Source organism: Neltuma alba, unplaced genomic scaffold, assembly GCF_004799145.2.
Source record: "Neltuma alba isolate B1F8T4 unplaced genomic scaffold, ASM479914v2 tig00011644_pilon, whole genome shotgun sequence".
Taxonomy (NCBI): Eukaryota; Viridiplantae; Streptophyta; class Magnoliopsida; order Fabales; family Fabaceae; genus Neltuma; species Neltuma alba.
The window spans coordinates 1-62059 of record NW_021636292.1 but is presented as its reverse complement, the minus strand read 5'-3'; the positions used below and the strand labels follow the sequence as shown (position 1 = coordinate 62059).

Genomic DNA, 62059 nt, shown 5'->3' with positions numbered 1-62059 from the left:
AAAACCCGCCACTTTAGGCCTTGATATGAAACCATCACATCCTCATTTTGAATATTCTATCCGGAGTCAGCCACTCTTATAATTGCATGTCCAACTTCACATCATCTTAAACAGCCGAGCAGCTTCAATGAAGCTTAAGCACCTCAGACAATTGCAACAAGGACTCCATGATTCAAGAATCTAAATAAAATCAATGGCAAAACAAAGACAGTGCTATACCTCTCTCGGGTTTTTAGGGTTTCTTGAAGTAGTGGCTTGCCATTGAGATACAAGATATCAAAGGCAAATACGCATACATCAACTTTTATATCACTCATAGAACATTTTTCCGGGCTCGAGTACTGAGAACCTGTCACAAAACTTGGCATTCAATAAATATCCAAGAACTACTTTTTTGTAAAACATCAATAACTGATCAGCTACACAGTCACAACATAGATAAAATGATAGGGTGAAAAAAAAGCATAATCAATTTCTTAAAACATGACTGATTTGTTATTCGTAACCAACTATCATAATCACAAGAACTATTTCCTTCGCATCTTACCTGGAAAGGAAGGATTTTCTTTTTTTTTTCGTTCATATGCAACAAGTTCACAATCAAGAACAAATGATGACAAGATGATTTCTTTAGCCTGTTGAGTAGCAGCAAATATTAGCAACCAGGTTGACACAAGTATTGGGTGCAATTGGAGTGCATGTCTCAAAATAAAAAAAATATCTTGAGACAGTGAATGTCCCTGTAGATGACAATGACAAAAAGATGCTATTCCTCAAATGTATAATGATTCAAATTTACCTTGAAATAGCAGCAACAACATCAGGGAAACTTTCCAGTGTTCCGTTCAGCATTTCTACTGTAAATCTCAACGGATCCATTATCCATGTAATGTACCTGTTTTCAATAAAGCTATCATTACTATGATAATATCATGAGCAGTATATTTCTGGTGGCGGGTTAGACCAGAACATATCACCTGGGCACGTTCTCCATCATATTTGTACTCACACGTAAACTCTACATCCTGGAATTTGTTTAAGATTTCAGATACACCCTTAGTGCTTTAGACAACATAGGTCCAACTGGAACACCAAGAGTAAGTTACACGTCTCTGGAAGTTTCCATACACCACCACTAAGCAATGCAGGAATTATTTTGTCATACACAGGAAGAAACAGAATACACCTGTTTAACAATCTTTGCAGCCTGATGCAAAAACAAACAACAATATCAATCGTTTTTTTCACAGAATACAAAAGAAATTGATTAAAATGCAGAATAACTAAGGAAAAAGTGGCTGATATCTTCAACAGGAAGCACCAGCATTTGCACTGAAGACCTATTTCAGTTGAACTCACAAATCATCCTTCCAACTTTCACACAAAAAGCCTATCACTTAAAATGCTAGCATGTGCTCCAAATGTCTTAAACCAAATCATCGCATTGCTTCACCACAGACTCAAAAGGGAGAAAGATTACACTATAATCTTTCACTTCACATATCAATTCTGCAAACTCAAGGACATTAAGTTACCTCTTCTAAAGGAGATTGAATTTCAGGAGGGGTACAGAATGTCCTTCCGTGTATACTGAGCAGGGCCCAATGCAGCTAAGAGAGAGAGTTTGTTTGCTCATACCCAATCCGCAACTTTGACTGCAAATAATAATGACCATAATTATAATACTAATAACATTTGAGAAGAAAGCCCACCATAATATTTCAGTAATACACCATGATTGCAACCTGAAGCAGACGAATTAGATATTGAGGTTCACAATCAGGCAACAACAAGAAGTCCTTGATGTGATGTTTTTTTCTTCTCTTGGCTGTCTTTACCAGATTCCTGTACATATTTAAAGATATGGGGCAAATCAGTAGCAGACACTAGAAGACAGCCAGATTAAGGAATTAATAAATTGAAACGTTCTGGGTGCCCAATAAATCCTCTTTTCTTCTCTCATATCCTAATAGTATTCAACAAACTAAAATAATTTTAAAGGTCAAATAAAAACACACACAAAGTCACCTACTCTTTTTCAGAGAACAAAAATGCCTGTGAGATAGAAAACAATAAAAATCCCACAAATACATTATAAAAAATTGGTTCTCCATATTCAAGGTTTAATAAATAATAACAAAATTCCAACCAACAAGTCAACAACAGATGATAAAGTTAAAATGGACAAGCACGAATCATCTGCATACATTACTAAATTCCAGTCCTTTCCTAAAATTATAACAGCACTCATGCTGCCTAACCCCTCAGAGGAAATGGTTTTAACATAAAAAGTACAAATGTGATGCATTGTACCTTGGCAATGAGACGAAAGGTGTTAAAAACCTTCCTAATAGTTAATGGATCAGGCTTCCACATCATTGATTGAGATGAGCGGCTTGCTTTGGCAACAAGGCCCAAATCACCTTTTTCCTATCAATAACAAACAACAAATAAGTGCTACCAACCAGAAACAAAGTTCTTGAGGATATATGAACTTCTTTGATCAAATTTCATTTCAAAAGGAATTATTATAGACTACACAAGAGGCTTTACATTTCATAAATTAGGAAAAGCGAAATTTTAATGTCTGTCATGTGGTGCCCCCATGATACCAAATCTAACCGTATGCATTTGCATGGGTACGCATACTAGAGGATAAGCCATCATAATTATATTCCCATCTCTTTCTCCATAATAACGCTAGCATCCAACGTAAGGAAAGTCCTTGTATTTATCATACGGGGATTAAAAATCGACCAACAATTTGGCTGTTCAGTCTCTGGCGAAGAACACAAAACAAGATGCGGGCAGACTTATTCTTTTTGTTAAAGAAGACAATAACAATGCAGAACTCATGCAGGGTAAGCTATCAAATGTTTGGGCAAAAGCTAAAACCCCACAAGCATCACCTTATACTGATTTTTTATCTGCGCCTCAGTTCTTCCGCATGCCTCTGCAAGCGCCTTAATAATTGAAGCATCCCCTATTCCCAATTCCAGCCCTTCATGTGCCGGAGCAAACTTATTTGCGGAAAGATAAACAACAGCACCAGATCCTCGGGTGTAGTGTTCATGACAGTCCTCAGCATATTGCATACTATATCTGTCATCACAATCCGTCCTGTTTCTTCCGAAATCATATCAAATGCCAAACTGAGAAACAGAAAAGGCACAGGTTCACCCTTGTCCCAACAAGATATCGAACTGGGGTCAAAATCTGCAGGCTTCTTCTTCAAAAGAGAAACTTTTTTCTTCAGTTCTGTAATCTTCTCCTGGGAACCTACAACGCGCATTCTCTTCGCCGCAAGTGCATCCTCTGGCCCCGTCAGCCCACCATTGCTTAAGTCTTCTTTCGTCGGCTCTTGTGCCTTCTCGGAAGCTTTAATTTCAGCGCATTTAGTATCATTACTGGGTTCCAAAGACTGACCTGTACTTTCCGTGTTCTTGAGGAGTTTAGGGTTTTGACTTGAATTAGAATCCGGTGTTTTCCGTTTCTGGGGAGACGATGATTGGGGCTTCTTCTTGGCGGCGGCACGAGCCCCTGACATGAGAGCATCGAAGGCAGAAGGTCGTGACGACATGCTGCGACAGCGATTATGTGTAGGCAAGAGGATGGGCTTGAACGCGAAAGTTTTAGGGGTTGTGAGAGAAAATTCAAGACGAAAGAGAGACCTGACGGGGTAAAGAATGGGGGAGAGAAGAAGGAACGTAATGAAGGCATGAACAGAGGGGAAGAGAAGTGAGCTGGTTCCCGGGTTTGCCAGAAAACAACACTGGAAGAGAAGACACACAATACAAATGGCGGGAAGGGAAGAAAAAAAAAGGGTCAGACAAGGAAAAAAAGTTAATATAATTTTTGTCATTACTCTGATTTTAATTTTGATCATTTAAAAAATATTTGGATGGGAAAAAACACTTTTTCTTAAATTGAGACAAATTCTTCTATATATTTACTTCATATTCTATAAAATCACTTCTAAAACGATAAGTTTGGTTTTGATCTAAACACTTCCTAACTTCAAATCATAGGTGTTGGTCTTTGAGGGAAAAAAATAATCCAAGTACTTATTAGATTATAAGAATAAATGTTTTATATGAGATGAAATTTAAAGGATTACAACCTATGTTTTGAAAGTTGAGGAATAAAAAGCGAGAAAATTTGATGGACCAAAAAATATATTAAACCGAAAAAAAGAAAAAAAGAGAGGAGGAAATAGAAATAAAAGGCTCTGAAAAATTACATTTATTATAAAGACATAAAATTGTGATTATTTAGAAAGATTAAAAGTTAGTATTTTTAAATTTACATGTTGATGTTTAATTCTTCTGAAAAATTAATTAATTACAGATTTTTGTAATATTCTTTGTTCAGTGGTCAGAGCCACCAGCCATGTGTGAAGAAAAATATTGTTGGGTGACCCGCACCCTGCTTGTCTTGTCCAGCACCAAATATGGGCCGAGGGCCGTTTCCTGAGAGCAGAAGTTCAACCCAAAAAGAATTGTCAAGGCCCAAATCTGAGGAGAAAGTGGGCTTTCAGTATTTGTTATGGAGACCAGAAGAGCCGATGTTCCCATCCCCGGAGAAGAACAAGACATGGTGAGGAACTGCAAGATAAACTCTGGAGGGCGAGATTGGAAGAATGCGAAGTTAGAGGGGCGCAAGTGGAGTGAGAAATTGAGGTTTTTGTCGTTAGCTTGTCCCTGCATCGCACCAGATTCCTTCCGCTTTGTGGGACAGTTTCCCCATTCCCAGACCGCCGCTTGTACTACTTTCATTGGGTTTTGGCCTTCCCTTCCCTTTCTCACAGACATAAAGATATATACGAGGAGAACGACAAAACTAATCACAATTTAATTTCAAATTCAGTACTCATTTTTTTATATATGAGAGTTAGCCTTTTTAGGAGGTCCTTAGTTTGTGATTCTTAATGATATAAGGCTACGTTTGATTCTTATTATATTCTTCTGAGTAATATTATTTTTTAATTATCTTTTTTAATAGAAATGAATATATTATTGTCTTATAAAGTCGTAATTGATAGGTTGTCATGTAAGGAGTAAAGTTGAGCTCAATGGTAAGGGACAAGATAATAACTTATTAGTTTATTGAACGCTAATCTCAAACGTCTAATATTTAAAAAGAATTTGGTAAAAAAAAAAAACTTAAAAAGAATAAAAGTAGTGTTTGGAATATTCTTTATTTTCGACAGGTGTTGGGTAACGTAATACTTATTAAATCTCAACCATTTAAATTTAACATGAACAGCAGGTATTTAATATTTAATATTTTTATTTTTAAAAAATATTTTTTTAATAAATACATAAATCAAAATAAATATAATCTGTTAACCATATTTTTTTTTGAAAAAAATAATTTTTATTTAAAAATTACTAGTTGAAAATTTTAAATCTAAACCATTAAAATTATATAATAGTTTAGATTTTTCCGTAACAATAAGTTTTATAGCATTCATACAACTTTTTTTTTTTTTTTGACCAAGAGCATTCATACAACTTTGGTTGTTCTAATTTGAGGTGAATATATGGCTGATGTCCACCCAATATCCGTGACCAGCACTGGGCTAACATATTTACCGAGTTCGTTCTGAAATTAATCGACACAAAACAAGAGAACTTACAGAGCCTGTCTCCTATTACACACGAGCAAAAATGTTGATACATACAATCAGCATATAAATACAGTAGGCTTCCTGAGCCATCCCATGGGCGCACCTCCTTGCTTGTTGAGGCACACATGATCGAAAGTAATAGCAAACCATTGTCGCATGTGAGCTCTGATATCTCATTTACTGTTAGTCGATTCAAAGAAAAATGGTTCCGAATGACCTTCAAAACTCGGACGAGTTAAGTACTGTAGCAAAACGTGTTGGAAGGAGATCGAAGATCATTAAATATGGCGGACTGGTTTATTATCTTTGTTGATGCCCACCCAAATATGGCGGGGAATTGTTTAGGGAAAACAAAACTGACACTCTCTTTCTGCAGAATAAATAAAAGGAAGAAGGCAGAGAGATGAGACAGATGTGAAGCAGAGGCGTGAGGAGAGACGATATGTGGGAACCGGAAGCTGGCACGTGGAAGCATATGCCCTGAGAAACGTCTTACACGCCCCACAGCGTGTCTTCCACATTCATCTTTAGCATATTTAACTCCACTTCTCATCTGCGCTGACCCCCACCTCCTTCCTCTCATCTCCTTCTTCATTCTCTCTTCATGCAGCACAAAAACATATAAACGAAACCAAGTCAATGAATCCCAAAACAGGGTTCCTGCATGCATCATTGCACTATTGCAGTACGCTGCTCAAGCTTATTACTCCAATAACTTATTTGCACATCTTCTCAGGAAGCTCCTGGCAGATTGATGCCTATATTCCCTCCATTATTTTATGTTGGTGATTCACCCTCTAATTTTTATATTCCGAGTTCCAGCCCCTTCAGTTTGTAATTTATCCTCACCACCAGCGTCATCATGTTCCCCCTTTGATTCCATTCACACCATAATATTACTATATTAGCATTTATACACACCAATCTATGGGCACAGTGCTCATTATTTTATCCCCAGGTCCTGTTCATCAGAAAAAGACCACCGTATCTCCCACGTACTGGGCAATGACGCCTCCCTTTACTTATTGCTGCAGCTCAACTACTTATTGTTGTTCATCGCTTTGCTTCTTTATTATTATGTATATTTGATGATTTGACACTTCACTAACTAATACGTAAAAACTTCTACTAATTTCTACTCCCCGCCGCGCACACTATGCAAAGTAAATAACTGTGTCCATGACTAAATGTACAACACGCACCTCTAGGTACTCTCAAATTTCTAGGTTTAAATTCGACTGCGGCGACAGAGATGCTGGATTCCTAATTAGAATATTGTTATTACTACTCCAGTAACGCGCTTACTTTTATAAAACATCAGATGTCAACATCGTTTGATGTGTCCGCGAATCTTTAAGTTGTTCACATCGAGTTTAACTGATTAAATAAATGCCAAATACGGCAATGATCTGTGAAAACCCTGGTTCTCAACTATATTTTTAAGCAATACATGAGATTCATGACTGAATGAGACATGAAGAATCTTCTATCGTATTCTCCAATAGAAGAACTATATATACAATTAGATTAGATGTGTCTGTGTGTGCGTTGATAGATTTGAAAGGGAACATACTTTCATCATTTAGTTAACCAGAAGAAATAAAATAATCTATGTTTAGCTAGTTAACAACTCGGGCATGAAGGAACCTGGGGGGGGGGGGGAAGATATTCCATTCACACCAAAATTATATTAATGATTTGTATCTCGTATATAATTGAACTAGACCTCTCATGATCCCACCGTGCTCAAAATGGATGCTCACCAAGATCCTCTGATGCACATTAACGACTTCCAGCTTCATGACTTCATCGACGACACCAATGTCGATCAGTTTATCAATTTGCTCCGCGGGGAGAATGAACACTCGTTCTGTAACTTTGATTCTGACCATATCAATGGCTACTTGGCTGATAACCAGTTTCCTCCATTCCCTGCAAACCTGTTTGAGTCTAATGCTGCTTTAAATGCTTATGATCCAAGCTCTACGCTTAGTTCCTTCTCATGTTTTGATGGAGAAGTGAAGGGAGGAAGAGGAGAAGAGGAGAATGATTCTTCTGCAACAACAACCACCACCACTGAAACTACCACGTCTGCTAATGCCAAACAGAAGTCCAAAACTGATCGATCCAAGACACTGATCTCTGAAAGGAGGAGGAGAGGCCGAATGAAGGAGAAGCTTTACGCATTGCGTTCTTTGGTTCCCAACATAAGTAAGGTATGTTTCGCCGTCACAAACTAGATCTAGAGCAAATATACTCTTTTGTGGTTAAAGGTCTAAGCTTTGGCTATGTGGTCCTAGTCTTATTCTTCTACGACGATGGACGATTCGATTCTTGAGATTTAACAAATAGCAAGTTGAAAATTCTCCCGGATGGAAGGAAGGTAGGATTATGGAATATCTTACATGCATCTTTCGCGAACCAGAAATTATAATATTCTAAAAACTACAAAAAAGAGTAACAGCAATAAGATTAAACAAATCAAATGAAGTCATAAAATAGTTCCTTAATTAAAACAAGGGCCTGATGATGGGCTGTGAGTCATCTAGGGTAATGTAAAAATATTGTAACAGCTAAATATTCGAGGCCATCAACTTCTGTTCTATGGCTGTGTGACGTTTCTTCTATTGTTTCTAACAACATTATCTACATTTTAGAATTTACATGAATCTGTGTAGTCTAAAGAGCATCTAGTTTATGTCGGTGAAGGTAAATGCTAAACGTTAACTGGTACAAATATTTGCAGATGGATAAGGCCTCCATCGTGGGCGATGCTGTGGCATATGTGCAGGAGCTGCAAGAGAAAGCTAAGAAGCTGAAGGCTGAGGTTAAAGGCCTTGAAGCATCTATGCTAGCGTCGGAAAACGACCAAAGATCAGCTAAAATCCCCACGAGTCAAAACAACCACATCCACTATCCGATCTGCATGAAGATCATGCAGGTTTGCTTCATTAAAACTTGATAAGATGCTGTTACTTAGGGCTCTTCAGATTTAAGTTGTAACGTTTTGGTCATGTTGTTGTACAGATGGACATGTTTCAAGTGGAGGAGAGAGGGTATTACGTGAAATTGGTGTGTAATAAAGGAGAAGGAGTGGCTGCCTCCCTCTACAGGGCTCTCGAGTCCCTAGCAGGCTTCAATGTTCAGAATTCAAACTTGGCCACAGTTTCTGACAGGTTTCTATTAACATTTACATTGAATGTAAGCTTTCCTCTCATTGTTAATTATTTACTGATATCTTCTCATTCTGAATGAGTCTCGCTCTTCGCTTGCGGATTTAGTGATGATTGATATGTTTAAAACAGGTGAAAGGTTGCGAGCCAGAAATTAACCAGCAAAATCTGAAGCTGTGGGTGGCAGGTGCTCTTCTTAACCAAGGCTTCGAATTTATTACAACTTTCCATGCTTGATTTATTCACCCTGCGACATCTGACTCTCTCACGGGCTTCTCTCCATCAAAACATGACAAATGAACAATCCTCACTGCGTAGCACCGCATAACAATCAAAAGAAAGTCTTCCCTCTATGTTATGTCCCTAACTCTATTGAAAAAACATGACATGAAACACCTTCGAGAATTTAACTCTCTTGTCCTTCAAAAGAACCATTCTGAGTTGTTGACCAGGAGAACAAACATCGTCTGTTATCACTCCATCCCACAGAGCAGATCGTCCTGGATCGGAGCAAATGTCCAGAAGGCATTTTCGTCTATGATCCTCATAATCTCTCCTTCCTTGCCCATTTTCTCCTCAGGCTGTGTTTGGTACAAGAAAAATAGATTTAAAGAAAGGAAAGTCACTGGGGCACTATACACCTGATAGACAACAAAATAATTTTGTTATGCATAAAAGGAAAGCTCCTCGCATTTACCAGAGAGCTTCCAATTCCCATGCTTTGATTTTTCCTATTTTCATTTTGTGCCAAGCAAGTCTAATATGCCGCCTGTTATGTAATAAATTTGGAAAGATCTGTAATATTTTTCTTGATTTTATTCAGTATCAGAGAATTTTCCTATCCTTTTCCAATTCGTGGGTGTGAAATTTTAATTAAAATCATGTTATTAAATTTGTGGCTTCAATAATATAAATTGAATCTTACAAATTTATCTTCTATAAAATTAATAATAATTTTGTTTATAATTATACAACTTACTTATTAGTAGTATATAGCAAATGCAAGATATCTGATCACCAACGATCTCTATGATGCAAGGAAGTTCTGAATTCCAGCAGCAAAGTTCGCCACAAAGAAGTGGAGCATTTACTGTCGAGTCACAAAAATTGTTATCAAGTTAAGAAAAATTAAAACTGAGTATTTTGATAATAATTTTACAAAATTGTTAGCAAGTCTTTACATCTTTTTAAAAAATAAAATTTAATATTTTTAATTATTAAATATTTGAATTAAAAATCATAAAAGCTTAGAGGCAAATTTTTTTTTCATATACTTATTTGATGTCCAGTACTGTTTGGTTAATTTCGAAAATTGCCCAATCTAATTGATGATAATTTTTTTAAAAATATTTTCTATATTTATACGTATTAAACTTGATCTAGTTTGTGGGTGAAAAATCTAACTTTTAAGACATCTATTTTTTTCCGAATTTTTTTCAGAAAACGTGTAACCATATTAAGTTTTTAATTTTTTTGAACACACCTATCTATTTTTTGAGGAACATGCCAATTTGGTTTTTCTGGAAATTGCTTTTTTTTAATTTATTGCATGAAAATGTGTAACTTTCGAATACACCTATCTAGTTTTTCTCAGAATTTCACTGTTTTTCTGAAAATATGCAGCCATGGTCCGAGATCTTTTGCATAGGTTAATACATATGTCGAAACCATGCCTTGTTTTGGTCAAATTGCTTAAAAAAACCCAAAAGAATTATAAAGCGAAAATAAAACCAAAAAAAAAAAGAATCTTGAATTGGGGGGAAAAAAATAAATGTCGGAAATCGTGAGTGGGAACAGATTTTTACAAGTCAACCATAATCTTCCAAGTTGCACCTGATAAGTTGGAATCACTGGAAAAGGCAGAGAAGAAATTGGCTGGAGAAGAATTGAGAAGATCGCATTGAAATCTGTGTTTGTGCGCGCAAGCTACATCATGTGAGAAACCAGATATGATAACAGTTTTTGCGGGGAAGAAAGAAGGTCATCAAAGATTGTGCTCGCCGGTTTGCCATGGCAAAGCTTCTCAAGGAAAACAAGCGGTCTATTTTTCTCAAGATTCTTGCATACGTCAAACACACCAGTGATGGTCCAGGTTCCTGACATCTTCAAACTTGAAAAAGCCGTCCATCCACTGATCACGAAGGGCCTTTTCCTGCAAGAAACACACATATTTAGGGCCTGTTTGGATAAGATAGAAAACCATGGTTTTGGGACCCAAACCATGGTTTATGTCTCAGACTTGCCAAACACCTAGGAAAAAATAGAAACCATGGTTTTGGATCAAAATCATGATTTGGAACTCAAAACCATGGTTTCAGAAGAAGTGAATTCATTCTGCTTCTGGCTCAAATGGGATAGTATGATTGTACCTGTAGAGTAGATCTCAACGATAATATGATTTTAACATTCCTCAATTATTTTTTTATAAACATATTTAATCTTATATTTTATAAATATATATACATATTAATTATATTATTTTATATATTATTAATTATGTTGGTAAAAAAATATATTATTAACAAATTTATTTTTTTAAATTAAAATATATTATAAAATCTATCTTTTATGTAATTATCATATTAACTTATACATATTTTAGTAAAATTTGTACATATAAAAAGTTCTTTTGATAACAACTATCCAAACACTCTAATTTATCAGAATCACTTTTTCACAAAATCTATTCTTTACAAAATCTATTTTTTTCAGAATCTATTCTCCAGAAGCTATTCTCCAAACCATAGTTTGGTTTCATCCAAACACACCCGTAATGGCAATCACCGGAACATAGTTATAAGCAGCGCAGCAGACATCACTGGGAGATAAATAAAACGGCCGTTCTCTTCAGGTTGAGCCGAGCTAATCATCATAGGCACATGCTGAATCATGTCAATGTGGTTATTTCGCAGTCATCCCATCTGGGAACTGCTGGCTATTCAGTTAAGAAATATGACCATTTCCTTTTGCACCATTTATGGTCCTTAAATATATTTGACATTATCTTCCAAATCAATCCAGACAGCACTACTTGAACATGGGTTACAAGTACAAATAGAGAGCATAATCCTAAAAGAGTAGCCTGTGAGGAAATGGGGGTGCCAACTTTCATAATGGCTTCACACCATGGTATTTTACCTGGCAACCTGCCAGTCAGATTTTCTGGGGGTATCCCTTTCCGAGTCATCGGGTACTTTCACACAAAAACTACCCTAGTAGATGAGAGAGTCTATTGAACTAATTAATCTTGTGAGGCTCCTCGATATGAGACTCATTACAATATGCATATATACATGTGTCAACACATACAAAAATAGAGGAACAAAGACATAATTCCTCTCCCATACTTATTTTGTACAGTACAAAATCACTTAAAATAAGCTAATCCAATCACATGCATATATCCATGTTTCAATATATCAAAAAGCAGAGGACCATGCTAAAAAAATCACCCACAAAGTCTATTGGAAACCAAAAAGTCCAAAATAGCATCAGAATAAGGGCAAGTTAGTCAGCACAAAGAATCCAAATACCTTGTTAAAAAGCTGTCCAAGCCTGTTAAACTTAACCATTGAATGAAGATGCACTCCTTGAGTCCCAGTTTTTCCATTTACAGCTCTTCCATGACGGACCACAATCACCATCCACAAAGTTCCTCGTCCTGCTCACACGTCCTCATTAATGAGCGTGCGTGCGCCCCCCTTTAATTGAGAGAAAGCAACCTCATTAGAAACAGTTCTTGTTAAAATAACATGAGAAAGAGCATCCAATGTGTAAACAATAGTAATTAAGTGAAATTTCATGTTTCAAGTCACTCTGCATTAGTAATGACTGAGTCTTTGCTGAGACATTCGCCACCTCTTTGCTTCAATATTCAAGCATTTATTTTCTACGAGGACCAATTCCCTTAGCTAAAACGGAGCATCCAAAAACAGGGAAGTGGAAGACCTCCAACAAGAGAACCCAGGAACTTTAACAAGGCTTCGTATAATCCTTCATGGTTTATAACTGGAAGCCTGATTTTCTGAAGTCCAAACCCATTGAACTTACACTCATCTTAAACCTACCATTTTTCATTTCCTCTTACAACAAGGACTCAAGTGTAACCTTCCACAAGGGCACCGTATAAGAATCATATACAATTCACTCTAACTACTATATCAAATCCTTTTCTCCAGATTAAAGCATCTTTGCACATCGAAGAGACTAAAATAATGATTTCCTTAGCAAACGGTCAATTGATGATTGATCACTTTCTTCAGCCACACTAGTTATAAGCATGCATTAAAGATTAAGGATTCAAACAAGTTAATGAAAAAAAAATCAACCAAAATAAAATATTAGGATTTTGACTGTCATCCCTAGTCTCTTCTGGATTGAAGTAGAAAAAAAAATGGAATAAGTTTGGCAGGAACAAAAATCTGACAGCGTTAAAAAAGTGAGGCAGGTTTGAAGGATCACGACTGATCATTTCAAGGGGAAAGAAAAATAAGTTATTCCACATATAACTTTGTACCATTAGCACACATCTCGTATTCTTCAGAGATAAAAGCAGTCTGACGCAGAATCTAGTTTACATTAACAGGTCAATTTTCCAGCAAAATTAACATAGCATAATCCATGCCTTTGTCTCTGTCTGTGTCAAAACAATGCGTTAGCATAAAGAATTTCTTAACATTCTTTTACAGAAGACCAAACAAGTTTCTGACAGATTACCAAAGATTTAAAATATGTGAACGACATGCTCCTGCATTTAAAAGACTGAACAAAATTTTGACTGCGAAGATGACTACTGTAGGTACATATATAAGCGACCAAACCTCACCTGAGTCTGGAGAAGTTGTTGGCATACTTGCCCGATTCACTCTTGCAAAGCCACTTTAAAATTAAATAATATTCTAGTGTTTTTGATGCCCCTCATCATTGATCCCCTTGGACAAGATCTGCAGTATTGAACCCTTGGTAATCCAGGCAGTCATTTCCGGCTGTTGTTCAAAGGGGTTGAGAGGATGCTTTCTTCCATCCTCCAGCTGCACACCATATACAAATGGTAGTTTAAGAGTAAGGAAACTCTGTGGTGGTAAAACCACTTGACATCCAAGGCTGAACTGCAATTTTTGTTCACGATCTGGGACTGATGGAGGCAAGTGTGATGTCTACAAGGACAAAATACAAATAGTGGACAGAGTTAAAAAAAAAAAAAATACAATCACTTTAAAAGTATTGCAGAAGTGTCCCTTCTTGCCAGAGCCTGCCCAAATGGTCTCTCTTAAGTGGATATACAGGGCCCAATTCACCGAAAATTTTGATGTTTTTTGGTTCAAAACTCATCTGTTTTTGATATTACACATGTTATAGTTGTGATGGTGCACAATGTAAAACTGAGGACACTACAAAAGGTTCATATGGAAAGGACAATGTAAAAGGGGTTTTATTGCCCAACCTCATAGGCGATCAGCTTCACAATGGACAGTTTCATGTAATCATACAACCTTCAAGAAAATGTACATTAAAATAGCAGGACTTGCCTCAAATTGTACAATGGGACATGTTGCTAATGTCACAGGAAATGAAGGTGTCACCTACAGCAATATCAATAGATCAGGTAGCTGATCCGATAATAAAATGAAAACAACGAATCTCAATGGCACAAAAATGTTATATTGTTATATCTAATTGTCAATTACATTACAATATGAGTGAACACGTTCAAGTGTCAAATTAAAAATGTAATATGCTATCTACATGAGTAAATTTGCATGTTCTGTAGATTTATAAAAACTAGACAACTGAATGAGTAAAACAAGAACTCAGAGACTAGTAAATTTTCCAGCAGATTTGCATTATAGTACTCAATAATGTTAATTGAAACTTAAAGAAAATGTTTATGAGAGCAGCAACTCATACCAGAAAAATCCTTTTAAGCTGTGAGATTGTGCTGGCAAACTTAACTTTTGGTGGATCCTTCTTGTGCCTTGAGAGCCTGCAATGAGGACAGAACATGTAGACAGGCAAATTTCGGTTCAACATGGAGAATGCAAGATCACTATCATTCATGCTAATAGCTTCAAGATCTTCTCCAAGATCTTTTGGAAGATCAGAAGGTTTGGTCAATATATTAACAGATGTCAAATTTTGTTCCTTCTGTGGATGGTAAGCATATATCACTCCATCTGAATTTGAATCACCATTGACAATAATTTCACTTGATTTGTCCACATCTCTTTCCTTATTTGCTGACACAGAGCTTCGGCGAACCTTACCCCAGCGAGTATTCTTATTTACTTTACTATGATCTGTCAGATTGCTATGTCCAGGTTCAACAGAAGTTACATGAGATTCTTCAGACAATGAGTATGAAGATCCAAGTTCAGCAAGATGTTCTGTATTTAACAGGAAACGATGGCCATGGGGGCATTCATGCTCAAACCCAACATATACTATTACGTGCTTCACAAAAGAATGAGACTTTATTCTTTCACTATCATCCAGGTATACAGGCACTACATTGCTACCTATCTGCAAAAAAGGGTCAGCTTCTCTGCAATTATTATCATTATTGCTATTAAGTGGTGGCCGAACAAAGGATATATCTAAAGATTTTTGAGACACCTGATGATCAGCAACTGCATTGACATGTCCCAAACTCTGACTACTTGTCCTATTTTGCTTCATACCCTTATCAGAACCTGACGTTGGCAATCTCCGCTGCTGAAGAGGGGGGAATCCTGAATCACCAGCAGCTGATCCAGCAACGACCTCAGAAAAAGGTTTTCTCATTTTGAAATTGGGAAGACCTCTACCAAAGCTTATATTTTTATCATCAGATTTATCTAAAGATGTTCTTTGGCCATCCACTTCATTCTGTACAGCAGGGTCAGACTGCATAACGCCAGCTTTCTTTGCATCTGGAATAAATTCAACCATTGGTGGCTTAATTGAAGAACCTTGCTTAACTATACTCTCTGTTGAACCATTTGGCACTTTCTGCTTCTCTAGATATATAGTCCACCTGAGAAGAAATTTTTGGGTGTCACAGAATCCACTTTGAAGTATGCCTTTAGAAGGTTCATAGTATCTTGCATCCCCAATCCGAAGCAAACACCAAGAGGACGACTTGATAGGCTCTATGACTTTGATTTCTGGAAGTCTGAGTGTAGGAAGGAGCTTATCACAGTCAGAGAAACAACTAGCATCAGCTGATTCAAAGTCAAATGGATCAGGACGTAATTGTCGTGATCGGCCACAAGCACAGGCATGAAGGAAAAAATATCCACTGGAATGCGCCTTCAATGAATCACCTAAATCTGAACTAACAGTCTCCACATCATGCCGTTGGTGCATGCATGGTTTGCCTGTTAAGCTAACAGCATCACATAATTGCCTCCCAGATTCCCATATTAAAGTGCATTCCTGTTCTAACTTTTTTGCGAAAAGTTGCACAGCAGGTCCTTTGACCATTGAGCAGAATGCATTCAAAGCATTATTCAAATGGGTTTCATGTTGTGAAGTAGGATAACAATCGGGCAAATCTTTCAAATAAATCTCCTTGGCAGCTGGTATTGCTCTTTGGCACCATGAAGTAGAAAACTTTGTAATGAGCCCTTTACCACTATGCAACCAAGATGCTGCAACATCAAGAGGATCTGTAACCTTTGGAGACCCATCAGCTGCGGGTAAAACTGTGTTCCTTGGACGGGGTCTTCTTTTGATAGTTTCAAATTCATCCAAGCAACTGCCTTTTGCACAGAGAATTCTACTCAACATATGATGACTGGAAGATCGCCAGCCTTCAAAATTTGGAAGATCAGGAGTATTAAATGTTTTCCCTGATGCAGCAGAGGCAGCAGCTGCAGCTGCTGCAACAGCTACCATACCAACACCAGCAGCTGAGCCACTATTGGCGTTAACTAGACCTCCTCTCCCTCTTAAAATATCAGACTGCCTGTAAATGAAATCTTTCACAGATATAATATCCTCTTTGCTAGCACTTTGACTATGGCTTTCCAGCAGAAGGGAATCAGAGTTTGTTTTCCCATTCAAGACATCTTCTACAAGCCCAGTGGCAAACTCAAGAGATTCACCTCTTCGATTTGAAAATTGATCTAACAAAACAACTGCCTTTGATGCATCAAGTGAAAATAAAGGAGCAGAAGTTGAACTGCCTCCGGTTCTCATGCCAGAGTAACTTGATTCAGAACCTGAGAGTGTGCGGCATTTCTTAATTAGAAATCGAATTTGAGCTTCAAGGGAGGACTGTAGTTTTCTCTTGAAGCCACCTTCAGATCGACTTGCAGGGCGTGCCAGCATAACTACTGAACCAGAACCCTTAGCAGGCAAGTTAGTCTTGGCTACACCACTCAAATTAGCAGAGTGATTAAGTGAGGAGGAATCTGAAGAGTCCTCCCCATTACTGTTGGAATTTGGTAAATTGGAGAATTCATCAATGAAAACGAACAATGTGACAGGTATGCATTGTCCTGGAAACAAAGAAGTATAAGAACCTAGACCAGACATGAGAGAAATGGCTGAGGCATTGCGGCTTGAGAAAGCACCGCCTCTACCTGGAGAAGTATTGTTTACTGAAGAGATGGGTCGTGAAGATGATGAAGAATATGATCTAGATGGCGTGTTTGTTGTAGTCTGGGATCTTACAAATGGAGCCATAGCATGCTTGGCTGCTTGTAGCACACGAAAGTTACTCAAGATCTCAGTACCAAAGTGTGATCCCTCCTGAATATGTATAATAACATGGCAAACCTGCATTTCCATGTTGTCAATTACACCTAATATGCACAAATTTCTCGTTGAAAGAGCACTTAACATGCACTGTGCTATATATTCAGAACCTCAAACACTAAGAAAAGAATTTCTATCCCATCGCTCCAAATGGGACATTCATGTCTTCTTTCTTTAACTGATCTTCTAATATTAAAATGCACTACTTCCTCTTAACAACCAAGCTGGCAGACAATATAAGGAATAAGCAAGATTACACATTAAGCAAGCGTTGAAATTGAATCAGAAGATATTAGTCAAAGCCAATAATTCTAAAAGTGGATTATGTAATGAGAAGATATTAGTCAAATCCAATAATTCTTAAAGTGGATTATGTTGAGATGATTCACTGTAAGCATAATCATTTATGCGCTTATCCCCAATTTATTTCTGGTCTTAATTTCTCCATGAGTTTTCCACTTGAGATTTCTTACTCCTTGTACCCCAGCAGTTTTTCATATTCAAACTGCATATAATTAAAATAACCGAAAGTCTGAAACCACCCTACCTCAACTTTCTTTTGCCGAGTATTTTCTAGTGATACTGTATATTCAACTGTAAAGTTCATCCCTCTTCATACTAAGCATTGCAAGCCATGACGGGCACAAAATTTTAATTGTCATGATTCTAAACGTAATTTTGATTATAGATTATGGATAAACAGAAGCATATCATTGCTCATGCACATACATGCCGGTCAATGAAAGAACTGCTCTTTGATCTAGCTGTGGATAGAACCAACACACTGAAATGCCGAGGGTCAATTATGTGTCGAAATTCAATCTTACGGGATTCAACTTATCCTTTATCACATGGAAGGGAGTGACTCCGCAGATCTTTCGATATCAAATTTCATTAAAAGCCCACTTGACTCCCTTGACTCTAGAGCTTCTCTCTCTTTATACCACTTACGACTGACCGCTAGAAAACTGCCAATTATTAAGTAATAGGAAAAGACGACATCATAATTTTCTATGCATATGAACTTCTTCATTTAATCACACTTCAGATCAACACCAACTTCAAAAGTCGTTGATATCTTATCCTTGTCAGTTCCTTAAGGTGACAACTTCAATCAAGACTCAAACTTTACTTATCATGCCCTTAAGTAACTCTATCAAAAGTCGAAGACGGGGCTCCTGATACTTCAATACATCCATAAGATGCCGAGATAAAATCAGACTAATAAAGCCCATAGCATGCCATGTAAAATTCACTTACAGAGAACATAAAAAGCATTCCCTGAAGGTCTCCAAACTCGTGCTCTTCCACAACGGAATCAAATCCGGGTGACGGCTCAGAAAATCCGTCAATGGCCGGGCAGCCAGTGGAACAAAACTGCAAATATAATATCCCCTTTTCTTCATCGTGGTAATAACTAATTCTCCTCCACTTAAACCAGTCTCTGGCTTCCTCTTCGTCGACGAATAGTCGTTTATCAAGATTGCCCGAGCCGAACACATTGAAGTCGATAACACGGTTAATAAGCTGCGTGGAATCGTCGGGTCTTCGGGAAATGAAGCCAACAACCACCACACCATCCGAGGAGCGAGGCAGTGATGGGGAGGCAGAGGAGGAGGAGGACGAAGGTGTTGCAGAGGAGGAAGAGGAAGAATGATCTGAGGAGGGAATGGGAGTGGGGAGTGGAGGAGGAGGAGGAGGAGGTAGAGAAGAAGAAGATGAAGTGATGGGAAGATTGGGAGAAGGAGGCGGGCGTACGAGAACTCGAACTTGGGAGGGTTTTGGCGCGTCCATGAACTCAGAGGAGAGGACGCGACTGGCTAAAGATGTAGACTTTCAGTTCGTGTCGGGTCTGGAACACCAAAACTCAACACAGTAGACTGCCCTCCAAAGAATAGTTTTCAGCGCCACTAAACATGGATCATATGAATTGAGTAAATAATTGACCTTGCAGCTCGATACATAACTAAAAATAACCGTAAAACAATTTTTTATTGTTAAAAAATGTTTTTTAGTTTAATTATTTGAAATTATAAATAACTCACTGCTATTGGAATAAAATGGTTGACCAGCAATACAATTTTTTTATTGATTATGTGTTAAATTTACAGTTGTTTTAAAAATAATATTTTTGATTCAGGGGAAAGATTTAGATTTTTCCGTGGAGGAAAGTATTTTGTTATTAACTTAAAATGAATAACTGTTTTCATTAGCAAATTAAACTTTTTTATTTTTAAAATATTAAACTGAAAAAGGAATGTCATCGAACAAAATCGTTAGATCATTTATAAGTAAAATACATTCAGTTATAAACTTTTATAAAAGATTACTTTTACGCTGATTTCAAATTAAAATTTTCTAATGTAAAATCATGTGAATCTTTGCATAAAATATGAATTTGTTTGTTATGCCAAATGAATTCAAATAAATAGTAATTTCCAGATATAAAACATTTTTACATTATTTTTTTGTCATCAATATTTTTATATTTTTAAATTGAACAGAAAAAAAAAAATTTTTTACCGTCAATAACATCATAATAATAAAACAAATAATAACATCATAAATGTTTTATATATTTTATTGATTAATAAAAAGAACTTATGTCTTCCGACCAAAAAAAAAAAAAAGGCATTTATCTCAGACTGAAGCCGTATCATGTCGCCTGTCCAATGGTTGACAAGCGACGAATTTTTTTCTTTCCTTTTTAGCCCCCAATCAATGGCTAATTTAAGATCTGCACCTCCAATCCTCCTGAATATAAGCTTCTAAAATTCGAACACATATCTCATACTATCGTTGTAAACTTTTTTAATCATCATCAAATCTAAGCTTTTAGATAGGTGCAACTGTTAATTTTTTTATATTTTTAATCCAAATTAATGCCATCACTTGTAATAGTAATTTGCTCATAAGTTTTCTCATCTAAGACTGTACTATACCAACAATACTTACATAATTTTTAAAAGTTTGTGTGTTTTTTCAAAACACCTCATCATGTAATGATTAAAATTTAACACGTAAAGATAAAAGTATTCTTATTTCAAATGTTTTGAAAAAAAAAATTGATCTATATTTGATTTTAAGAAAGTAGTATTTGTTTTTGGTTCTTCACTGAGTATTTGATATTTGATTTCATCAGTCTCTTTTATTTATTACTCTTTCGTAGGATGAGTGAATAGAAAACTGAGATGAGTTTAAAAGAGACTACTTCTCAAATACGAGGAACATGGGGTAGAAGATTAAGGGGGTGTTTAGATAGAAATCAAATCATGATTTTAGAAGTGATTTTATGATCTACAAAGTAAATATATGAATGAGTTTATCTCGATTTGCCGAAAAATCCTACGAATAAGTATTTTTTAAGGTATTCAAACACCCCAGATAAAAATGAGAAGTCAAACCCCCTTTGGCCATAAATGAAATATAGGAAAGTTGAGAGATATCCTAGAAAATCTGACCAAGACAAATAGGGAGGCCTCGAGCTTCCGCAGGTCGATCATTATCGGAATCTCATATATAGCCACCACTCAGACTTGAGACTGCCGCTACATTATCTCTTTGCGTTTTCACGCTCGCGGGCTCTCGCCTAATGCAAGCTGCATTGCCTGCTATGGCGGCCCTCACTGTTCTGTCGTCTTCACCCCTTCTGACTCAACTTTCTCTGTTCGAAAGTCATAACCCACCTCTTCAGTCTTCCTTCCATGGCGTCTCCCTCAAGCTCAAACCATCTCCTCTCTCCCTTGCCCTTGCCACGGCCCCCTCTAAGCCTCTTTTCGTCGCCGCTGCCTCCAAGAAAGCCGTGGCTGTCCTCAAAGGCAATTCCGCTGTCGAAGGTGTCGTCACGTTGACCCAAGAAGACGATGGTTGGTTCTCTTCTCTCCTGAGTTTCCCTTCCATTGCCACTTGCTAATCCTAGCTCCATTCGAACCAGTTTTTTTTTTTTTTTTTTTTAATTTGCTTTTTTTGGTTATTCCCTAATCAGTAATACCAGAAATGCTCTTGGTAACTCCTCGGTTATTTTTGGAAGATCTTGGCAAGACAATTCTTTTTAAACATAGAAAAACTAGAAAGTATGTTACCATACTGTACAAATCGGTACAATGGAGGATAGAATGAGGTAAATGTAGCCAAAAAGAAATAAGAAACGACTGGAACTAAGCACTATATTGATTTAGTGGCAATTCCTTTACATACATTCCATTCTGAAGCTTACGGCTTGGTATCGTAAAACACGAGAGTAAAGTAATCCTCTTCTTTGGGTTCGTTTGATGTTACAAATGAAGATTGTGAAATCTGCCAAGTGAAATATTTCTACACAAGATTATGTAGATTAGTTTTTGTGCTGCTGGCTAAATTTTAGTATTGATATGTTCCAATACTTCACTATTGTTTCCATCTGAAGCCGACAGCTCCTAAATGGAGCAGAATTTCTTAACTTGTTAAATTCCTGTGTGATGTGTACTGTGTAGGCCCAACAACAGTTAATGTTCGAGTTACTGGCCTTACTCCAGGACCTCATGGTTTTCATCTAGTGAGTCTTTTCTGATTTTGCAAATTTAGCCCTGTCCAGAATACCCTCCTAAACTGTGCTACTTGTTTCTCTTGCAGCATGAGTATGGTGATACCACAAATGGATGTATGTCAACCGGTAAGCCTTTTTTTTTTGGTTAAGCACGCAGTTTTCTTTTCTTTTTAATTGTTTTACTGATGAAGTCATAATTTTTGCTTCTCTGATGACACATATAGGAGCACATTTTAATCCTAATAACAAGACACATGGCGCTCCTGAGGATGAAGTCCGTCATGCGGGTGACCTGGGAAACATAGTTGCTAATGCTGACGGTAGATACAATTTTATCTTCTTTTCTTTCTCCTTCTATTTTGAATTGTTACTAACCTGTATATGCACCATTTTATCTCTTTGCATTACAGGAATTGCAGAGGCAACAATCACAGATAATCAGGTGCTCTTTCTATTTTAATATATATCTTCTTAAATGTTCTACAGCCGTTGGTCTTAATCTGTGTGCTTGAGTTCCACATCATTCTACTGTAGTTCTCCTTGGTTGTGGCTAATTATGTACCTGAAACATACAGATACCACTTATTGGCCCCAATTCAGTTGTTGGAAGAGCCCTTGTGGTTCATGAGCTTGAGGATGACCTCGGGAAAGGTTAGTTTTCCTCTTCTTCTTTCTTTTTTCTTTTTTGGCTTACAAATCCTTCTGCGGAGAAAATTATTGTTGGCAGCTCCAGCTCATACTGTCTCAACATTACAGAAATAAGTAGATTAACGGGCAATGAATATATTGATCAAGGGGTGCTATCATAACTCATAAACTTTTAGAATAAATAAATTTATGCTACTGTTCTAGCAAGTTGAAAGGACGAGTATTATTGCTTGTGCTCAAATCTGCACTTCACTCTTGTACTGGGTGTATTGAGTTAATCACAACTGAAGCCTTTTTTGGAATAAAAAGCTGTTGTTAAAACATACAAATACAAAAAGGAGGAACGAAGATTCTATACCCCTGTTTATGAGGCACTTGATTAGTCATCTATATTTACTTTTACTTTTGTAGGTGGACATGAACTTAGTTTGACCACTGGAAATGCTGGCGGAAGATTGGCATGTGGTAAGATAGAATTCATACTGTTTCGTCATTTTTCAAATTCTTCAATTAGTCTGTTCAAATAGAAGCCTTGTCATTTTCTGCGTTTGTGGTTTAGTTATTGTAATCTGAATCGTGATGTTAAACTAAAACAATTTCCTCAGACAATGACTTGCAAAATAAGCGCTAACATGATTCAGAAGCTAGCAAGCTTGGATATGGACTAATGTTTTTTCTTTTCTTTTCTTTTCTTTCCTTTGGGCATATAATTCCTTTTTCCTTTCTTTTTTGGGTTCATAATTTTGGCATGATGCCTGAGAAGCTTGAATACTCAGTTCTTTTTGTCATTCAATGGGTACACTCTTACATTTCGTTGAGTCGCCCCCACTAATAATTGCTATCGTTATATGATATGAACTATGAATTGATCTAACAATATACGTGTGCTTGTTTGCAGGCGTGGTGGGTTTGACTCCAGTTTAATTTGAATGCAAAATGGTGCTAGAAGCAGCCGTGGCATTTTATCCTTTGTTTGCTTACTATAGCCTCACGTGCATGTATTGGAGACTATGTGGGACATGATATGTGCTTATGAAGCTGGGTGTGAAATTGAATAACTAAACATGCATTGGTGTTTGGTCAGATTGTTATAATCCTTTATGTGCGTCCTCCACAATAAAATTGACTTCTCATGTACTCCTTTTTGGCTGCCTTTGAATGAATCTGACGTTTAAATCCTTATTATATCAACATTTTACATGGCTTTATGTCCTGGCTGCGACTATGTAGCATTTTTAGCATAAACGATGGTGTCATAGTTCGTAGTTTATGCCCCTCTTTTGGTATGATGGAGCAACGGCGAGTTTGAACCCAGAAACTGCCTAAACACTGCGAGCATTTGGGAAACATGGCTCTGTATTCCTGATTTGACTGCTTTAACATTTTTTTCCTTTTTGGCATTTTTAAAATAATGTGCAATACTTAGTGGGCTGGCTCTCTGTCTATGAATGGGCCTCAGTTGGATAGGTCCGTGCAATTTGATCACTTGCTATGACCCAAAAAAGTGTTTTAAAAATCTTTTTTAAAAAGAAAAAAGAGAGAAGAGAGCTGGCTTTAATTTGTCCGGTGGATGATGGTGTCAAGTGTCAAGGTACCAGTGGCCGGGACAGTTTATTTTATTGCCATATGTTTATTGTGGAATTATCAGGGCACTTAATAAAAGTCCAAAATTTAGTTGGTGCAAGTAACAATAAAAAGAAAGGAGTACTCGACGGTTACAATAACTTTAATTTAATTAGAGAAAACAAAATAGATCTCTCTGTTATATAATGCCGATTATTCTTCTATCATATGCAGGCAAGTCAGCAGGAAAAGAAAAGTGGGTGGAAAGTGTAGTTAAAGCATATTTGTGCAACGTCCGTTACGAGTTATGATTCACCACTGGCTTCACTAGAGACGTCCTTTTCTGGTTAGCAGTTGAGCCGAAAACGAAGCAACTTGGGATTAGGCACTAAACCAGGCTGTAGCGTTTGCAGAGGTTGTCAGTAATATTCATGCATGACCCGTTTTAACCCAGAAATCAGCAAGCTCGTGAGGGATGGCCCCAGATGGATCATATAGAGAGGAGAACAAATTGAAATCGATCTCACATATACGTTGGCCATTGATGAGGAAGTGGGAAGTGGTTTGGGAGGGATTAAACTAATCACGAGGTAAGCGTGAGAAATAGAAGAGAAAAAGGGGTAAAAGCGAAATGTTAAGTGTAAGGTAGAGGGTGGGCAATAAGTCGTGGTCATTGAGATGAGAGGCAGCCTTTTTGGCTCACCCGTGACCACCTCTGTCTTCACTCTTCAGTTTATGTTTTTTGTTGCAAATTCCACTCAACTACGAGTGGCTCTCCAACGTAACCATACCAACAAAACTTGTCATCACTATAACGAGCACCCACACCATTCTTTACTATTAATTACTGCTCCATATCAAAACCTCACCTCTGTTTGTGTCTTTATATATGTTATTCATTATTAGTGGATTTGCCTTTTCTGTTTTGTGTGTATCATGCACGGACTGTGGCCTTTTGAAAACAAAAAAACAAAGAAAACTAAAGATAAGAAAACTATTCATATATATTATATAGGAAAAAAGGGCTATTTGGCTTGAAGGAAAAGCTTGAAAAGTTGGGGGTTCATGCCTGCCTCTGCCACAATGGGTGGTGCACGACACAGTCTTTTTTCCAGTCTTATCTCTGCTGCGTTTTTACGTGACACACTGATAAAGACTAGCTCTTGTCTTGCGTAGCTCACACTCACACATGCTCATCATCTTCAATCCAACCAGAATTTTTTTTTGGGACGGAGGGATAGAGAAATATATTGATCCTCAACAGTAGTAAAATTTTAGGAGCTAGCAGCACAAAACTAATTCAAAGGGAGGAAGGAGGAGATTGTTCGACTAAATATGTTAGGTTTAAATACTTCTCTCATTTTTCAAAAATCAGTTTCGCATCTCTGAAAATTTCTCATCAGGTATGTATATTGTTATCTGTTAATGAGTCTATAATTTATATCCTATATAAGTATGACCATCACGATCAGCTATACCAATCAATTGGCCAAACTTCAATTTTAACTCCGCTATGGATAGACACAGTTGAAGGTTTTCCAAATAGAGAAAGAAAAAAAATGAAGAAAAAAGGCGGGGAAAAAAAGAAAGAGAAGATAAACCCTTGGGTAGTATAAGCATATAACTCTAGGAACACAAAGCCAAAAATGGACGAAGAAAGACAAAGTCGGAAATGATGACCCCATCTTTAGCACAGCTCGCGAGCAAACTTAAAAAAAAAAAAAAAAAAAAAAAAAAAGAGAAGACTAAATCATGATCACAGATAGTGCTTTAACAAGATAGGAAACCAAGGCAATGGCCTTATTAATTAAATATTGGGGAAGAGATGCCTTGGTCCAAATCTCACAATACCAGACTAAATATTTCACCTTTATGCGTCAGAGTGACACCATTTTTTTTTATTGCCACCTATGTATTATATATTAATATAAATATAAGATGTGAGATTTTAGTTAAAAGATCATCAATGACTGAAGCTGTTAGCCAGGGATAATATATATGGACGCCCAAATTGATTAGGAGGCTGTGAAAGTCAAATGTTGCTGCGCACTGACAAATACGTTGGTGTTAATTAGTGTAAATAGAGCCTTAGTTGCAACAAACCACTTTGTCTTGAACCCCAATATATAATATACGTGAGGTGGAGTATTAGGTTTACTAGCTAGTTGTGTGTGTGTGTATATGGTGGCCTTATTCAACTCGACATTGCTCTCAAAGCAATCCAAAACCTCAGTACTCCACCTGTTGCACTAGTGCCCAACAACCATAATTCAATTTCCAAACCCTTAATCATCTTCTTCTCGATTATTTTTTTCATAATCATATTCTTTCAAGTGTTTGACCTTCATTATTTAAACTCCAAATTCTCCCTCTAATAATTGTAAGTGAGACAGGCCGATCTAATTAATCATGCAACTCCCCTTCTAACTAAACTAGTATTATATCTACAGCAGCTTGAAATTAAAGGTCATTGGCTGCTGCCCTGCAGAACCTCATGTAACTGATCAAGGCATCTTTCAGGAGAGAAGAGGGCGGTTGGAATGATTAAGAGGCGCGGCATCTTAGTTTATATGTGTACGTGAATCTGAGAAAGAAAACCGAAATTATGAGAAAAAGAAAAAAGTGTGTCACTGTCTTGAGTTGTGTGAGATATGGATAATATGAAAGTTATGGTTAGGAAGGGGCAGTTGGATGACTGAGGGCCAAGCGAAAAATAAGGACAGCAAAAGCGTATATATATATATATAGATATAAATATTCCTTTCAAGGGTGGTAGTAACAAGTTTAGAAGAAGGAGAGAGATGAGGAGATTTAGATGCAACCAACAACTTGCTAATTTACTGGTCATGATATGAGTGGTTCAGAAGAAGCTGCTCCTCTCTCCTTTGTGTGTCTGTTGTAAAGTGAAGTGCTATAAGTCCACTTGCTACTTCGATCACTATCTTTATTTGTTTGCTAATGCCTTCCTCTCCATGGATTCTAGTGTTTTTATTAATTAGTTCGCTTTAAATAAAAAACTCAGTTTTATTTCATTCATGAAAGAAAAATTAAAGAGTTGTATGAGTTCAAAACTGTATCGGATTTATCATAATTATCTGAAGTTAGATTTATTACTATTATTTAATAGGAATTACTCCTCCAGTTCTAAAAATAAGACCCTTATGTTAGTGTATATAAGAGTCTTATATTTAAGATCGGAAGAGTATATAAGTAACGGCTCATTTTAATTTCATTGAAATATAAAAATACAATATAAGAAAGTTTATAAAATCCTTACCCCATGCACATGACCATATTAAATTTGAACCTTTTTTCCCGAGGAAAAAGTGCTATTTGACAACTGACCGGTCCTCATCGTTTAAATAGTTAAATGGACGAAGAATACCATGATATCACATCAGACATAAGATAAACTTTTGACCCTCGGATCGTTTAATCTTTCTTGTGTTAGCGGTTGACGGCTTCTCACTTCTCTGATCTCACGCTCTTTTTTTGTTTTTGGGCTAAGAATCTCACGCTTATTAGCCTTTGTATTGCTTTTTTGTTCAATAATCACCATCACTAATTCTGTACCCAAAAAAAAAATGGATCGTGAACCCAACTCCTTTTCTAAAATTTTTGTACCAAAAAAAAAAACTAATTCTGTTCTATACTTCTATTAATTGAACTGTTATATTTCATGAAACACTACTTGCTTTTTGACCAAAGAGAAAACACTACTACTTCATTTCCTCGGTGGCTTAACTAAATTGGTGGCAAAAAAATTAGGTCAGCGACGACTTAAATATCTTATTTTATAATATATTATAATTAAATCGATAATAATAAGGATAAATCTTCGGTAACTGAATCGGTAGTATATGGTGGCTGATTAAATTAATTTTATTCCCAATGGAATTAATTGAATTCTAATGTTTCTCTGTGGCGACAAAACTGTACAGTTTAGCTTATCATCCGAAAGAATAAATGTAAGCAAAGGGAAAAAATTTTCATTGGAAGTTACGTCTTTTGAGCTACAAGTTGAATTGAGTCATTAATTAATTAATAAATGCAGTGTGTGAGCTTAGTTGCAAAAGGCTTCAGAGTCACGTTTGTTATATACTTCGTCATCTCAATTCTCAAATAATTAAAACTGAATGAATACAAAAGGAATATATATATATATATATATATATGAAGAAAGAATGCTCTACTTTTTCTCCACCAGCAAGCCAGTTCTGATTATAATATACAAAAGTATTTGTCTTGTTTCCTGGCATTGGATCAACAAATCAAAGAAATATAATACTTGGGAATAGAGAAATAAAAAGAGAGAAAACAGTTATATAGAAATGAATGGGCACTTGAGGCAGCTATAGCAGGATATGGGAGGGGCAAATGGGATCCTTCTCATCAACATTACGTGCCTCACACAACACAACAACATGTTCACCATATTTTATTATTTGCTACGCTAAGAATCTTCATATCCCATCTGATCTCTTCCACTTTTTCCATTCGATCTGCTCCAAATACTTCACTACTATTCATTGAACCTCTCCTCTTACTTGTCTCTCAATTAAAATGTTCGCCTTATCAATTCTTGATCAATCCGATTTAATTTCCACTGGCCAATGCATTGGGACCAAATGTTTCTTCAATGTCACTTTGGTTTAATTTAATTTCCCCCTAAATTATTTATGAGCTGCATATATGTGCATGATTGACCCAGAAGGCGTAATGCTCATTTGTGTTTACTTTTGTTTCTGTGTATAGTGACAGATGGATACAACACATGGAGAGATTAAAAAACGAACTGTCGGGTTAGGTATGGCACAAGATTAATTATATGGTTGCTACCACACACACCACTTCATTATTATAAATTACCAGGTCCTAATTATATTCATCACTTTCCTGAAACAATCCAATCGATCGCCACCATTAATTAATACCCCTATCTCCGTTTTTCAAACTTCATTATCAGCTGGCTAATTCAATTATATGTATCATATCATGTTTCTTAAGGGGAAAAAAAATACCGCAGTTGTTTGACCCGGTTGTTGTATAAAGTTGGAAGAGTTTCTCTTACACACGAGCCTAGCTGGTTATAACGAAAGGGCCAAATTAAAGCCAGGTCAACTTGGATAAGGACGATCTTCGGCCATTGATTTTGTTTTTGTGACACACTTTGTTTGGTTCTTCAGTGTGCATTACATAACTACGGAAGGAATATAAGGTTAGCGTACAGATACAGATTGATGTATAGAATGATTCTAAAACTAAAACGTGACCCAGAGTAAGTTTGAATGTGACAACTTGTTGGTTCCTAATTAAGTTTCTTTTTTCAATTTATCATTTATATTATGTTTATTTAATTAATTTTCCCAACTGTCGATCTTCATCCGCTGGATGATACTGACAATAAGATTTTGTTTTTCTAATTCAGTAATCACTAATTTCAGGGGTCTAATTACGTGAGCCAGAATATGGAATACAATTAGACGTTTGTGATGTGGCTACACCTATTTTGTACACATATTATATATAGATACAAGTACAAAACTCAAAAATACAATAAAATAATAAATCTGAAGAGTAATTTAATTAACTTGGACCAACAAATTAATTAAGGATGGCACGATTCTTGGGCACCGTCAAATTTGGTCGATATAATATCTGTGTCATCGGAAGCAGGCCAACGGTTAACCAGATAATAGTATATATAGATTACGGTCGACTTGATAGTAGATAAACTACATCCAACAGCACTAATCTAAATGGAGCGACCTGAAGAGTTTTCAAGTTTAAATAAATTATAGAATCCTATAGCCATCTACAAATGATGAAAATATTTTTCACCGTCATCTCTGTGTCTATTGTTTTTGCTTTTAATTAACTAGAGTAACGAAGTCAGTTAGTTAGGGGAGGATTATTAATTAATTAATTATACTAAGGACCATATATATATATGTACTCCTCCGGTCCTAATTATAAGACCCAATTGACTTATTTGAGGAGATTAAGGAAGTAAGTTAAGTTGGTTATTTATAATAAATAAGTGTTGTCATTCCTAAAATATCCTTGCTAATTAAGCATATTGGCTAAAACTATCATTATTAGAAGGATTATCTTGAAAAAAAATGCATAAATATAAGAAACAAAATGGATTGGGTCTTATAATTAGGACCAAATAAAAAGTCAAATTGGGTCTTATAATAAGGACCGGAGGAGTATATATTTTTATGTCTTTCAACTCTTTCTCACCTATGTAATCTTTGCTAATAATACCAAAACAATACACATGTACTGTCTTCACCAGCGTCAAAATTTATCTAACGAACTTACATTATGTGAGGTTTTCTATTAGAACTATATAGAATCACGTGATGGGTCGGCCCTTTTTCCAGTTTTTAATTAGAGAAACCTAGCTAATTGTGATTTGGTTATGATAATCAGGTCTATTTACAGGGATTATTAGAAGTTTTGATGATTGGTTAATTATATTATATATATATATATATATATATCACATCGAAGCCTGTCGCGGCGGCAGGAGATGGAGAGATCAGAGGTGCATATGTGGCACACCTAATAATGAGGAGAAAGCCAGGGGAACGAACAAATTAACAAAAAGCAAGACTTGTTTAGAAGCTAAAACAAAGCAATGATGATGATGATTAGTTGTAAATTAATTTTCAGAAAGTTGCAATACTGAGAGAAACGAAGTGAAATGATTAGCGTAGTTTAGCAATAATTAATTATCATGACAGATGAGCCGCAAGCAGATGCTGAGAATATATGTAATTAATAAATATAAATAGTAGTATATAATTAAGCAGCCTGCAGTATAAGAAGCCTCGTCCTAATGAAAACGCTTATGTCACATACTTGTAATCTACACATACTCTCCTTAACCGAATCCTATACTTGACATTCCACATTTGTCCCTTTCTTTTCTCCTTGGACTCCTCACTTACTGCTTCATACACTAATTTAAGACACCCCCCCAAAAAAAAACACACACACACACACCCCATTAACGTAAATAAAAACAAACGAAAACATAAAGTTTTTATAATTTTCCGCTAAAGATTAAAGGGGGTTTGCTTGAAAGGCACCCCGCCCGAATCTGTGATCACTCAAACGGGGTTAGTACATTTCTTTAATAAACAGGAATAGTGGAGTGATCTTATATAATAAGAGGGGTTGACATGCTTTTAACGTGCACTTTCCTTCTTTTGCTTTGCTAGGTTAAGTAAATTTTTATCCACGCCTCCCTTCTGCTTGCCTTAATTATTCTACGTTCCATGGGAAAAAAAAAAAAGAGTGAAACCGACTCAGACTCAGAACGTTAACACCAACCTTTCTTGAACTGCTTTTAGTTTTGGGGGGGGGGGGGAATAAAAACTTTCCCTACACTTTTCCACTTTAGCAGTTACCACATCTGATCTGCCTCTAATTTCCATCTCTAATCCTCACCTAATTTCCTTTCTTGTACAAGCTAATCTTTGCTCACTCGCATACAACTCCGCTCTTAAGATCTAAATTAATTCTTAATCACATCCTGAATACTCAATATTACAAAATAGATAACAGAAAGCATGTTTAGTTATGGGCGAATTAATTAGGGGGGAGAGAGAGAGGTAACACCCAACTCAACTGAGAGAGGGGGGGGAAATATAATAATAGGAAGAGAGGGGAAAGTGTGGATAGGATGGAAGCGTGAGGGTGACGTGAAGTGAGAGCGCGTGAGAAGTTTCCTTGTGAGTGACACTTCGAAGGTTGGAAACGCAAGGAAGATTTTGGAGTGATGACAGACTCATTCAGAGTTAGCTGTTATATGTAACAAAGAGGAGGAGACGGCTTCCTCTTGGACCCCTCTTCCCCGCATATATATATAACTCTTCACTCTACACCTTTTCTTCTCACTTCTCTCATATCTCTCTTCTCTCTCTGCGAACACACGCTTATATGTATACACATAAATCTCTTCCGTCTTTGTGTAATAAGCTAGTTGACATGGAAGGCGCCGAGGAATTGGAGTTTGTGGGGCCGTCTGATAACCATGCCACCGTCACCCACATCGCCAAGGGCAAGCGGACCAAGAGGCACAGGCCCTCCTCGCCCTGTGCGGTCGTCGCGGCCATGACCTCCAGCTCATCAAGCGTCTCCGGGGAACACCTCAGCGCCGGTGGAGATTACGGCTCCATTTCGTCCACCACCACTACTCACGACGAGAGCACTGAGGAAGAGGAAGACATGGCTAACTGTTTAATTCTCTTGGCTCAGAGCGGGGATTCCCATAATCTTCAGCACCGACCTCAATCTCAAGCCGCCAGAACAGAACCAGCAGGAGGCAGCCGGAGATTCGCTGAGATGGCCACCGTCACGGCCGGTGCCGCCAAAGTTGGTTTGTTTGTGTACGAGTGCAAAACGTGTAACCGAAGTTTTCCTTCGTTTCAAGCGTTGGGTGGGCACAGGGCCAGCCACAAAAAGCCTAAGATGACGTTAGAAGATAAGAAACCGCCACCGCAGCCGCAACTCATCAACAGTTATGAGATCGAAGAAGGTCCAATAAAAAGCGTCCCTCAAATTTCTCTTCAACTAGGCAGTAACATGAACGGGGTTTTGTCAATCAACAAAGCGAAGATTCACGAGTGTTCAATATGCGGCTCAGAATTCACGTCCGGCCAGGCATTGGGGGGCCACATGAGGAGGCACAGGGCATCCACAGCAGTGGGCGCGCCTCAGGCGGTGGAAGAGAAGCCAAAAGTGCTGGTGTTGGATCTAAACCTGCCGGCGCCGGAAGAGGATCAGAGGGATTCCAAGTTCGAGTTTCCGGCGAAAGAAAAACCACTGGTGCTGTCTGCTCCGTCTCTGGTGGACTGCCATTATTAGGCCAGGGCGTACGTGGGAAAGCAAAGCAAGGAATTAGGAGGAGGCAAGAGAAAAACAAGTTATAATTATTGTTAATGGGGGAGAAGGATGGATGGAATGTGAATTATTAGCGTTAATTTTAATTTTACAAATATTGGCAAGTATGGATTCTTTGGATTATAATTATAATCAATAATAATAATTATTCCCATTTTGACAATAATAATCTAGTAGTCGTTGAATATATCGGAATACTTTGAGTGAGTAAGTGGCTAGTGTTCATGGTTGCCTTTCATTCACGAAAAGTGAGGGAGTGATAGGGCATCTTTCCTTTTCGTCAGTTCATAATTATATTTATTTCATATATATATATATTTGGGCGTGCATGGATGGAGCTCCAGTGTTGTTGTTTGTTTAACAAGAGAAGGGGGGGGGGGCTGGCTAGGGTTTGGCAGAAGCAGCACCACAACCAAAAGTCGTGGATTAGGTTCCTTTTGGGTGCTTTTCAATTATAATTATAATAAAGCTAAAAGATATGTCTCACACTCTGAGCGTCTCTTTCTTGCATCACCCACACTCTCTCCCTCTCACTATTCCATTAAATGCACAGAATAAAGCGTTCTCAATCTCACACTACTCACTCCATCTATGCCACTGCATGCCATATGCTCTCACACCTCCCCAACCCACCTGTACATATCTTTCATTTTCTGAGCCTCTCTCCCCCTCTCTACCTCTCACCTTCACGCACATATATATAATCACCAATATATATATATATATAGTGCATGATTTATATTCCTTTTCTCATGATATATATTATATTCCGTCTCTTTCCTCCGGCTTTAACCCTAACAGATTCACCTGATAGATGAGCCGGCATTTACAGTCTGAGTGACACTCGTCTGATGAGTGTTAGCTTACTTTGCAAGTATAAATTGGATTTTACTTTGTTTCTGAAAATGACAAGGTTTGAGGTTGGGTTGGATTTATCCCCAGAAGAAGTAAGGAGTGAAAGGGAAGAAGGGCAAAGGGATTATGCGTGGGAGGGGTTGGAGCCATACAAAGTTGATGCTTCCAAGAAAGATACTGCTAAGTCCGAGACCACAGACATCTGTATACATATTTGGATTGAGATTAATAGGCAGTAGGGTCCACTGACCCTTTGTTGTGGAGTGGACGACCCATCACCCATACTCTCGCAAGTCGCAACCTATCCCTCTCAACCTCACTCACTCACTCTATCAACTTGCAAGATCAATTTCATTTGTGTAATTCCACACCAAGATATTTCCAACAGATAGAATTCCCCTGTTATTACGGAGCATGCATGAGAGGGATGAGAGGTAATTAATTTAGGTAGAGAGAGTTAGAAAGAGAGAGAGAGAGATGGGAAGTAATTAATTAGATTAGGGGCAGCTAAGGTGAATGCTGGTAAGCAAAGCATGTGGGCACAGACATTGCGTGAGGTGTCCGAAGGCATAAGAAAATAGAGAGAGAGAGGGGTGGTTGACAATACAGGAGCACATGTAGTTGGGGAGAGGTTCCCTTGGTGTCATCCAACCTCTAGCTACCATTTTATTCTCTGCTTTTGCAAATATGCTTAGCTTATATCTCTCTTTTGTTATTATCCTCTCCCCAAGCAACTTCCCCCAATAATCCCATCATCACCATCCCATTTTTAATTCTTCCCCAACTTTCATCATTCACTACTCAATCTCATCCTTAATTTTCCTTCATCTCTCTTAGTAGATGTAGCTGTACAGTATTTTGTTATATTGGATCAAATTCCAGAATTATTGGGTTCAATTAATTTTAGCTTTTTCAAAAATGTTGTACACACTCGTACTTAAAATTTTCATCTTCTCTTTTTTCTCCTCCTTTTTATGTACCGTCTCCTATCTTAATTATAAGACCTCATTTATAATTTATAAACTAAGTCTTACAATTAAAACCGGAGTAGTTAGTTCACAATTTTTTCTTAACATTTGAAAGCGTCACTTTCTAAAGTTTATCATTCCCAATAATCTCCCCAGTCAATTTAGTTCAGTTGTTTATCAAATTAACATAAATTCAACCGAATTACCCACCTGATTTAATGGGATTCTTATATGGATTATTATGTGATTAACTTGCCATGCATAATGTTGAAAGATGAAAAAGAGCACTGAAATACCTAATGTATTTTGCGCAATATAATAGTCCATGAAGTTTGGCGGTGTTTTTATTAAAAAAAAAAAAAGCAACTCTTTTTGGTACGGGATATAATCATTTCATTTGTTTAACGACGACATGTAAAGGGTTCTGTTAGGCCAGTCCATCTCAATTACTCTGTTAAATTTACATCATCTAACAACAGAGGAACTAAATTGATTAAGGAAAGTTATTGGCGATCGATGACAGAGGATCGGACTCTGCACCAATGCCAAATTGAAGATTTTTGTGACCTTCCAGATAAAAACAAGGTACAACTTATAAATTATTGATCAGGCTTTTTGCCGCAGTATAGATGACACTTAATTCATCAATATATCAAAAAGAAGGCAGAACCAAGAGGCAGGGTGGGGAACTTAAAAACAAGCTTTGTCGGGTCCAAATGGCCTAAGAGACCACATTAACGATGAGCGAAGAGACAAGGGCATATGGGATGCCGAGATGGGAGAATCCTTTTGAGGAAAAGGAAGAAGAAGGTTTGAGTTAGATATTGAGGGATTATATTACTTAACCAGAAACAAGACAAAGTAGATTAGATTAGAGGCTATGGCGTAATTTTCAAACCCAACAGCTGGAAGGGCCGTACGAATAGCCTTTAGTTTTAATTACTGATGAAGGGAAACCACACAAGCAAATAAACACAGAGCATGTAGTTGTTATCCTATTTTTTTGCTTGGGAGTCTGTAGTGATAAAACCGGTCACGTTTTGTTGATAAGGACAAATGCCTCAGATATGCATGAGTTGGTTTACTATGTGGCTTCTTTGTCCTGTTTATATCCGCAAGCCATCTGCATCAGTTTTTTTCATGAATTATGACCCATAAAACAAAAGTAGGCATTGGCCAGCCTTTCTATTTGGGCAAATGGTGTTGAACAAATTTCGATCCCACCAAAGAATTGCTAATCCTTCTATAGATCCGCAGAGTTCGGCTCCAAATTAAGCAGAACCTAACCTTATCTATTACGGGTTTGGTATGCGATGGCGGATCAATTAATGTGGGTCGCTCATTTTCATCCCTTGAGTGGTGGTTCTTACTTTTGTGAAGTATGGCTACCTAAAATCTACTTCACTGCTTTGGGTTTGGTTGGCTCCTCCATGGCAAATACGGTGTTAACAAATATTGGATAGGCCACATATTGGATTATATTACATCAACACATGGCAGTATTGTTTAAACTGGTGCATGACCTGACAATAACGTGGTGCTATTTGTAACATTTGCCCATGCTTTTCAAGATAGATCTGTCCTCCTGAAGCCAATCAGCAAATCACAATGCTCTCCCCCGATAATATCCAATTTTGCACCCGTGGATAACTTGGTTTTGTCACCCTAGTCCTTTGTAGTCGGGTACAGAGGGTCTGGCTTTAAGCCACCCAAAATAACTCAGCAGAAAATAAAAGGATATTTATATCCCGTCATGGAATCTTCCTTTGGCTGGTCAGTGGGAAAAAGAGATAAGCGTATAACTAAATTGTTGCTTCAGCCAGTAATGGATTTGTTGGTTTAAACTGGCCACGTTTACTTAAATCTTAAGGATGAACAACATTATCATTCGCAAACAGTATAATTTCTTTTAAATTTTATTATCCGTTGATGAACCTGAGTTCCTATTAATTATGCAAAAGATGCGCACCAAATAATTAGTTGATCGTCACACGAATTGATTATCACATGTTGAACGCTAAATTGTAAACACTATTTGCATTATTGTTCCAGAGAATACTTTAACGAGAAATAAACTTTGCTGAATCAAGTCATTTAACGCCCAATGGTACGGAGGGACCAATCAATAACTGGGCGTTAAGACCTGGAAACCGCCTTCTAAATTTTCTTCTTCCCCCTTCCCTTTTCTTTCGGGCGTTGGTCGGAGTCAGACCAGTGACCGACCTAAGAAAACTACATCTGACATTTAGATTGGTCATTTGTTATGTGTCAATAATCTTATACTTTCGCCTTATTCACTCTTGGTCATTGCCTCCTTAAGTTTGCGTCATTTATTTCAAGACTAGGACAAGATGTCCTGCTCTGCTCTGTCACGTTTCGCTTCTGTGTGCTCGCAATATCTTTAATTGCATCTTTTCATTTAAAACTCTAGAAAATGAAATTGTTTCACAGGACCCACCAAAAAAAATTTACATGAAAAACAATAAACAACCGCTGCTAGAATATACGAGCTTAATCAGTCAGTTTCAGCAAATTTGTAGCCTTCCAATATGAGCATCCAAATCAATCAGAATCTGCATGAAACGCCACAATAAACAAATTATTGGACTCCGACGTATATTTCGATTTTCATTGCATGGATTGCAGCTCAACATAACCTCAATTAACACAATAAGAACTAGCTGAGGAGATTTCCTCCACTCAAACAAACTACTTGTTCATTTCCATGCACCAATCATTCCAATACTGGAACCATGTTCATGAGAGTTAATCACTTATAAGTGGCACTCAGAGGTGTTAAGTCGGATAGTTAGTACCTTAGGCTGAAGCAGGAAGCTTGCACCAGCAGACGAAATTTCAGAACAGGCTGTGCTTAGTTAGCAAAAACATTCAACCGAACTCTAGCTGTAACTTCAGGATGTAGCTTTAACTCTGCAATATACTCTCCTGTTTCCCGGATCTCTGGAAGAGAAACAATTTTCTTGTCCACCTCCCTGAAGAGTTGACAACATAAAATGAAAAAGGAATGAATTATAAACAGAAAACAAAACATGAAGATCAATTCATATTACCAAAGAAAAATATACTCAAGCGCCATCTACTACAAGATCAAGACAGATGAAGTAGGGAACATAGAATCATCAACTACCCTCAACAATAAATCTCGAGAATGAGGATGACCGTTTAGCATATGGCCAGTCATATTTGCTCAAGTGCTGTCACTTGAAGGCAATGGAGTCGCTAACAAAACAACAGGCACATTCAGTTTTGAAAACCAAACCCCCCCCCCCCAAAAAAAAAAAAAGTTTTCAGATAATTTGTGCAAAATTTTCAAAAGGAGTTGTATATATTGAGAAGACTATCGTACCTCTGAAGCTGTGCTTTGATTATATCAACAAGATCTTGAGCTGTAACACTAAGAATGGAAAAAGAAAAAAAATCCATGATCAAATCAAAGTAGATTTGAATTTAAGGGCATAAGTTAACTGCTTAGAATGGAACTGGTCAGAGCTCACCTTCCAAAAATTTGTTTTCCTTTACCACCTTTACGCTTCACCTTAAAAGCTCCGACTGTTTCAAAAATAAGAGCAAGTTGCTGTGCCTCTTCTTTTACCTGGAGAACAATGAGCTTAGATAAGTCTAGCATCTATGAAAACGAAGTTGGAGAAACAACCATGGTACAAACTTTAAAAAGAAAATAAAACGTATTGCTCAAACATCAGACCAAAAATAAAAAGACAAGAGGAAGGATGATGATGAAGAAATTTCATGTTTAGCAATCTGTCATGTGAAACTCAGTTTCAGCCTCGATGAAACTGTTCTACGTAAAACTTAATAGCATAGCATTGATTACCTCCTACTCCAAGTCAATAACAGCAAGCTTTGCAGTGTACAACCACAAAATGTTCTGCTAAATAGTAATATGAGGAATAGGACAAATTACCCGTCTTTTCTCAGCCTCAATTCTTTCCTCCTCCATCTTCATTTCCCTGGGGAGAGAAATTAATTAAAATGAGATATAAGACCATACAAGGTCAAATTATCCCAAAACCGTTGTAGACAATGCTTTACTGCCTTCATTTTTAAACACTGATTACATCATTCATTACACAGAAAAATCCAACCATGAAAGATACGTTGCATTCAGATAAGGCTGACTGGAAATTTAATTAGTCAGTCACCATAACTTGCCTATAAGACTTGTCAAGCAGAAACGGTTGGATTGTGACTTTTTAATTAAGAAGTATCAACTATTCATAAAACAAGAAATGTAGCTATTTTCAGCAAAAGGGCACAAGTACAATCCCACGTCTCAATGAATGTATATTGCAGAAGTTCCAATGTCCGACACTATTTTATGGAAACAAACATAAGCTCAACCGTAACATTAAAGCCGCGTTGATGTAATATAAATAAACTAGACAAGTTTCCCTGTGCATCATACAGAGTCAGTAATAATATTCACTATTCATGAATTATGAATAATTGACCAAGATTCTTACATAGGCTTAATTTGTGAAGCTGAGAAAAGTACTTGGTGTGTGCAACATGCTGAATACAGTTGAAGAGTTGCAGCTCGTACGATTAAACTGAATACATGGTTTTTCATTATAAAAGAGTAACTATTGGATAAGTCAATATTGACCAAATGTACTTATTGTTAGCAATGAACCTTGTTGTAAGAAACGAATCTTATGATAGGCTGCACAACAGTACCACTCCAGAACCTATTGCCATAGTTTATAATATCATGCTTCCATGTTTCAGTTTTCCCCTTTAGCTGTACTGTTACAAAATTAGAGGTAAAGGGAAAAAAACTGAAAGAGGGAAGCCAAGACGAGTGCAAGAGACGATAAAATGTTGGTATTTTTATTTGATAGACCGTAGTCTATTACTAGGAAATTACAAACTCAGTAAAAAGCAAACAGAGGCTAAATTGGAGTCAAAAACTAGATTCCTATTGATTTGCAACATACAATACCTTGTACTAAGCACATAAACTGTCTACGACAGATTCCCTTGTCTGCGAGATAGTGAGCATAGTTATATTTCCTAAAAATTTCTACTTGATCCTATTGTTGGAATTACAAGGGACTATCCGAGAACGTTCTATATCCACTGAATTTTATTTTATATTTTAAAAGGCAAATTGACAAGAATAAGTGAGGCTGTAAAATACTTAAGAAGATAAATGATGTTGTTAAAATAGGTCACTTGTAGGTCAAGCATAGTTTGATAAGACATTACTTGAGCAGCAAAGGAGTGACAATCTGGGCCTTTCCCATGGGAAGCAGATAATTTCTGAAAAAACCAGCCCTCACGTCAAGAAGTTGCCCTTTCTTTCCAAGATCAGGCATGTCTTCCTTCAGGATAATCTGACCTCACGGTAAAAGAGCAAGATGGAAGCAGCAGCAGCAGCCCATCATAATGTGGGAAGTTAAGTGCAATAATTAGTCAAAGAACTCAGACTAGGCTACACAGGAATTAACAATAATCAGGAACAAAAGCGACTGCCTAGCTTGCGTTCCCCTCCTCTCCTACTTCAATGGAAGACAGAGCTTTTATTTTTCCCCTTACGGTTTCAAAAGTAACCAAATAAGGTAATTAAAAACTTCGAAAACATAGATGATAGTCCAAATTATCCTGTACAATAACCCCACTACCTTTCGAGTTTTCTTCGTCTTCTTTTGAGCAAAAACCACAAAGACCCTCTTATTGTTGGGCAAGTTAGTGCCTTCATTCAATCTTTCACCAATGCTCTGCAGCAGAGACGAAGAACTCCACGAGAGATTAGACACCACGGATGCCATTGCAGTCCGCTGCACCCAAAGCTCAACTTGCCGCGTGTCTCCCTCTCTTCGCGCTAGTCTTATCTTTACCTCCGTGCGCCCAGCCGGATGGCGACATGTCGTTTATTCAACTCCTCACCGACGGCAACGACATTGTCATTGTGGGTCGTTCACATTAAGTTTGTTGTTATTCTTATTATTATTATTATTTTTGGTGGCAAACCCATAAAGCTCGTTAATAAGGAATTAATAACAGTGAGAGGACGAGAGGTTTTTTTCGGATAAAAGGATTAAAAATATTATTAAAAGTAAAGCTTACGTTTGTTTTGGCCCAAAGTATTAGTATTAACTTTATATTTAGCCCATATATTTATTCAAAAAATCAATGTTTTATAAATTTATTTCTAATCGCTGTTGGTTTTGATAAATCACAGTGGTTATTTGGTCGTAAGGGAATTTTTTATTCATAGAGAGCCACGGAGCACGTGAAGGATGATTTTAAAATTGTATTGAAAGGTCAAGCTTCGTCCAAAGTCTGCTTTACGAAGGAAGTCTTTTTTTTCCTATGATCTACGTAACAAGATTGGGGCTAATGGAATATGAGTAAAGATGTAGATGATATATTATCTCCGGTCCTAATTATAAGAACTAGTTGACTAATTTGAACAGATTAAGGAAATAAAATAAGTTAGTTATTTATAATAAATGAGCGTTGTTAGTTATTTATAATAAATAAGTGTTGTCTTTCCTAAAATATCCTTATTAATTAAGTTTATTGGTTAGAATGCCATTATTAAAAGGGCTACCTTGGAAAAAAAATATAAATATGAGAGACAAAACGAATTGAGGTCTTATAATTAGGATCAAAATAAAAATCAAACAGGGTCTTGTATTAAGAACCAGAGGTAGTAATTTTCAAATATTTATGATATTTCATGTCTAAAAAACTTGTTTTAATATTTTAATGAGACGCCGGATGTGCAATTCTGAATTTGCTAGCCGGTATGAAAAATTTATTCTAAATAGCAAGTTTTAACAAGAACAAGCAAACCAGTCAAAATAAATAACCAATCAGTAATCAACAAGGGTAAACAAACCAGATATCGCTGATTTAACGCGTTGAATGGAGAAAAATGCACTGCCTATGGGAAGGCGCAATTGATTTGGACTCTTTTAGGAGAAAGGTATCGATCAAGAGGCTGACATCTGAATGCATGCTGAGGCCCTTCACAATTACTATATAATAATCAATAATTCAGTCCTTAATTAATATAAAATTCATTTCAGTATTAATCGACGTTCTCATCTATGTGTTCTTTTCACATCGATCAAACAGAAGGTGAGGGATTATAACATTAATTATGCTATTCTCAATTCATCTCTCTCTCTCTCTCTCTCTCTCTCTCACTCTCACAAAAAAAATTACACGTTTTAATAAAAGTATTCATGCACACCTGTTATCAAAAACAAATAAATAATGCTCATCTTAATATTTATTATGTCATGTCTTTGAGCAAAACTCATATTCAAGCTCCACGAAAAGGCCACCTCAAATGCTTCCTTTCTCTCCATAAATATATTACAGTTATGTTAGTTAAGAGTCCTCATACTACGTGGTAAGAGATTTTGAATATTATTATCGCACCGCCATCATACTCTGTATCCATCGTGTGTGCTTTCTGGCTGCGCAAGCCGCCTTTTTAATAAGTTTGGGTTATTATTGCATATTGTAAATTCCAGAGTTTCTCTGAAGGGCAAGCTACGATGACGCCATCTTATTTCTGAACATTTCAAACCTTGCCAATGAACTGACTATTGAGTTTTAAAGGCAAAAATGAACTCTCTATAAACAGGAGAGAAGAAGAAGTGGACAAGAAGACGAAATCAATTTAAAACACTCAACGTGTGATTGGTCGTCCAATGAAGCTACAGTCAACATATTTAAATTAACCCTTTCAGTTAGCAATAATTTTCTTTTTCATATTATTTTCTTTTGGTTACATGCAGGGGAGGTTGGAACTGGGGAAGGATTATATTTCCTGTTAGCTCACATAGTTGACTTATTGTTGTATCCCTGCGTGTCTATTTATATTACCCAATAGTTTTAATCTTTCTTATAAATATTGGAGAATCGTCTCTCATGCCTCTCTTTGTACTCCAGAACCCAAATTCAGTCACAGCTCACATCTCCTCAGAAACATCTGAAATTCAAGTGAGAAATCGATCATCAAAAAATGATTTCAAGGGCCACAGCTTCGGTTTCCCAGATCTCTCTCAAGGCCTGCACAATATATTTCCTGCTGCTGCTGCTGCTGTTAATCTGGTTTCACCCTCTGTTGAATCAGCTCCCTCTCAATCAACCTCGCTCATGTTCAATCTCTCCCTCCTCAAAGACAGGCTCACTCATGTCCAGACACTCGCGGGTATTCTTATTTCCTCGGATCAGACCTTACCAGACTCTACCTGTACAACCTTAGCCAGTATGAATTCTATCATCCAGGAATTCATTGTCACTGCCTCCTCCATGGTGCTCACGTGCCAACACATGTTCCTTAGTTTCTCTCCACCACCAGGTACCCATTGCACTGAATCCAACTTTGGCCATTATACAAGTATGCACAGTAGTAATAATACGAATAACATAGCTCCGCACAGAGAGCAAGGTATCTTCTCTAGTCCTGATGATCAAACCTTGAACTGGTTCGGTGGTGAAAGCTATGATACCAACAATAACTGCGTTAATAATCTCAAGGATGATGATCCGAGTGCTGGGCTTAGTGAAACGAAGAGAGAATTGTCTCAAAGGGATGAGACCGATGAACCAAAGAACGAGGACATAATCGAATTGGATGCTGCTGATTTGCTGGCCAAGTACACACATTACTGTCAAATTTGTGGGAAAGGGTTTAAACGAGATGCGAATTTGAGGATGCATATGAGAGCTCATGGGGATGAGTACAAGACAAGTGCCGCCTTGAGCAACCCGATGAAGAATAGAGACAAAGAATGTTCGATGAGCACGTTCAGGCCTAAGAAATACTCATGTCCGCAGGAAGGATGTAGGTGGAATCAGAAGCATGCCAAGTTTCAACCGTTGAAGTCAATGATATGTGTGAAGAATCATTACAAGAGAAGTCATTGTCCGAAGATGTACGTGTGCAAAAGGTGCAATTTGAAGCATTTCTCAGTGCTGTCTGATCTGAGAACACATGAGAAGCACTGTGGGGATCTCAAGTGGCAGTGTTCGTGTGGTACAACGTTTTCAAGGAAAGACAAGCTCATGGGCCATGTTGCTTTGTTCGCCGGGCATGCTCCAGCTGTCAGTGGCTTGTCCTATTCTGGAAAATTGGTCGAGCAGCAGGCATTGCAAATGCAGGAAGATGGCGGTAGTGCAAGATCATATGTTTGATATATACTAGTGTGTTGGATTTTGGATAAATAAAAACTGCATATTACACAGTTAACCACGTGCAGTTCTATATATGAAAGCTCAAAATTGTCTTGTGATTCGACTTTTAAGTTATCTAACCGTGAGCCATGAGACAGGATAGGAATTTGAACTTTGTAGCATCTTGTAATTTTAATACAGTTTTTTTCCCCCCAAGAACAGTTAACTACAGAGGTAAACTGAAATATACTCTGTTATGAGTCCCCCATTGGAGAATTTAAGGTCCGTTTGGTATAAAGTATTAAAAAAAAGATAGGGATTAGGATTGCAATTCAAAAAAAAATCAATAAAAAGTATTTAACATCAATAATTGCTTGATATATGGGATTAGACAAAATGGTATTTCTCAATCCCACATTTATGGGTTTGTCTAATCTCATGTATCAAGTAATATCCCATTCTAAACTCTTTTTTAATAGATTTTTTCAATTTTAATTTCAATCCTTATCCCTCATTTCATTGCTTCACACCAAATGAGATCTAAGTTTTGTGGGGTTTATAAGTTCAATGTGTTCTCCCTCCTAATAGGTTAGTTTTTTGAAATTGGGCTCTCCGAGTGAAGCACTGTAAAGTAAAGCCACCGAGGACGTGGCTCTCGAGGGGAGTTCTCTATTATGAGTCACACATTGAGGAATCTCACAAATATTATGGGATTTATAAGTTTAAGAGGCTCTCCCTCCTAATAGGCTAGTCTTGTTTGACTTTTATCTTGATTATAAATATAAAATCCTAGTCTACTTTATCTCTTATATTTATTCATTTTTTTTTCTCAAAATGCTAATTGTAGTAATGATAGTTCTAGCCGATACACTTGATTGACAAGGATATTTTAGGGGAAAAAATAACACTTATTTATTACAAATACCTAACTTAACTAATTTTCTTAATCTACTCACAACTAACTCTTATATAAAGACCAGCGGTAATATAAGATATGATTGGAAGAAAGCTTAAATGGGAATGAGTTTGTTGAGTCTTCAATGGCTTGAGACCATGTACAAGAGAATGTCCTTAACTCTCGAAACAATCAAGTGAAATATCAGCTCTAATGCTCTACTAAGTGATCATATACCACTAATAAACATAAATTACATTTGTTGGACCATGCTGACACACGTCTCGACAGATTGTTGTTGTTGAATCCCTTCTAGCAATTCTTTTCATTGCTCCCTTTCTTGGCATTCTTCAGCTATAGTCTTCAACCTGCACAACCCTATCATTGCACGTAATTTTCTCTGCATTCTTCGTTTACAGTCATTGTAAGACCTGCACTTACATTGCCATTTTCAAGATTACGAAGAGCTTAGAATCAACTATTTTTTTTGGGCTAAGGTGCGCTCAGCACCCTGAACTATTTACCTAGGTGCGTCCAGTGGCCTAAAGTAATTTTGGGTGCATCCAGTGTCCTAAACTAATTAAAATGGTGCATCCATATCCCAGACTAACAGAAATATTATGTTTAACTGTTACTTTCCTGACTCAGTTTAAAGTTGACCCCAGATATTCTAAATGGCGGACATATGGACATTTGATATGTATTATTCTTACGCAAAATTAAATTTATTTCCTTCCTCTTCTTCTAAATAAATTGACTTTTGAGTAAGAATAATACACATCGGGTGCCCATGTGTCTACCATGTAGAATATCTGAGGTCAACTTTAGACTGAGTCAGGAAAATAACAGTTAAACATAACATTTCTGTTAGCCTGGGATATGGACGCATCATTTTAATTAGTTTAGGACACTGGATGCATCCAAAATTACTTTAGGCCACTGGACGCACCTAAGTAAATAGTTCAGGTGCTGGGCGCACCTTAACCCATTTTTTTTCCTGCTCGAAGTTAACAAAAAGGTTTTCGAGTTAATTGGTAACTAGGCAAACTGTAGGATACAGAAGAAAGCTATAAAGGAGCAAAGGTCAGCAAGGCAAGACTTCAACGGCTTATGATTCTATTCATCTTTGCTGATTATTTATTTAGAAGCAAATAATATTAAACTTGACTACCAAGAACATCATATTAATTAACCCCGACAACCATATTAAAACAACCAAAACACAGTATTTAGAATTTCTAATCCTCAGTGGTGGAAGGTCGGGAAGGTTAGCAAGTTGTAAATTTAACACTAGTTTAGTATCATTGATTAGGAAAATTAAAGACTAGTAACTGACAAGTGTTGATGTTGAACACTATGTAAGTATTTACTGTGAAAAAGCCCAAGAGGCATTTGGCTTTTCTTTGTCCAGCACGCCCTGGTCTAAGGAATATGCTTGAAAACTAGATCGTAGTAACTGAGTTGAGGAAAGTGCAGGCATGCCTACAGAATTGACGCATGATAGGGCCTACTTTGCATGCCTGCAGAATTAATTACTTTAATGTGCAACGTGGGGCCATAATGCGTCACTGACGAACGTGCACGATTCATGCATTCACAAATGACACCACAAACATAATATTCACGCAATAGCTACTGATTAGGCTTGATTGCAAATTTTCGTCAACGAATTAGGCCCCACGAGCTTCTGTGGCTCAAGTACACTCTTCTCCCAGTTTAATATATACTGCTATCCTTACACTGCGTTTGGCTCGACGGAAGAAAGTGAATGGAAGAGATTTTTATCGAGGAAAGAGGAGGAGAGGAGAGGGAGAGGGAGAGGAGGGATTTTAATGATCTTCTATTTGGATTGATTGATAGGGAGGGAAGGGAACAATTTTAATAATACTCTGTTTTGTTTTAATAAAAAATTGACTATTTTAACCTCATAAAATTTGAATGAATTTTCTCATTTTTTTTATTTTATAAAGACTATGTAATACCTCACATAATTATATCAATATACGTAACAAAATATTTAATTTAAAAGTCTATACATATTTCTAATACTTCAAACAACTCATAATTTCAAAATATTTCTAACATAACAACAAAATAAACTATTAAAGTCTTATAGTCATGGCAAATAAAAATATAACATAGCATGTGTTGAGAAGTACAAAAGCCTTCACGGCTCACTCCATTGGTGCCTTCCCTTGATTCTTACTAGATTCTTCGCCTGAAAATTGTTAATATAGGGGTGAGATCAAACGTCTCAATAACTACTGAAATTCTAACCTGTAAAAGCAAATCATATATGATAAACCAAAAATCTGTTTATATGTGTGTATATAAATATATTAAAAATCACATATTTGATACATTCAATTCAATTTTATTTTTCTAATATATCCAAAAATAATGCAATATGCTGCCTCCCTTATATCACCGTCCACCCTTATACCGCTGACTGGAACCATAGGCTAACACATAGTCCAATAGGAACTAATCCATTTTACTGAATTATTCCAAGCTCACAGACACAAGAGATATATCCGGCCAAAGATATAGAGCTCAAGCTCAGACTATGGCTCCCCTCCTTTGTGAATAGGGAGGTGTCACATGTCCCACAGCTCCAATGAATTCCTGGCCAAAGGAAAACATGGAAGAAGGGGCCCTAACAAGTGCCATCCATGTGCACCGAGTGATGGCATACCACGTGGTAATTTTATATCCATGCAATCTCTTTCTATCCTTAGCCCAACAATGCATGTCAGGTGCCGATAATGTTACATCATAAATACGTCCTCAAATATTTTAAAGATAAGATAGCAAAAAACTCATATACCATTTATAACAACTCAGGACAATTCCTTAGCCATCAATATATTTAAATATTGATCATAATTAATAGCAATAAATCTTAACAAAATCAAATAACATATCAAAACATTTATTTGAAATCATAATACTACTTTTCAGTATGATATAAAAATTAGTAAATCCATAATATAATCATACACAATTCACATGTACAAGAAAGAATTTTCAAAGTTACTGGTACTCTTTAGCTTACAAATATCACACAAAGATTACTCCCAAATTCTCAAGAGTCTACAAAATTGCACATAATATTTATTAATATAAAACACAAAACTATTCCAAAACTACTCTAAAATTCTAAAACTACCCTCTAAACCAAAATACATAAACATATAACTCTCCCAAATTTTTGCTATTTATAATAAATATAATATTTGAAAATATAATTTACATATAAGACTATTTAAATTTAATAACTTAAATATATATTTCTTACAATATAAATATTTTATATTAAAATCTCAACTATTTGTTATCGTCCCATTTAAAATTTTTCTTAGCTGAGGAACTCCTTTGAAGTATAAATAATTTTAATTTTTATAAAATTCTCAATTTACAATTCTTTATACTTCCAAAAATTATTTCCAAAATATACCTTTAACTTATTCAAATTTAAACCGATTAAAACCTCAATAATATATTAAATAACTCAAATAATTTATTTAACTCAAATTTAATCGGTAAAAAACATTCTATATCTTTAAATAACAATTTTTTTCACTAAAATCTTAATTTAAAATTCTCAAAATAATCATTAAAAAAAATAAACTGATTAAAATTCTTAATAATGTATCTTTAAATTTATACGATCATACATTGTCAAAACTCCATATTTACTCTATACCCAAACAGTAAAATTTTCTCTAAACATTATAATGATAATAATAATATAAAGCTATAAATATATAGGAAATATTCATAAAGAAAATTTGATAAAAAGAAGTATACTTGTGTACCTAAATGATTCCCAAAACTTGTCCCGACTTTCTGATCACGTATTGCAACTCAACTTCTCGCTCTCTTCTTCTCTTCTCTTCTCTCTCTCTCTTTCTCTTGTCTTTCGCTTTTTCTCTCTTTCGATCTCTTTTCTTCTGGCTTGAAAATATAACTAGTGAGGACGTTTAACACCCCTCTCATTTATATCCCTCCATCACTCCCTCCTAATTTTTCCACTTCCCTCCGCTTTTCCTCCCTTTTCCTTCTTCATTTAATACCCTTCCATTGTTTTTCCAACCTTCACCCATGTTTTTCTTTGTTCTTTATTAAAATCTTCTTCCAAATTCTTTCCTCATTATGCAACCACTCCCCCTCTCCCATCTTTTCCACCGAATTCGGTGGCAAAGATGACTTTTTTTTTATATAATAATATATTATTATATATTTTTAATTACAATTTTTTATAAAAAAAAATAGTATGTTACAGGCTATATATAATGCAATTCACCAATATTGATTTGCAAGACACAATCACACAGTTATAGGATATCAAGATAAAAAATCGTGAGTAATAGATTTCAATAAGAGAAAAAAACCTTGACGGTGAAAGAAAATGCTGACGGCCTCTTAGAATTAGAAGAAGAGAAAAAAAGGTTTACAAATGCTCACTAATTTGGAGACAATTATCTCAACAACCTCTTGCTAAATGTTCAAAAAACTCTCTTATGTAGAATGTTTACGACTAATTAGGGGTTAACAAATCGAAAAGATATATGAGAAATTAAAATATTATCTCTTATCTCTCATCTAAAAAATCCCAATTTTAGAGAGAAGCTAGAAGGGAAAAGGAGGGAAGAAGAGCCCTTTCTCTCTTTAAAAAATATTTTAACCAAACAAAAGAAGGAGAGTTTTTTCTCCTCCCCTCTTAAAAATTGCACGAGCCAAACAAGAGGAGGGGAGCAACTTCCCTCCTCTCCCCTCCTCTTCCCCCCCTCTGAAAACCTGGTACCAAACATAGTGTTAAAGCCTATTTATAGCAAATAAATGATAATTAAAAGTTAATTAATATTCAAGTATTATTTGTATATGATGCCCTTCATTTACACCGAATTGCACGCCAACACGGTTCTCTAGATTTTCCTCTTTATCATCATAAGTTATGCGGATGAATATTGATAGTATATATAATTATTAATATAAATCATTTTTAAGTACTTCATAAAAAATTAATAATTTTCATTAACACTGTATATAATTCGCTTTGACTTTCGTCTTTATTCTTTATAAATATCATGAATTTGAACAGCATATACTTTCTGTTTCTTCACTAAAAATTGACAATAAAGATATTTTCGAAATAAAACAATTAATATTCCGCTAAATCTTACAAAGCATTTGAACCATAAAATTTTTCTAAAAAATAAATTATACAAAGGACCAGCAGGAAGTATTTAATTTAATGGACTGATTTTGTTTAAAAAATTGACGAGGACATATTTTAAAAATAGAAGAAAGGGCCGCAATATGGGGAAGATAAAAGGGGTTGCATTATTTATCATGAAACGTTCTGAGTTCCGTTATCACGCCTTTAGCATCGAGAGGCTTTATTGCACCTACGCATGTGTTTACAAGTGGAAAAAATTCATATAACAGCCTCACGGAACTTTAATTTATAGCTATGCTCCTTGACAAGGTACTTGAAAACCTTTCCAGTCTTTGCCAGAAAGAAAGAAAAGAAAAATGTCGGTGATTAAGATTTTGCTGTGTTCATCTGTATATACACACACAAAAGTGTGAATATATATCTCAGTTTTACATTTGTTTGTTGAGCTTTAAACTTTGTTTACAGCCAGCCATTTGCAAAGGCTTTGGTTCGCCAGGATTCCTACAAGGGCTATGAGGCGTGTCTACTGTCTAAATTCTAATCAATATCAGCATGCACGTAATCAACAAATACAAAATTCTTTTGGAGTTCATTTAAGGCAAAGGCCAAGCCAGCGCTAGCGACTGCAAGTCCGGCCAGAACTATCCGGAGATATGTCTCTGAAGGGATCCCCGACGTTGCACCAAAAACAACTGTTGCACCGATCAGAATCTTCTGCAACGTCTGGAATGCTGTATAAGCTCCTTTACATGATGAACACTTGAGAGTGTGCTGTTCAAATCTATCCAACATCTGCAGAACAACAATGCTTTATTCAGGATGCGATTGATTCTCAAACCAAACAGAGACTTCTTCATCTTGGACTTTGACATGGGGGTATGGGTGTAGTACAGTAAAAATCAAGGAGCAACTGAGCCAATCAATTCATAAGAAGCACATCTGTGTGCGCTTTTAAGAGGAACCAACAATTGTTTTGTTCAAAAAGGATTTTATTCTTGGTTTGTGGAAAGAGGTGATGCAATTTCAAATAGAGCACGTTCAAGTATTCATACCTGCCGTTTTGTTAGAACTGTTGATGGTAACGGCTGCTGGCTGCTCAGGCCGAACCATTCAGGCTGGCTATTTCCATGTCGCCTTAGCCAATTTCGAAATGCCAAGACAAAGCGATCTGCCTGTGTTGTGTGAAGGTGAGCTTTGTGTACTCCTTGTTAACATCACCGGACCCATCACTGGTCTCCGCAAGAAATATTTTTTCTTGGCCTTGAAGAACAATCATGTCTCCATCATACACCTTGTTTGAGGTCCAATGTTCATACCATCTAGGAACCACCTGAGACATTCATAAGGCATAAGTAAATGCCCAGGTTAAGAAGCTCGGAGCCTTAATCAAAGAAAACAAAATGACAGCCTGAACATGGACTTCTTACTTGCCACCATGCAGGTCCAGGCACTGTGAACTGGAAAAAGTTTCGGGCACTGCAAACAATGGAGCGAGTCTTACCAGGTGCCATGGGGACATTGAAAAGAACATATCCATATTACCCATCTTTGGTCACCAACTATTGGAAGCTTGTTATTAATCTCTATTCTGCAAAAGTAATACAAGTGGGTTTAGATGTAAAAACAATGACGTGCGGAAAAAGAACAATGACAGTATACCAAAACAAAGTAATTCTTATTGAAAGTCATCTTGATAGCACATGAAACAAGAAACAGCAAGTCACGCCTGCCTTCAACTGCACTATTATATGCCTACCAACTCCATGAATACACATTCAGGCATAATTCGAAGAAGCAGACAGTTAATCTAGAATTCATCCACCTCATATTGTCCCCATACTAGAGGTACAAAGAAATTTCAGAAGGTAAAAAGAAAAGGCAAAAAAAAAAAAAAATTCCAGAATTGTATTAGATTAAGTTAAATACAGAATTCATTCACCTATTGAGGATGCATTGATACTAAATACTCATTTTTGTTTTGAATGTGAGTCAAGATGCTTATGACTTGATACGCAAAGAGCGTTGAAACATTAACAGAACTCAACTGTACAAAATTCTTCCATATCATATTTACTCAGTAACGAAGAAGGCACATGGAAAAATAAAACGAAACACCTGAAAAATTTACTTCCAATACTAAATCCTCAGGCTTACTTGTTCATATAATAACAGGGGCAACAAATTTGGAACTGATTCGTGGGTTCCATCATCGTTAGCTCCAGCAAAGCCCCATGGACCACTACCCTCCAACTTGAATGGCAAAGGCTTTGCCCTATCTCTCCTTCCTGTCACCTGTAATTAATTTGGCGCTAGCAATGTAACAGTTATCAAACTAAAATAAATCCAACTCCCACAACTGCATATTTGAGCGCTATCCTAATTTAACACTACATGTACTAGCATGGTCATGTTTCATAAGCAATGAGATGAAACATTTCCACAACAAGGGCCATGCATAGACAGAGCGAGCAGGTGTGCGAGGCTGGGAGATAAATAACGGAAGGTTTCCAAAGGCTCCTAGGCATGTACTAAAAGCAATGATCCCATAAACTGGTACGCACTTAGAACTACCGAACCAAATTCAGCAAAACCTATAACAATTTAATTGTCACAGGAGACTAGTTGGATCGTTAAGGAACATACGTAGCGTGAGGAATAAGTTTTGCTGAGATCAATCAAAATGTTGTACATGGAGAGAAGTTTTTCCTTACATCTCCAGATTAACTTCAAAGATTCTTCATATGCTACGTGCTACTGATCATGAGAATATGTCAATGAACGAAGCAAAATCTAATGAAAAAAACTGTCTACAGTAACTTTTATTGTGCTCGAAATGCTCCACCGGCAACGTGATGAACTATAAAATACTAATAATAAGAATATAGTATTTTAAATCGAGTTCTCAGGTTCAGAGACATTGTTCTTACCTTGTGATGAGCAAAATCAATGTGAGAAGGGTCGGAAACATTCTCCATGAGAGTATCATAGCCATAGAACAGATCGCGTTGAATGTTCACGGTGGCAAACTCTGGTTTTTCGAAGTCATCAGGCAACCTAAGCAAAACCATAACGCCATGCAGATCAATAAATATTCATTATTTAACAGTGTTAAAAACCGACAAACATCTCAAACTGTCCAAACACGCATAGTTTTAATGAACTTAAACAATTCAATGTGTATTAATTCAATCAAGCAATAAAATATTAAATCAATTACAATGGGGGCTTAGCGGCGCCGGCTTTTTCCAAACATTCTCATCCGCCACACAAAGAGGAGACCCTGAGACACCATGGTAGGGAACTTTGTGGCACATGCTAGGTGATCGAATAGCACGAGCTTCAGGACCTTCCGATGACGGCTGAGGGATCCTAACACAAGATCCACATCCATCAAAGGACCAGCCATGATAGGAGCACTGAAGTTGCCATCTTCATCAATCCGTCCTTCCTACAAAAATCAAACCGATTAATTTCATGATCTTCTCTGAGAGAGCGATATTATAAACCTAAAATATTAATTCAGATTAAAATTAACTAAACGAGGGGTAGTAAAAGAAGGACAAAGAGGAGAGCGTATATTACTGATAAGGGGGCAAGACGATGGGGGCATTTGTCGTCGAAAGCCACCCATTCGGATTTGGATTTGTCATACCACAGTACGATCTCGCGACCGAGAAGCTGAAATGGGGTAGGCAATCGAGGGTCCAGATCTTCAATTAAAGAAACTGGGTACCAGTGATCCCTCCAAGAAAACTTTGAAGAGGAGCTCTCGTCACTAAATTCATTCTCAGTTTCATCCTTCTCTGTTTCTGGAATTGATTGCTCAGGCTCAATGCTTGTTGGCGTAGCAACGCGTAAAGACAGGTTTCTGGGTCCATTCGGTTCTTTTTCTGGTGAAAGATTGCATATTGCTATAGGTATAAAGAGGAAAATTCAGAGTTTTGCTTCTCGTTGATAACACTGTGTCGATAGCAGCCAAGGCAGAGGTAGGGTGTAACAGAGCCATGGACGGAGGTTAAGAGAAGTTCAAGAGCAATTCACTGTAAGGGGAGCTCAGAAAATTTATGGTGTGTGTGTGAGAGAGAAAAGAGATTCAGATGGAACAAGAGAATACAAGAGAAGTAGGAACTCTTGAGAACTTTGCGTGCAAGTCTGAAATGTTTCTACCTATATAGCGGTGGGTCTGGAGCTCTTTCCAGACAAAAATGAAGTTCATCGCTATTGTCATTCTATAATCCGTTTTCTCCTCACGCTTTGGCTTTATTTCCGCGGTAACCAGTAACACTTCGCAGAGTTAACAACATGGTGACAGAGAGAGAGTAATTACCGAAGAAATTGGGCCAATTCTTTTAAGTGTCAGAAAGTATTGATCAAAATCAAAGTTCGCTACTTGTTAATGATGGTGACAAATATGTGCATTTCCAGTGTGAAAATCGGCAATCGGCTCGGCCGGCCACAAGTTTAAGGAGCATTCAGAGTTGATTATTTTGCTGCCAAGTATGCCACACATGGCTATAGATTTCGCTGCCAGGTGGCAATAGCATAAAGCTCTCGGCCAAAAAACAGGTATCGTGTTTATGTGTTCAAGTGAAACTTATCCAACTATTGTACATCCAATAATCCAATCAATTAACGCAATGCCCCAACCTGTGGGCTATAGTATTGACTTAACCATGACTGTGGGCTATCACGTTATGGAAAAATTTACATTTAAAATTAAGAGTTAAATAAGATATTTATGTTTAATTATTTGTTGACCAAAATTTTTATTTAATTATTGTAAACTTCATGAATCATATAAATTTCAGAGTTTAAATTTTAATTGAATTATTAATCCTATATTATTATAAAGATTAAATGTTTCACCATAAATGGCCAGCCAAAAAAATGTGCCAATGTAAATATTATTAATTTTTTAATCTATCTAGATATTCATGTTCAAGCAAACACCACCGTTTAGCTTCCTTCTGAAAATATACGAGCTTTGAGAAACCCGCGGTTGAATCAGAAGCACCGCGCCAGTAGGCCCCTTGAATATTATAGACAATTTTAAATAATAATCTATCACTGTTTATTTTTTTTTTAAAGAACAAATTACTAAAAAACCAATCACATATTCAAACGTCAACATTGAAACATTAACATTTATACTACCTCCGGTTAATTATAAGACCCAGTTGACTTATTTGAGGAGATTAAGGAAGTAAAATTAAGTTAGTTATTTGTAATAAATAAGTGTTGTCATTCCTAAATATCCTTGCTATTAAGTGTATTGGTTAGAACTATCATTATTAGAAGGACTATTTGAAAAAATAAATAAATATAAGAGAAAAAATGGATGGGGTCTTATAATTAGGACCAAACAAAAAGTCAAACGGGGTCTTATATTAAGGACCGGACGTAGTAATAAGATTATTAATTAACATGATATATATTGTCTTCCCTAACTAAACTAAGCACATAACAAGTTGATGCATCTCTGTAGCCCCAAAAAAAAAAGTTGATGCATCTAGCCCGATATTCAAGTCTCCATTTTTATGGAATAGATAATCAATATATTGGTATGCTTTATTGGAATTATTTAAGGGCTTTTTATTTTCATTTTTGTAATAAAAAACATAAAATCATATTTTGCTCGCTTGTCTCTTTCATTTTTTTAATAATGTATACTAATGGGCATATAACACGTTGGCAGAAAGGGGCAAAAAAAAAAAAAAAGGCATATAACAACTGAAACCTTTTTTTCACCCAGTTCCAAACTAGCATGGCTATTAGCACTGGCTCATTCGTTGGGATGAAGATGCCGGTCAGAATTTCAACTGACAGCAGATCTCAAAGCCACAAGCTCCATGGATAGAACTCGCACAAATGCCTTCGAATTCGAAGCGTAGTATGAATATATTGATCGGAATATGAATAGATATCCCATTCAAATTTCACTCCCACTCGCAGGCGATCAAAATTAAAAACTCTTCAGCTCTCCCAAAAAAGATAGAAAGAAACACATTCTACTTGATCCCAACATTCTTCCTGGAAGATTATGAATTCTAACGCATCCAACCTCATATGTAGTCACGAAACTGATTGCAATGAATTGTGCAGTAATTTATATTTACTCCCATTATTTGGCTGCAGTCGAAAATTTTCTCTCATCAGCTCTTACAAAGGGGGAACTTTCACTTTCTAGTTGATTCTAACATTTTTCTTAGAATAAGGTTGATTCTAACACGCTCCAGAACCATATGTAACCATGAAATTGATTTTCCCGGGCATATTCAAGACGCGTTCTGGGTGGAGCAATGAGCCATGTCCAGGCTTCATCAACTGCAGAAGCGCTAGGCACAAACAAGTTTAGTGTACTTACTACTCAGAATGCAACATTCACAAACTGCTTTATTTCTTTGTATAAGTTTGATGATCAGGCCCAACGTCACGCGAACCAGTGTTTATGTAAGGGCCTCGAAATGTGCTTGTGGTGGTAACGGCTTTGATGGATCATAACAGGCTGCCTTGACGACCTGGGCAATTCAAGTTCAGTTGAACCGTTAACTTCAGTGCATGCAAAAGAATGCAGATCGGAACAGTCCACTGCAATATCAATTGACTTACGCCATGTAGAAGGGAAATGCCAAGCCAGCTGCAGCGAAAGCAACTAAACCAGTAGCAACCATGACATTGCGTGCTCGAGTCATGAATGTAAAAAATATGGTTAGAAATGTGGCCTGGCAAAAAGAGAACATGTCATGGCCTCTTATAACATGATTTTCTAGCTTCAGGTTAATACTAAATGGACTGTGTAACAAAAGCATGAATCGGGTATGTTCTGGTGATATTTTGACAAAGAAAATCACAATCTTAGATTATTTATTTCTACGGATCAGAATGGAAAACGAAGTGAAAAAACCAAAATTAATATACTTAATCAAACAAAATGTCAAATAGAACTTTGGCAATCACATACCTCACAAGTCAAGAGTCTGTATGAAGGCGATTCAGACTGCGTAAAAAATTTCATGGGATAACTTTGGAAAGAATGTAAGAAACAAGAGAGATGGGCTCCAGATTACATTACAATAGTAACTAAGAAATTAAAAAAAAAAAAACATTCCACAAAATGAAGCCAACACAGACATCAAATAGCACTTGGCAATGCATAACCAACTCAAAATGTTTCATGGGTTAAATTGGCGTAAAATATTTCATGGGATAACTTTGCAAAGAATGTAAGAAACAAGACAGATGGGTTCCAGATTACTTACAATAGTAACTAAGAAAATGAAAGAAAAAAAAAATTCCACAAAATGAAGCCAACACAGACATCGAATAGCACTTGCAATTGCATAACCTCACAAGTCATTATTGAAGGGGAATAAGATCCCCAAGTGTGCTTTAGGGCCATCCCTCTTTCTAACTTTTTCACATATGCTTTAGGATTTCTAAATCCATGCGAATGATAGGATGCTAGGTGCAGGATTTTCTTCACCAACATTATCTTACCAGGGAACAACAACAACAGTAAGCCTCATCCCACCATGATATGTTATTAGAAAGGAATAGATGTGACAGAGAAGGCTAGTATACCTATTTTCAGCAACTATGCAATGAAACAGTAAACAATGTAAGCCACTGCCAAAAAAAGAAAATAACGTAAGCCCAGGCATCAATACAAAAAGGCTATCCAATCCCGTTGAAATTGGTTAGGGAGGCGCCGTTGATGAAAGAAGGGCTGGACAACTAGGAGAGGCAGTTTCAATTAGACCTGGATGCTTTTAAGGATTCAGAAAGCGCATTTCACTGAAACTTAATGTACAAAGAAGCAGCACGGATAGCCGAACAGAGTGCCAAAAAAAAAACAAATCCAGCATTACCCTTCTAACTTTTGTTCCAAATGCTTTGACGAAGATGCCTTAGTAAGCCAATTAATTCAAGCAACTCCTACAAGTCGCGGAAGAATGACAATTTAAAGTCAAGCTTATAAAGTACCAGACACAACTCGGGGCCAAGTCATTTACCAGATCATGCATAATAATGAACAGAATGCCAATACACAAGAAATCCGGCATAGCACAACAAAACAATCCAAAGCATATAAGCTTCCAGTAATCAGAATGAAGAGTAATAGCCGATTACGCACAATTGAAGCAAAAACTACTAATCAAACTTTGAAAACTCAATCTTTATTCAAAATTCAAACGATTAAAAGACCACATGCATAGACAAATTAAATGAAAAATTTAAAAACAAAGCAAGAAACGATGCGAGAGCGTCCAACACATGGTTGACAACTACGCGGGGACAAATTCAAATCTAGATTCAAAGCCAGATTTAACAATTCAACCTCACGGATTTTGAGAGTAGACAAAGCCTAGGGTTTGAAACCTCTCCGATACTTGCCAGAGAACAGCTCAACAGACACGCAGGGCCGACAACGTTGGACGGCGTCCGACGGTGAGCGCGACCAACTGTCGAATGTAACGTCGACGAAGAAAAATGGTCCGGCCAAGTGGGGAATTGCCCACTGTTGTAGAATCCCTTTTTTGGTTTTAAAACTATTTTCCATATATACTTTTTTTCAATTTTCAATTCTTTTCACTAATTTACATAAAAACTAAAAAACTAATAAAAATAAAATTATAAGAATAATATTACTAAAATGTAGAATTAAATAATTTAATCTTTTCTTTACAACATGTAAAATCTATTTTTTCATAAGATTAAATTTGATCCCCCTTTTTTTTTTGGGTACAAAGATTAATATTACATCCAATCCTTAATATAAGACTTTGTTTAATTTTTATGTTGATTCTAAATATAAAACCCAAATCTATTTTGTCTTTTATATTTATGCATTTTTTCTAAAGTAATTCTTCTAATAATATAGTTATAACCAAAACAATTGATTAGTAAAAATATTTTTAAAAAAATAACATCAATTTGTTACAAATAACTAACTTAATTTTTTTTTAATCTTCTTAAATTAATCATTTAGTTTTTATAATTACGAACCAGAGAGGCGGTAGTTGATACATCAAGCTACATCAATCTCTTGCCACTGTGGGTTCAGGCGTTGCGGGCCATTGGTGGCAATTCAGGTTGTTTAGGTGTTAAGCAGTCTGCCTCAAACGTGGAAGATGGTGTTTTGCGATATACCAAAAACATTTAGTGGGCTGATTTCAATCCTTGGGTATGTTTGTTTGGGTTTCCTCTTCTTATTTATTCGTTTCGGAATTGTATATTTGTACGTCTGATGCCCCCCACTCTCCTGCCTCTCCCTTTTTCTCATGAGGATTCATTTCTTTCCTTTCTCTCTTTTACAAACACGTTGATTTATTTTCAATATATATATTTTTATTTGGATACAATCATTAAAAAACACTTCAGATAAAGCGCAAACTTAAAATCGTAGTTAAAGAAAATTATACCCAAGAATCAAATTCATGAATTAATTATTTATAACACCCCAAATTTACCATTTATAATGAACAATAAATATTTGTATTTTTTGCCAAAAATATTTATCACTAATATAAAAATTAATAATTTATAATTCGAAAAATATTTAACACTTTATTATTTACTATTTAAGTAATACAAATTTATAAGTAAAAAATGAGTTTCGCTACATAACTTGTGAAGTTAATACTTAATAGTTCTTTAAAATAAAAAATTATTTATGTTAATCCTAAACATAATTCTCTCGTTAAAATTACGCGAGCCAACAATTCAAATAGAAAAAATTCAGCTGGAAAAAGAAAAAAGAAAAAGAGGGTCATACGAGGAAACTATTCAACACAAACACTAATAATAATAAGATGGCCGATAGTCATTAAAAAAAACATCCAGTGACTATTAGTCCACGAAAGACAAACAAATAGCACATTAGAGGTAGACCACATGTACCCAATAAGTAAACTGAGATCTATATCAAGATTCTCCACGCAGGAGAATTTTACAACAGTAATAAGACATCGTTCATAGCATCCATATAACCCGGAAGAAACTTACATAATTTCGACCTTTAATTAATTCGTATTTTCATCTCAAAAGTGAATTCACTTGGCGGCAACCATGTTTTGCTGGGCCTGATTTTCCTGCTGCTGCTGATAGTTCAGGGGCCTCCTGAAAAGCATTATGTGTGGCTCAGGACGATGAATTGCATAGTGAACCCAACCGCGGCTCTGTTGAACCCCAATGCACGCCACTCATTCTGTGTCATAAAACAATGTAAATCATTTAAGCCTGCAACCACTTAGTTTCCAGTTGTTGAAGATCACAGATCAAAGACTACAAATACTTAGAAGGCAAATACTTAGACTACAAATACTTAGAAGGCAAATAGCCATACAAATTACCTTAATATCACTGACACCGAAAAATTATAAACAGCGGTAACGGTCTTCTGACTTTGAAACCCATATTGTTAGGCCATTGACTTCTTGTACATAAATTAAGAACATTCATTTATTCAATTCTGTTCAAACAGGCCAACCATTTTCTTTCACTACCTTTTTCTTATTTCCTGGTTGGAGGGGTTTCTCAACTCTTTCATACATTGGTCCATTCTTTCTTTCTTTAACAGCAATACTAGCCAATAATTATAGTTAGGACACAGGAGTTACCAATGGGCTGAGCATTAATTTCGGTTCTATTTCGAAGCAGGGCTCAGTTGTCAACCCTTTAGATTAACTTAACAACCAAAAACACGTTAACACTATGCAGATACCGCTACTGTTCCGCACTAAATTACGCTGCCTATGAATCGGAAAACACGCAATTCAAGCAAGAACTGACAGGCAAAAAGCGAACCCTAAATACTTACTTCGGAGAGAAGCCGATTCTTGGGAAGCAATTTGGCCACTTCAGGAGGCAGGACCACATGCCTAAACAACATAAAATATCCAATTGATGACTCGATAAGTGTCCAAAAGAAACGCGATTGAATAGCGAAGAGAAGATGACAGTGACGGAGATCGATACCTGTACTCGTAAGTATCATCGAAGTATTTCTCAGAGTACTGGATCTGACCCATCTCTCGCATGAAGGCTTAGTCTGGCACGAGGTCAATGGGTTCCCGATTCAATCTGCAAATATAAACATCTTTTAGGCAAAATATTTAACTACGAAATTCTCAGAAAAGAAGCAGATGGATAATAATTCAGGGGAAAACGGAGATCAACTCGATTACCGATGAGACTGGAAATGAGGGGTGGCTTCTAATGAAAAGAGGAGGCAAAGGGAATAGTAGGTCAGAAAATAAAACTTAACAGGAACGACTATGTGTTCAGATGGTAATATATATTGTGTGGATGCTTTTTTGGAAAAAGAAATTACTAGAAAATAGCAATTAGAAATTAACGGCTAAAATTTGGAGTTTCAAATTTTGAATTCCCGCTTTGAGAACATTCAACACACTGGGAGGCCGCGCGTCCGCAGCTGATCATCAAAACAACACGGTAATATTCTGTTGGGTTGAGTTCAGCAGTAATGCTGGGCTTCGGCAAAAATAAAAGAGGTTGTCTTGGGATTCTAGTGTATTTGCCTATGTTTCACGTTCTCTCGAGGTTTTTTTTTTTTGTCTGTACCCCCAGAAAAGGTTTTTTGTGTAATGAAATTCATTTCGATTTTTTGAAAAAAGGGCAAGCACCCTTCATCGCAATTTTCATGTTAGAGTTATAAATTCAAAATGGTATTTCTAAGGAGTATCTAAAAATTCACAGCCAATTAAGGGGTCACTTGCAAAAATCTATGACTGGGATGCATGGCCTTTAAATTAGAATTAATTGAAAAA

General features: G+C 36.6%; 7 protein-coding genes and 3 pseudogenes across 7 annotated transcripts; 4 read left to right on the top strand and 6 right to left on the bottom strand.

The window, feature by feature from the left end:
- Window positions 1-219: 219 nt before the first annotated feature.
- On the bottom strand, window positions 220-3678 carry LOC114716134 (DNA ligase 1-like; annotated as a pseudogene).
- Window positions 3679-7377: 3699 nt separating this feature from the next.
- On the top strand, window positions 7378-9039 carry LOC114716131 (transcription factor FER-LIKE IRON DEFICIENCY-INDUCED TRANSCRIPTION FACTOR-like). The gene is made up of 4 exons (XM_028901064.1): window positions 7378-7845; window positions 8376-8570; window positions 8657-8830; window positions 8935-9039. The coding sequence occupies exons 1-4, from the start codon at window positions 7381-7383 to the stop codon at window positions 9037-9039; spliced, it is 939 nt and encodes a 312-aa protein (XP_028756897.1). The 5' UTR covers window positions 7378-7380.
- Window positions 9040-10428: 1389 nt separating this feature from the next.
- On the bottom strand, window positions 10429-19335 carry LOC114716133 (uncharacterized). The gene is made up of 7 exons (XM_028901067.1): window positions 18802-19335; window positions 17367-17562; window positions 14710-17282; window positions 14331-14384; window positions 13628-13958; window positions 12336-12503; window positions 10429-10954 (listed from the first exon to the last, which is right to left on the bottom strand). The coding sequence occupies exons 1-5, from the start codon at window positions 19333-19335 to the stop codon at window positions 13701-13703; spliced, it is 3615 nt and encodes a 1204-aa protein (XP_028756900.1). The 3' UTR covers window positions 10429-10954; window positions 12336-12503; window positions 13628-13700.
- A 1713-nt stretch (window positions 19336-21048) lies between these two features.
- Window positions 21049-23902, top strand: LOC114716136 (superoxide dismutase [Cu-Zn], chloroplastic). Its single transcript, XM_028901069.1, has 8 exons — window positions 21049-21407; window positions 22014-22075; window positions 22153-22192; window positions 22291-22386; window positions 22477-22508; window positions 22642-22717; window positions 23126-23179; window positions 23613-23902. Exons 1-8 carry the CDS (start codon window positions 21134-21136, stop codon window positions 23636-23638), a joined length of 660 nt encoding a protein of 219 aa, XP_028756902.1. The 5' UTR covers window positions 21049-21133; the 3' UTR covers window positions 23639-23902.
- Window positions 23903-32155: 8253 nt separating this feature from the next.
- LOC114716135 (zinc finger protein ZAT5) lies at window positions 32156-33359 on the top strand. The gene is made up of 2 exons (XM_028901068.1): window positions 32156-33166; window positions 33203-33359. The coding sequence occupies exon 1, from the start codon at window positions 32231-32233 to the stop codon at window positions 33155-33157; it is 927 nt and encodes a 308-aa protein (XP_028756901.1). The 5' UTR covers window positions 32156-32230; the 3' UTR covers window positions 33158-33166; window positions 33203-33359.
- A 4046-nt stretch (window positions 33360-37405) lies between these two features.
- On the bottom strand, window positions 37406-40868 carry LOC114716128 (50S ribosomal protein L9, chloroplastic-like). Its single transcript, XM_028901063.1, has 7 exons — window positions 40680-40868; window positions 40264-40391; window positions 38960-39005; window positions 38532-38629; window positions 38384-38431; window positions 37833-38009; window positions 37406-37589 (listed from the first exon to the last, which is right to left on the bottom strand). Exons 1-6 carry the CDS (start codon window positions 40824-40826, stop codon window positions 37889-37891), a joined length of 588 nt encoding a protein of 195 aa, XP_028756896.1. The 5' UTR covers window positions 40827-40868; the 3' UTR covers window positions 37406-37589; window positions 37833-37888.
- A 2246-nt stretch (window positions 40869-43114) lies between these two features.
- Window positions 43115-44306, top strand: LOC114716132 (protein SENSITIVE TO PROTON RHIZOTOXICITY 2-like). Its single transcript, XM_028901065.1, has one exon. The coding sequence runs from the start codon at window positions 43174-43176 to the stop codon at window positions 44212-44214; it is 1041 nt and encodes a 346-aa protein (XP_028756898.1). The 5' UTR covers window positions 43115-43173; the 3' UTR covers window positions 44215-44306.
- Window positions 44307-50612: 6306 nt separating this feature from the next.
- LOC114716130 (pheophorbide a oxygenase, chloroplastic-like) lies at window positions 50613-54486 on the bottom strand (annotated as a pseudogene).
- A 2155-nt stretch (window positions 54487-56641) lies between these two features.
- LOC114716127 (uncharacterized) lies at window positions 56642-58379 on the bottom strand. Its single transcript, XM_028901062.1, is given in 5 exon segments — window positions 56642-56740; window positions 56743-56769; window positions 56772-56788; window positions 56880-56992; window positions 58139-58379. Coding segments are annotated over 4 exon segments (204 nt in total). The 5' UTR covers window positions 56963-56992; window positions 58139-58379; the 3' UTR covers window positions 56642-56663.
- A 1865-nt stretch (window positions 58380-60244) lies between these two features.
- On the bottom strand, window positions 60245-61302 carry LOC114716126 (cyclin-dependent kinases regulatory subunit 1-like; annotated as a pseudogene).
- Between the last annotated feature and the right edge of the window lie 757 nt (window positions 61303-62059).

Excerpts from the sequence above, each read along its gene's own strand:
- LOC114716131 (XM_028901064.1), top strand. The coding sequence starts at position 7,381 with ATGGATGCTCACCAAGATCCTCTGATGCACATTAACGACTTCCAGCTT. Across the intron at positions 7,846-8,375 it reads TGGTTCCCAACATAAGTAAG|ATGGATAAGGCCTCCATCGT; the intron begins GTATGTTTCGCC and ends AAATATTTGCAG. Across the intron at positions 8,831-8,934 it reads TATTAACATTTACATTGAAT|GTGAAAGGTTGCGAGCCAGA; the intron begins GTAAGCTTTCCT and ends TGTTTAAAACAG.
- LOC114716133 (XM_028901067.1), bottom strand. The coding sequence starts at position 19,335 with ATGGACGCGCCAAAACCCTCCCAAGTTCGAGTTCTCGTACGCCCGCCT. Across the intron at positions 17,563-18,801 it reads GAATGCTTTTTATGTTCTCT|GTTTGCCATGTTATTATACA; the intron begins GTAAGTGAATTT and ends ATGGAAATGCAG. Across the intron at positions 17,283-17,366 it reads AGTAAACAATACTTCTCCAG|GACAATGCATACCTGTCACA; the intron begins GTAGAGGCGGTG and ends CTTTGTTTCCAG.
- LOC114716136 (XM_028901069.1), top strand. The coding sequence starts at position 21,134 with ATGCAAGCTGCATTGCCTGCTATGGCGGCCCTCACTGTTCTGTCGTCT. Across the intron at positions 22,718-23,125 it reads TGAGGATGACCTCGGGAAAG|GTGGACATGAACTTAGTTTG; the intron begins GTTAGTTTTCCT and ends TTACTTTTGTAG. Across the intron at positions 23,180-23,612 it reads TGGCGGAAGATTGGCATGTG|GCGTGGTGGGTTTGACTCCA; the intron begins GTAAGATAGAAT and ends GCTTGTTTGCAG.
- LOC114716135 (XM_028901068.1), top strand. The coding sequence starts at position 32,231 with ATGTATACACATAAATCTCTTCCGTCTTTGTGTAATAAGCTAGTTGAC.
- LOC114716128 (XM_028901063.1), bottom strand. The coding sequence starts at position 40,826 with ATGGCATCCGTGGTGTCTAATCTCTCGTGGAGTTCTTCGTCTCTGCTG. Across the intron at positions 38,630-38,959 it reads TTGAGGCTGAGAAAAGACGG|GTAAAAGAAGAGGCACAGCA; the intron begins GTAATTTGTCCT and ends ATTGTTCTCCAG. Across the intron at positions 38,010-38,383 it reads ATCAAAGCACAGCTTCAGAG|GGAGGTGGACAAGAAAATTG; the intron begins GTACGATAGTCT and ends TCAACTCTTCAG.
- LOC114716132 (XM_028901065.1), top strand. The coding sequence starts at position 43,174 with ATGTTCAATCTCTCCCTCCTCAAAGACAGGCTCACTCATGTCCAGACA.